Genomic DNA, 72,089 nt, shown 5'->3' with positions numbered 1-72,089 from the left:
TCCCGCCTGGCAGCCTTCACTGCCTGAGAGTGAAATGCCCTGAAGGTACACTGTGTGTTCCGCTACAAAACCAGCCCACGTTCCTCCCACTTCAGAGCGAGCTGCAGGCTGGGCACAGGAATCTTCCATTAGCATCCAGCTGAAGCCCAAGGCAATCATTTTTGCACTTAACAAGAGAAGGCAGCGACTTGGGACCACTTCCTCTTGTGGAGAATAGGGCAGAAAACTGCCCCATTCTGTGGCAAAAGGATGGGGCTGTTACCTAGGAAACCTAGCGGGAGAATATAAGAGGAGGACGGCAGAGACCCGAGGAGAGGAAATTAGAAAGCAAGGTACCAGCCGTTTGGGATAGCTCCTCAAGGCCTAAATCGTGAGTCCTTGTCCTGTTTGCTCATCTCCACCTTTCCCCAGATGCTAGTAAAGAGCAGCTTGCTCAGGTAGGGTTATAACTACTAGTCCTCCTACTAGGAATGACTTTGCAATACTTACCTAACTTTTTTGGTTATGTTTCTGACCTGGGTTCTTGGCCTCCTTAATCAATAGAAATTGATGAGGCCAGACGAGAAATTCAGGCAAGGCTTTATTAGGGCTCCTGCTATAGCAGGAGGGAGCAAAAATAAGTAACAAGTTCCCTTGCTGCTCCACAAGGTGGGGGCAGCTGGTTCCTTCTATGGGGTGAGGGTAGGGGTGTGTCCAGGGGTCGGGCCAGAAGGGTGGCTTAGGGGGTTTGCCCCACCCCTTTGGTGATGCTGTGTGCAGGGGGCATGCACAGTACCTGCTTTTGCTCCCGACACCCTGTTTTTGCTCCCGGCTCCTCAGAAGTGGCAGTTGGGATTTTGGTCTTTTTGTATCTTGATCATAGTTTGCTCCAACTGGCATGCATGCAGTTATTTTTAGTCCCTTGTAGTTTCTTTGTATTTTGTTGCTCAGAGAGACGTTTGTCCCGGTGCAATCACTGCAGCAAAGGGTCCCAGGTCCCAGGTTCCACCCTGTCTCAATTACTCCTTCATCAGTGTTCAGGGGGACTCAGGGAAACAGGTGTGGGTGGGTTTGAGAAAGACAGCAACTTCCTGATCACTTGGTGGGCCCTGGTGGAGACAGGTCTAAGAGGGACATAGGCCAGACTCTCTCTCATGATTAAGATAAAGAGATGTTTACAGGCCAGCAGGTGACTGCCTAAAATGAGAGACAACATGCCTACTTTGCGTTGATCACCCCTCAAGTGCTAGCAATGTTCATGCACATAGCAGGACAGGAAGGGTTCCTGGAATATCTGGGTCACGTAACACTTAATCCTTATTATTACAAAGGCTCTTTTTTCCCCCGAAAGGATTCGTAGATGCTGGGCATAGTACGGCACTGAGTATTCCTTCCACAAATGCTAATTTAATCCCTTTAGATGGCAGACTCTAATCTAGGTTCTGGGCAAATCAATTCTTTTTGGTCTCTGACTTTAGTGATCTCATAATCTACTGGGAAGACAACCCTGAAGAAATAATTCATTTCAGTTCAATTAGGTTGAAGAAAACACTGTGAAGAGAGTTCAGTTAGTTCACCTAAGAGTTGATAAGAATCTAAACAGAAGCAATGGCAAGAAGGATGAAATAGGAGAGGGAAGCTGAGTCTGAGAGATGTTTCTGAAGTTTCAGGTAGATTTGATAGGCAATTGGAGACAGTGGGAAAGGGGGCTGTCAAACCCTAGAATATCAAAACCAAAGAGAAGACTCTGCATAGTTAGGGTGCGATAGGGGGCAGGGAGCCACTGAAGTTGTGGCATCAGGGCCTTAAGTATTCTGTGTCATGAACGAGGGTGTTGTTTTGCCTTTTTGGATGACTATTTGTGTGTGTTGGAGAGTTTGCAGATTCTGGAAGTCCTAGAAAGGGTGGTGCTGGGAACTCACCTCTGGGAAGGGAAAGGAATAAAGAACAGGGGCTGAGTTACTTGTCCAACACCAACAGCAGATACATCACTTTTCCCTTGGAAAAATGAAACAAATATTAAGGTGAGGAAGATACGTTCAGTAGGACAGTGAAGTGGTTGAGAGTTATGGACTCCCCAGTCAGATTGGCTAGGTTGATCTCTATTAGCCCTGAGGCCCTGGGCTGGTTACCCAAGCTGTCTGAGCTCTTAGCAAAAGCCTGGCACATAGTAAGTGCTTAGCAAATATTAGCTTCTGCTATTCTAAGTAATTCGGGGCAGAAAAGGGAAATCAGAAGTATTTTTCTAAACATGAACAGGAAGCTAGGAAAAAATAGCTTTCAAAACTGCACTAGAATGTAACTCCAGAAGCACAAGCAGCAAAAGAAAAAAATAGGTAAATGGGAAATAATCAAAATTTAAAACTTTGTGCTTTAAAAGACATGATCAAGAAAGGGAAAAGACAACCCACAGAATGGGAGAGGAATTTTGCAAACCATATATATCTAATAAGAGACTTACATCTAAACAATAGAAAGAATTTTTATAATTCAATAATAAAATGACATATAACCTAATTTTTTAAATGGTCAAAGGACTTGAATGGACATTTTGCCAAAGAGGATATACCAATGACAAATAAACACATGAAAGATACTCAACCTCTTTAGCAATCAGGGAAATGCAACTCAGAATTACAATGAGATACCACTTCACACACACTAGGATGGCTATAATGAAAATGACAAATAACAAGTGTTGGTGAAGATGTGTAGAAATTGAAACACATACTGCTTATAGAAATACTGGTGCAGCCACTTTGGAAAACAGTCTGGCAGTTCCTGAAAAGTTTAGAGTTACCATATGACCCAGCAATTATACTTCTTTGTATATAACCAAGAGAAATGAAAATATATGTCCACAAAAAAAACTGTGCATGGATGTTCATAGCTGCGTTATACAAAAAGTCCCAAACATTCCAAATGTCCATCAACTGATGAGTGGCTAAAGAGAACGTGGTCTATCCACACAGTGAAATACCATTTGGCAATAAAAAGAAATGAAGCACTGATACATGCTCAACGTGGATGAGTCTTGAAAATATTATACTTGGTGAAAGAAACAAAACATTAAAAAATCTTACATAATTCTATTTATATGAAATACCCAGAATAGGCAAATCCACAGAGACAGAACATAGATGAGTGGTTTCCAGGGGATGGAGATGTTTGAGGGGGTGTGAAGAGTGAATGATAATGAATATGGAGTTTCCTTTGGGGTGATGGAAATGTTCTAAAGTCGATTGTTGTGATGGTTGCATAATTCTGTGAATATGTCAAAATCCATTGATTTATACACTGTAGATGGGTGGATTGTATGATGTGTGAATTGTATCTCTATCAAACTTAAGAAAAAACAGTATGTTAAGCATTTTCCTGGTTAAGATACATTATATGGACTGCCTATTTCAGACTAACAGATCGATATCAAATGAGAAATTTCTAGTGGCTGTGCAAAATGGAAATTCATGGTCCTTGGATGGTCTACTTTTCTTGGATGACCCAGAAAAAGACCACTTGTGCTGGATATCCTGCACTTGTTTCTCCAGATTCACTCTCCACCCTCCACCCTGCTCTCGGTAGAGGCTGATTTGTGTGAACTCTGCCAGTGGACTCCTGTGACTTATGGTTGGTTCTGGCCATGGGGAGCTGCAGCAGGAGACCAAGGGGAAGGAGGAGTGAGGAGTTTGGGGAATCTAACTGAAATACCACCAATGCATAAGCAACATAATGCAGGATGTAACTGGACCTGGGCTGAGAAGAACAGTGGAATGATTCTAACAAGTGGATGTTTAATATAAAGTCCAGGTGAAGATGTGGTTACTACAACACAATGTGAAGTTGGCATTATTGCCAACTCACTGTGAATCAGGAGTTGACATAATGCACCCCCCATAATAAAATTCTAACTTTATAGTGCCCCAAATAAAGGAATGTTTACATTCACTTCCTTTGTGATTAGACTACTCTTGGAGTCCTGTGTTCAGTTCTAGGTGCCACGTGAGAAAAGTCCCTGTGCCAAGCTGCTGCAGATTTTAATGCATTCATTTTATTTCGAGCTCCATCTCTTGGGTACTCGGACATGAGCAAACAGGAACTGGGAAATCAAATCATTTGCTAGGTAGATGTGAGGCTGTTTTTAAATTGCCTTTCCCTTCCAATTCTTAAGACATTGTTTTTGAACCAAACTCTCACTTCCACTAGAGTAAATTCTTTCCCAGGTGGCTTCTGAAATCTTTATACAAATATACTTAACTCATCCGACAGACCTGAAACCAACCCAGACCTATGTACACATTTTAGCCTCCAACCTGGTGCATATAGAAGAACTATCTAATCAATAAATTTGATCGGAAATAGCTTCTTAAAGGCCTAGTTTTAAGTTTATGGTGAAAGTCAAGTTGAGGTCAAATAGTGTCAGAATGTTCATACTAGAAGTGCCTTTGATATCATTTAGTCCAAACCTCTGCTCTTATAAGTAGGGAGGTTGAGGCCCAGAGACGTGGAATGATTTGCCCAAGTTCACCAAGCTAATTAGTGGCAGAACCTAGACAACATCTGAGCTCTCCTGATTTTGACCTAGAGTCTATTCACTGGGCTACATTGCTTCTCTGATGAAATCATGGTTCTAAAAGCTGATGTGTTTGAGTCCGCTTGGAGTAGACTTGATAGGTCTTCTTTTCTCAGTGTTTGGTATCGACACTGTGATAAGGCACTGTAGATCACATATGCAAGGCATTTGTGTGCTTTACTTGAAACTGAAAAAATATAGTGCTTGTAGTGTTTTACCGAGACATTTTTAAAAAAGACGTTTTCCTGACTTTTTATTATCTGTTCATTACACAAACATTTATTGAGAAAATATTGTGTTAGGTAATATCCAAAGGAGTAAGCACAACAAACAGAAAAAAAAAATCCTTACCTTCGTAGCATTTATCTTGTAATTTTATTTTTATATTTGGGGTGGACTTCAAGTGAATTGAGAGAATGCTTGCCTTACTTCCTGTGGTAGCCAGCCTCCAAGACAGCCTCCAGCGATCCTAGCCTCCTGGTATGCACAACAGTGTATTAACATCCTCTCTGCTGTCCTGTATGCACAACAGAATACTGTGGAAGCGGTAGTGTGTGACTTTGATTTTCAGTCACAAAAAACATTGCAGCCTCTGTCTTCACCTCCCTTGGATCACTTACTCAGAGGAGCCTTGTGGAGAGACCATATGTAGGGAGGAATTGAGGCCTCCTATTAACAGCCAGCACCAACTTTCCAGCCATATGAGAGAGTCGTGGAAGTAACTTGGAAGTGAGTCTTTGGTGCTGTCTTGGAAGCAGACCTGCCAACCTCTGTCAAGTCTTCAGATGACTGCAGCCTCATGAAAGACTTAGAGCCCAAACTGCCAACTAAGCTGCTCCAGAATTTCGGACTCAAGAAATTGCAAAAATATGAATGTGATTGTTCTCTGACGTCACTAAGTGTTGGGGTAATTTGTTATGCAGCAGTAGATAACTGATACACTCCCTGAGTTTTAGGAAGGCTCCCTACAGAAGAAAGATCTGAGAAACACCTGCATATTAAAAATTGGAAAGGAAGCAATGTTTTCCTGCACTTCTGGGTCACAAGAAAAGAGAATGAACTCTTAGCAGGAAAGGCACCTACAAACATTGGCCGTTTCAAACCCACGGTTTCCGATACAGTGTTCCATGTTTTTGGTGCCATCAGAAATTTGGGTTTCAAAACATGATTAAGAAGAATATAAAGTAGGTAAACATTTATTACATGGGAGAGGAGAGAGATGCATGGGTGAAGAAAAGGCAATCTTCTTGACTACAATAAAGAAGACTACAGCTATTAACTTAGGGTGGTTAAATTCAGCATTGGGCATAGCAACAGAAAATTTTGTAAAAAGTGCAACAGCTGGGCGAGACTATTTGCTAGTAATTTATTTTCATCAAGAAAAGAAAACGGTATCTTTGGTAACGTACCAATTTTCAACAAGCTAATTCGTGGCAAGTCTTTCTTCGGGAAAAGAAATAATTAAATCTTTCTGAAGTTTTTGCTCTCTAACTATGGTAGTCATTAGGGCTGTTCACAAATATTCTTCTTCTCTTTCCTGCCTGACAAATGGTGGGTTGTACTTTTCCACCCACTTGAAGGTATCACCACGTGACTTGCTTTGGGCAATGATGCGAGTGGAAGCTTTGAAATACAGGATGCTTTGCCATCTTATCTTTTTTCCTGTCATGGCAACCAGCGATGTTCCTGCTGGTGGCTGCTTTGTCGGCCTGGGGCCTGGAATGAAGATGACAGTGGTATGGAATAGAGCTTCTGGCCTACTATGATAGAGCGTAGGGTGAATAAGAAATAAGTCTTCAAATTTAAGCTACTGAAATTATAGAGTTATTTGTAACACAGAGTAATCTAACCTATGCTGACTGAAATGCTAAGTAACTGAAGTTCATGTCCATCAGTCCTGCTTGTCAGATGCTGGCTCAGCTTCTCTCAACTGGTTGAGAAGATCTACTATGTATAAGAGTCTCACTGGGACTCTTACATCTTACATGTCAGTACATTTTCACAGTAAATAAGGCAGGTATTATTAACCACATTTTCCCTATGAGAACTGAGAAGGGAGGTGACTTGCCCCACCTCCCCAGCAAGCAGCGAAGCTGAGACAGGAGGCCAGGTTTTCTTAATATAAAACCCAAGCAGAGTCACTAAGCTGTACTGGGGCCTCCTATTACTGATTATGAACCAAGGTAATTTTAGCTTAGTTGATAACTCAACTGTGACCTCTTACTATATTCGTCACTTTTTGCGTCCTCCCCCTTGTCTTTGCTTTTCTGTTTTCTTCAGGAAACTGAGCTGTGGGAAGCTTTCCTTAATCATGTTCCCCCACTTAGAGGTAATTGCCACCCTCCCACTAAATGGTGAGGAAATAAATCCTTGCCATGCAGTCCCTGAAAAGTACGCTAAGCATTTTATATACATTGCAATTTTATGTAGTCCTTATTTGAACCCTCTAGCAGAAGTATTATTAACTCTATGTTAAAAATGGACAAGTGAACACAGGCAGGTTATGGAAATAGTCTAAGGTTTTAGTTAATAATCATTGGTGGATAGATTTCAAATCTGTGCCCCTCTGACTCAGAACTTATTGCTCTTTCCTGTACCTTTTCTCACAATGATATTCCCTACAACTAAATCCTTAAGGGAAAAAAATAAAAACAGAGTTGGAGAGGATTAAGACATCCTGCAGCCTGTTTGGTTGGGCTTTTCTCTACCAGAAGTAGCCTTTTGGTAGGCCAGAGTCTGCAAAGATCCAGAGATCCTATCATCATGAAAAAACAGGCCCCTCCAAACTCCTCAGGGTAAATCCAGGAGTGAGAGCAGCTGGAAATGGTTAATTTCCATTTTTTTGATTTGCATATAGAAAGTGCCCAATATGTATTTGTTAATAAATTTCATTTCTCCAGGGGCTTATCAAAGTTAGTGGTAGACAAATGAGGCCTGCACAGCTCTGGCTTCAAGGCAGGCTTAGAGATTTGATTGGTCCTCTCGATGGGCATTTCCAGCCTCTGCCTTTTCCTAGCAGCCTCTTAACACTTTTTTTTTGCACTATCATGAACTAGGTACCAACTTCTTAGCCCTGGCTCCAGCTCTACTCCTGTTTCACTTCTCTGTAAATTAATTGCTCAGATCCCTGTAAGGAAAGAAAAGATGTGTTCCTGGGTATTCGAGACTAAATACGTCAGCAGTTGTTTACCATACCTTACGCTCAGCTGCCCAGGGGTTGATTTGAGGTGGTCAGGTCTTAACTTGTCCATGCTATGAAGGGCTCTCCTTCCCTTGCCTTATCTGTTACAAGGGGAGATTCCAGAGGCTAAACCAAAGATCTCACAGGCGGCCTTCTAGTTCTAAGGTCTTTTCAACTAGATCAGTTTCAACCTGTGTTGGTTTATCAATTACACCGGTCACTCCTTCAGTCAGTATTTACTGAGGGCTTTGCTCTGTGCCTGGCCCTCCTCTAGATGTTGGTGGTAGAGCAGTGAGTGAGACAGACAAGGTCCCTGGTCTAACCAAATTTACATTCCAGTGGCAAGAAAGTGACAATAAACAGGTAAACAAGTGAAAGTGGTAATTTCAGATTGTGACCATCCCTGTGAATGAAATAAACAAGGTCATGTGGCAGGGTGCAAGAAGGGACGGGATCTGTTACTGTAGACTGGTGGTGATGAAAGTCTTCTCTGATAAGGGACCTTCTGAGCTAAGACTTGAATGATAAGGAACCAGACTGGGAAAGATCATTCCAGGCAGAGAAGAAAGTCGACAGCTCCCAGAATGGGGTAGGTTTGGAATGTACAAGCACTAGAATAAAGTTGGGATATTACCATTCATTGATTTGGTTACTATGGGCCTTGTTAGGTATTTCCATATATTATCTCATTTTAATAATTACAATACCCCGCAAGGTAGATATTATCTCCACTGTACATGTAAGTCATCAGTTCTATTAGCACTTGGTGTCCCTTCACCTCTGTAATGGCGCCCTAGAGAAGTGGGTCTCAATTAGGGCTATTTGGAAATCTGTCCCTGTGGGCAGGGACCAGGGAGGAGAGACATGCTTCAATAAGCGAGACGGCTCACACAACAAAGAATTGTCCCTCATCATGGGTGATTCTCAAATATCCCATGTAGGTGAAAAACTGTTTACAACCTCCAAACCTAATACCTAATTCTGTTTACATACACATAGGAAGCTGAGAAATAATAGAAAATATATTGATCTCAGCTCCCAGTTCCTGGGACAGAGCTCCTATAACCCTTGTAATTTCCTAAGTGATAAAAGCACTAGGAGCATCCTTGGTTCTAATATTTGGTCTTTGACCCTGATTCCTGACAGAGAGCTCTCAAATCCCTTGGGATTTCCCAGGTGATAGGAGTGTCTTTTGTTCTAATGAGGTGACTTCTGGTGGGCTTCTGGATTGCTTCAGGATGGCGGCTGGTCACCAGAAAGAAGCCATGATTAGAGGCTTAGAACTTTCACCACATCCCCCATCCTTTGGGAAGGCGAAAGGAGTGGGGATTGAGTTAATGACCGATGAGACACATGTGATGAAACTTCCGTAAAAATCCCCAAAGTACAGGATTTGGAGAACTTTCAGGTTGGTAAACATGTAGAGGGGCCATGTAGAATGGCATACCCCGAGAGTGCATGGAAACTCCCCACCCCTTCCCACATACCTTGCCCTATGTATCTCTTCATCTGGCTGTTCAACAATATCTTTTATCATATCCTTTATTATAAAGTAAACCAGTAAACATAAGTAAGTATTTCCCTAAGTTCTGTGAACTGTTCTAGCAGATGATCTAATTCAAAGAGCGGGTCCTTAGAACCTCTGATTTGTAGCCAAGTCACACAGAAGTATGGGTAACCTTGGGACCTACTGCTTTCAACTGGCATCTCAAGTTGTGGGCAGGGCAGTGTTGTGTGGCTGGGCCCTTAACCTGTGGGGTCTGTGCTAACTTCCGTTAGTGTCAGAATTGAACTGAATTGCAGGGTACCCAGGTGGTGTCAGAGAATTGGTTGGTGTGGGAGAAGCAATCAGGAATGCAATCACCAATTAAATGGAGGGAATATCATATTCTGTTTTATTTGGAACTTTATCAAGAAATGTTCGCTGTTTCAGAAAATCACAGTACCTACTGCAGTGCTTGCTGCTCATGGTATTTGAGTCACCGGAATGACACAACTGTATCAGTCTGCCTTTGTAACTGTCATGTGCAAATATATAACAGGAGATTTGACATTGTTTTCAATAGATGTAAGATCCAGCAGTTCTAATCCAGCAGAGATATATAAAATGCATTCTCTTGTTTCTTAACTCATTCATTGTAAGTAAAAGCAACTGACTACTTCAATGCATCTTCTAATGTAACATGGTCTAAGCAAAGTCTTCTAATGCATGTTAATTTATTTTCAATTCCTCACCTTTTATTTTTCCTATATATGATAACCAAAGCTTAGTGCTGAAAATCTAGTGTCCCAGAAAACCACAGTCTCAGATAAACCAGGCCCTTGGTCACCCTAGATAGTGTTATTTTTTTTCCTGAAATTATGTGTAGGTGGGTTTTAGTATGTAAGAATTTAATTGCATGTTCACAAAGGACATGTTACAAAATATTTGTTGTAGAAAAGGAGTATTGGGTCTGATGGGGTGGAGAACCATCGCCCTAGAGAAGGCCTGACTCATGGAGTAGTCTGAGAATAGGATCTGTTTCCACAGGCTGTCTAAAATGGGGAACGCCCAGGGCCGAGTCCAGCCTTTCCTGCATAGATAAGCGTTGCACCTGTGAACCTGGGCTAGTGTGTCAGGTGGGGAGGGAAGTCACAGGGCATTTGAAATCTATATTCCTAGCCTTGGCGGCCTCCAATACAAAGTCCAAATTGATGCACACAATTATAATTTTTATTTCTGGAAAATTGTAGGGCAGGAGAACTTTGTTTTTGCTGTCCTCCCACCACCTCTTCTTGACACTCTTATTCTCATGTTCCCTATGTTCTCATATTGAAAACTGTCCCCAAACAGTCTAAATGTAGAAGTGTTGGTTTTGACCTCAGTCAGACTTTGATTCAGATCCCTGTTCTGACCTAACCATTCTATGTCTAAACTTCCTTCACTGTGAAGTGATGATGATAATAATCTATCTGCTTCATAGAGTTAAGGTCAGGAATAAATAGAAGAAATGGACTAATGTCACTAATTCTTAGCATGACACATGGTAGATGTCTAATAAGTTTTATTTATCACTATTCCTAGGGCTACCCAGCTCTGCCTTTTCCACCCAGGTCTGCCCTTCCCAGTAGAGACTTGTGAGCCAAAATTACTTATTTCTCATTTCTGGCACCTCCTCTATCACCTGTGTCACTGATTTCATATGGTTAGTAGGAAACCATTCCACTTAATGAAGCAATTCATATTAAGGTGTGAATGATCAACAGACCATCCTTTTAGCAGGCTGCCTGCATCTTAAAGCTTATTAACTTCTACCAGAGGATTGTGCACAAGGTATTTTTTGAATTGAGAGGAGAGTGGTAGCAGGTTTTCCAATGTCCCCTTTTATGGGCTAATTGTGTCCTCCCAAAATACATGTGTTGAAGCCCAAACCCCCAGTACCTCAGAATGTGAATGTATTTGTAGATAGGGTCTTCAAAGTGGTAATTAGGGTTAAATGAGGTCATTGGGGTGGGCCCTAATCCAATACAATTGGTGTCCTTATAAGAAGAGGAAGTTAGGTCACAGACATGCACAGAGAGAAGACCATGTGAAGACACAGAGAGAAGAGAGCCATCGACAAGCCAAGGAGAGAAGCCTCAGAAGAAACCAATGCTGCTGACACCTTGATCTTGGAATTCTAACCTCTAGAACCGTGAGAAAATTAATTTCTGCCTTTAAGCCATCCAGTCTGTGGTAGGCAGCCCTAGCAAACTAATACACCTCCTTATTTCTGTCACTGACCTTTTGCAGATTAAAGTTCCTGTGTCCAAATCCCAGATAAGTTCCTTGAATTCCCTGTCCTCCTTTTCATCCTTACGGCAAATCCCAGAGATTCAGTCTATGGGTTCAAAATGGGGAGGAAAAGAATGATTACTTTTGAGTTCTACATATGCTAGGCATTTAATCATCGTGGTAATTTATGGGGGTTATCATTACAGATTAGGAAACTGAGAGTCAGAAAGGTTACTTAACTAATCTTAACTAAGGTAATCATTCATTCAACAAGTGTTTACTGAACATCCAAACCTATGTATCAGGCAGAATAAAAGATGCTGGAGATATGTCAGTGAACCAAACTGACTCACGCCCTGCTCTCATAGGGCTAATAGTTTCGTGGGGAAAACAAATTTTAAACAGATAACCACACAAATAACTATATAAATTATAAATATGATAACTTATGAAGGAGCATAACATATTTATAGGAGAGCCAGATCAGTTTAATTCCATTCACTAAAATTTTACAGAGCACTTGTTATATGCCAGACATTGTGCTAAGTGCTTGGGAAATATCAGTAAATATGACGGATATGGACTTTATCCTCTTAGCACTTCCATCCCATGTCTAGTGGGAAAAGAAGACATCAAAAAAGCCTTAAAAATGAGAGAGAAAGATATTATTGGAGATAACTTCAAGGTTACCTGGGAGCATTTAGCAAAAGCATAAGATTTAATATAAGAAATTAGGGTAAGCCTCTGGAGGAATTGCTATACTTACTGAGGCTTGAAGAATCAGGTAGCAGTCAACTGAGCAGAGGTATGCAAGGCTCTCTTCAGTCAGGCCATCTCCAGTTCAGATAATGCCTTCCTCCCTGTAGATTCTTTCTCTGAAGGCATATTTTCTCTGGTCATAAACAAATTGTTCAGCTAGAACACTGGGCACTAACTGAAGAGCCATTTCCACACTGTCTTGTCTAGAATGGGACATTTACATCTGAGGGGACAAGCCTGGAAGCTTCCCATCTCAGTGGGTGACTTTAGGGCACTTCCTCTCCCCTGCTATTCTGTCTGTGGCAGACACTGGGAGTTGGCTTACCAAAAGCCTTTTTCCTTACTGCCCTCTACTATACAAGCCAGAAAACCATGAAATGTATTTACCCAGACTCCCTTGCAGGAATGGTTTGTTGTGTGGCCCAGTTCTTGCCAATAAGCAGACAATACTGGGTGGGCTTCTGGAAGAACGTTTTTAAAGGGATAGATTATTTTTTCCCCTTTCCCCATGCCTGACCTCTTCCTCCTTCTTGCCTTGAATCCAAACTAATGAACTGTAAGCACAGCAGCAATCTTGTGAGCACGGGGAGGAAAGCCACTTGCTAGGGATGCAGAATTGTAAAGAAAGGGCCTGTTCCTCTCACGGCTCATGTCAAGCTGCCGTGTTGGCCCTGCTTGTGCCCTGACTTAACTGTTCTGAGAGGCTAGGGAATCTCTCACACGAAGGTGTTTTAAGTGTTGCCTCCACCCCGTTATATTTATTTGCTGCTAACCACATGCCTGTGATGTGTTTAAGTTGTGATTCAAGCTGAATCATACTTGTTTAGACTATGGTACTCGGGGTTGCAGAGCCAGCTGCCTTTTTAAGTGCCTTGATTTAAACAGCTGGGGCTCTCGTGTTCTAGTGCTTCAGGTTAAAACAGGTAAAAAGTATTCAGGGAGTGGCTCCACCCCAAAGTCTGAACACAAGTAAATGATACAGATTAACTTAAAAAAAATTATAGCTGAAGGAAAAACAAAAAACTGAAGAGGAAAAAAAGGCAAGAGTACAAAAATAAGTTTTAGGTAGTGTGTCAGATTATACTCCCTTTTGTAAAATCTTGATGAGTGGGAAACATATCTTCCTGAGGAAAGTCTTTCCTTAAGATAGAAAGTCCCTCCAGATATCTCCCTTTGTCCAAACATTATGTCTTTTAGTTACGGGGAGGTATCTACAAAACAGATTCTCTAAGGTGATCACATTCCTCTGCAGTATAATTTCAAAAGTATTTTCTTACTGAAAAAATCTGCCCTTCTATTTGCCCCCTGGAACACAATCCCAGAGTCTGTGAATCAAAGCTACATATTGACCTTAGCATAGATTACTTTCTCCGATTTAGAAATGTTGATCTTTGCAAAGCTGATCTTCAAAGAACCATACTAGTCTGCATTCAGTGGCGTGTTGTGCATGTTGTCTGCTTCACCAGCTGAACTGGAGAGACTGCAATGAACTGAGTTTATTGGCTTGGCCAGATCCTGGACTTGTGAGCAGAGGGGAAAGGAGATCAGCAGAAAACCCGGAAATAAGAACAGCCATCTTCTATAGTAGGATTTGAGAGACCTGCTTGCCCCGCCTCTCTTCCTTTTGGAAACATGACAGGGGCCACTGCTTTGGGATAAGTCAGCAAAGATCAGTGCAGGGTGCAAACTGGAAAGTCTCTCTTGGTTTCAAGGAGCAGAGAAACATAGATGCCAGCTTGGAAAGAGAGGATTTATCACGTATGTGAAGCTGGGACCAGAAAGCTGATCAGGGGTCGAGGCAGCTGCAGGAACTGGCTGCTCTTTTTGTCTCTCTCACGGTCTGTACTATCCCTCTCTCATGATTTCTCTGCCTTTCTTCCAAAATATGTCTGCTCTATTTTCCTCTCTTTATTAACAGGCCAGTTCCTCAATCCAAATGCCAGAAAGAGCTAGTCGCAATGACTTTGCTCATTGACATGGCCCCTTTGGGTAGAGTGCTTTGCCAAAGGCATCGTCACGAGCCATTAGGCAGCTCATGGACGGGCTGCCTCAGGCCAGGTGCCTGCCGCAATCCACTCAGTGGTCACTGATGCACAGTCGCCAGCCTTATACAGCTTTCCTGATCCAGGGGGCTACGGACAGGGTAGTTTATACTAAAAGCGGTGTTAGGTTACACAGTCTCTGGGATTTGCATTTAGACTGAGTCCAATGCCATCACATTGTACTTTGCTTGACCAGCAGCACTCAGATTTCCTTATCTATCCATAGAAGGATAATAATGAAACTTATCTCACAGGGTTGTGGTGAGGCTTAACTAGGATAATGTATAGGTGAAAGGGCTTTGTAAACTGTTAAATATTATACTAATGATATTATTATGAGAAAGGGATAACCTCAAGCCATTTTGACCCATTTGCCTTCTCAGAAAGGCTAGCCGTTCATCTAAAAAGAGAACAGTGACAGGGAACAAGTAACAGGCGGGCAGTGCTGGGGGACAGGAATCTCCGGCTCCCCTGAGTGAAGGGGTGTCCAGTGTGGTTAGCCAGGAGTCCTACCCTCAGGATCTCCCAAGGCTCTGGGTGCTTGGTGTGTGTGTGTGTGTGTGTGTGTGTGTGTGTGTAAAGTGAGTAACAGAGAGCAGAGGAACCCTCCTCTTCTATCTGTTCAGAGCCTCTCCTCCCCTCTGCTGGTGGCCCCCTATTCACCACTAACCTCTTCACATTTCTTTAAAGACAAAGAGAAAACTAGACAGGAAATTTTTTAAAAAGTCAGGGTTGAAAGACAGCTGGCAGTGAGTAGGCAGAAGTAATGAGTTATTGGGTGTGAGTTCCGTAGAAGGGCTGGGCGGTTCAGCCCACAGAACTAAACTGCTGGGGAATTTCGGCTCATAACTGAACATCCTGTAGCTGCGGGTAAATATCAGGCCCTTTGTGTGAAATGTGCCCCCAACCTTGGGCAGAGCTGCATGTGGGCACCCCTGGAACTCCCTGACATGCTACAGAGGTAGCTGAATGAGGGTGGGCACTGGGCCAAGGACCGTCGTTTGCTGTTGAGCTCACCATGTGCCCCCTTAGAGCACAGGAGGAGAGAGGAAGAGTGGCTGCAGGGACACCTCTTTCCCAGCCTTTCTGTCCCAGATCAGACACGGGGGGCCCTATTTGAGTAGGCTCAGGTTGCTCACATGTAGGTTGTCAAGAAAAAATGTCCTGAAGCATACTGGAAAAATTTATAAGATATTCATAAAGTCAAAGTTTTCCAAAACACACTGCAAAGTGGAATGTCTTGATCCAGCAGAATTCTGTAGTATGTGCAAAGCCACATGGGGTAGGAAGATTATGCAGGGGAGCAGGAAAAGTAGAAGCAAAGTTTTGATATGTTCTTTCAAGAAGAATACAAGAAGGGCAATCAAGGAGAGGTAGGGAAGAGAAGAAAGAGATGAATCACTCTGCTCTCTATTTGGCTACTTCTGTCATTGGCCCGGGGCATGCGACCGGTGAATCGAAGTCCTGGGGTCCTGGCTTTCTTCTTCCAGGGCTTTTCTTTCTCTGTTGGTTAGGACATTGGAGAAACTGTCATGATAATTATGGCGTCTAGACTTGGAGAGCTATGGGGAGCAGTAAGAGTATATTTAATTGCAGAGCTGAGAAGACACATGAAGACTGCAGGGTTTTGAAAGTCTCTTCTGAGAGCAATGCTACACTAAGCTGTGTTTTTCAGGATTGCCCTGAAATTGTTTGTTATGTAAGCGGAATCTTGGGTGTTTTGTCTGAGTGTTTGGGGTTGTCAAAATGTTCATTTCCTCAAGAAGAGTCCAAGGATCTGAAGAGAAAGCTGTGCCGCAGTGCTCTGATCTTTATCAGTTTTACTCTCAGAGCAAGTCATCATGAAGCGTGGCAGAAGCAGATGCTCTCAGAGTTTGGTGCCCAGACCAAAAGATACTGACTGATTCTTTTGGAGAGATAGGGCAAGTGATTAGGATGGAAACCTCCTACTTTGCCAAGTTTGGTCATCATATTTTCCCTTCCACAAATTCAATGGCATGTTTTCTTTAGCTTATTGGTGGAAGAACAGAGCAGAATGTTTTCCTTCCTAACATATAGTAAACCCATGCTTATTGGTATCCAGTTAACTAGAAATCCCCATTAGCCAGCATTTCCTTACTTGGAGAGGACAAAATGATTGGTGTTCCTAAAGATGCCTGGAAGGGTCCAGACCATCTCCAAATGCCTTTTGCTTTTCCCAGTGGAAGTATCACTATTGTTTCTGCTGATTATACATGTAAAACTAGCTTACTATAAAGATTCAACATTGAAAAATGGGGAAATGGAAAATCCCTTTGTAAATGTCTCACCCCACAGTTACACCCCTACTTAAACACTCAGTAGTCTAGTGTAGATCCCTAGGAAATTTTCATGCATATAAATATACACATGTATATAGAATATATTTATGTAAATTAGATCATACTGTGCATACCGTTAAGTAACCTACCTTTGCACTTTGTATGTCATAAACATCCATATCAAAATATAGCACTGGGCTTCCCTAGTGGCATAGTGTTTAAGAATCTGCCTGCCAATGCAGGGGACACGGGTTCGAGCCCTGGTCCCGGAAGATCCCACATGCTGTGGAGCAACTAAGCCCATGCGCCACAACTACTGAGCCAGTGTGCTGCAACTACTGAAGCCCGCGCGCCTAAAGCCCGTGCTCCGCAACAAGAGAAACCACCGCAATGAGAAGCCCGCGCACCATAACGAAGAGTAGACCCTGCTCGCCACAACTAGAGAAAGCCTGTGTGCAGCAACGAAATCCCAACACAGCCAAAAATAAATAAAATAAAATAATTTATAAAAAAATATATAGCACTACCCCAACTTTTTTTTTTTTTTTTTTTGTGGTATGCGGGCCTTTCACTGTTGTGGCCTCTCCCGTTGCGGAGCACAGGCTCCGGACACGCAGGCTCAGCGGCCATGGCTCACGGGCCCAGCCGCTCCGCGGCATGTGGGATCTTCCCGGACCAGGGCACGAACCCGTGTCCCCTGCATCGGCAGGCGGACTCTCAACCACTGCGCCACCAGGGAAGCCCTACCTCAACTTTTTAAATGGTTGCACAGTGTTGTTGTTGTTGTTGTTGTTGTTGTTTTGCGGTACGCGGGCCTCTCACTGCTGTGGAGCCGCGGAGCACAGGCTCTGGACACGCAGGCCCAGCGGCTATGGCTCACGGGCCCAGCTGCTCCGCGGCATGTGGGATCTTCCCAGACCGGGGCACAAACCCGTGTCCCCTGCATCAGCAGGCGGACCCTCAACCACTGCACCACCAGGGAAGCCCTGCACAGTGTTTTATAGTATAGTTTCATTATAACTGATTTTACTAAATGTCTGTTGATTAATGTTTAGTTTCTTCCTATTCTTTGCAATTATAATTAATTCTACAATGACATCTTAGCAGTTCTCTGAATATTTTTTAAAGATAAACTGTATTATTGCTTCTTTTTAAAATTAACTTTGAAATATAATTTGTATACAATAAACTGACCTCATTAAAAGTGTACAATTCAATGAATTTTGACAAAAGCATCCACCCATGTAACCAATACCACAATCAAGCTATAGAACATTTTCATCACCTCAAAAAACTTTCTCACGTTCCACCCCAACCCTGGCGACAGGCAATTGTTGTTCTGCTTTCTGTTGCTGTAGATTAGGTTATATTTTATAGAACTTTATGTAAGTGGAATTATATACTATGTATTTTTTTGAGTCTGGCTTTTTTAATTTAGCATAATGTTTTTGAGAGTCATCCATGTAGTTGCCTGCATCACGAGTTCTTTCTTTATATTGCTGAGTAGTATTTCATTGTATGGATATACCACATTCTGCTTATCCATTCATTTGTTGATGAATAAGTGCTTCCAATTTTTGGATGTTATGAATAAAGTTACTATGAACATTCATGTAGAAGTCCTACTGTAGACATATGTTTTCATTTTTCTGGGGCGTGAACTTTATAAGAAACTGCAAAGTGTTTTCCAAAGTCATACCATTTTACATTCCTACCAGCAGTATGGTAGAGTTCCAGCTACCTATATTTTTGCCAATACTTTCTAATTTTAGCCATTCTACTGGAGGTGTAACAGTATATCATTGTGGCCTTGATTTGCATTTCCCTGGTGACTAATTGTGTTGAGTGTCTTTTCATGGGCTTTTAGTCATTTGTAGATCTTATTTTATGATGCAACTTTTGAAATATCCTACCCATTTAAAATAATTAGGTTGTGTTCTTACTATTGCATTGTAAGAGTTATTTATATATTGTAGATATAAGTCCTTTGTCAGATGTGCGCTTTGCAAATGTTTTCTCCCAGTCTGTGGTTTGCCTTTTTATTTTCTTAATGGTGTTTTCCAAAGAGCAAAAGTTTTTAACTATAAATAAAGTTCATGAATTATTTTTTTTTTAAACATCCAAAGAGAGAGAAAGAAAGAGAGAGAAATTAAATGGTGGTTAGTGTAGGTATTGTATTGAGTGCATATATTTCAATTCCTTGGAAATTGTTAACTGTGTGTTGATTAGAGTATTGTATTAATTGAAACACCCCATTTTCTTATTGCCTTGGGTAATAGAATTTGCTATATTAATGTGCCCTCATGCAGTGACTCTGAAGTTTAAATGCCATCTTAAGCTCTTTTTTTTTTAAAATGTGACTTGGGAAATGCAGGGGAAAAGGAATACATCAGATCTCTGATGAACATTTATATCAGAATGATTTTTTCCCCTAAATGAGTAATCTACAAAAGTCTGTCAAGAGTAATAATAAAAACATCTACTGAGCGCTTACTATGTCAGTCACTGTGCTAAATGGCTTATTTCATTTAATCCTCACAACCTTTACCCTGTGAATTGGTCACCACTGTTATCCCCACTTTATAAAGAAACGGTACAAATTCATTCAACTTACTGCAGAGCGCAGATCCAAACCCCAGATGATATTGCCTGTATGCTTTGACTACCACCCACACTTCACTCATTCTGTGAGTTTCCTTTGGCGCATTAAAAGAGCTGTATTGTATGTCATCAATAACATTAACTTAACAGTGCATCTAAATTGTTGCACCCTAAGATTATTTACTGCCCAATCTATGTTCTGATTTCCCAACATGTCCCCCAATACTTTTTTTTCCCCAATACTTTTAACACCAATATTTAACACATGGAACATTAATGTTCCATGCTATTTTAATAGGTCTATAATAACCAGCTATTGCATCTCAACCATACAGTCTTTATTTTTAAATAGCTTTTATAAAACTGTCTCACTATCCTTATTTAGGTATTCATTGGTTTTGAGGGTAAACTGCTTCGAGATTTTCAAATATTTCATTTCAGCCTCAAAAATATTTTTTTCAATGTAGAAACGTATTTTTTGAACTTACATTTGCCAATATTCTTAAGTAAAAAATTAGAAGATTCTAGTATTGAACCTTCTATCTCTCTGTCAAGGTATAGCTCAAAAGACAAGAATCCGGAAGGAAGGAGAAAAATTGACATGGGAGACGAGGGCTGTCCCTCATAAATAAGAAATTTTGCTGAGTCACAGCTGTCCTTCATTTTCAGATAAATTAATGAGAATCAATGGAGGCATGCAGAGTGAGGTCTCAGTGCCTCACAGAGCTGGCTCCTACTGAGGGGTAGTGCATTTTCAATGACGGATTCAGAGGGATGGTGATAGCATATTAGTCCAAGTTTTTTTTTTTTCTATAACTCCCTCAAATAGTGAATGATCTCTGTGGCATGCTTAGAACAGGGCCTGGCACTAAGTACTGCTCATTGTTACTGTTTGTGCTGTTATTATTGTCGCTAAAGCTGACATAGTACCACTAGACCAAGAACTGCAAACTCAAATACCTACAGGGGCCAGGTGGATCACACAGCTGAAGCACTCAGATGCGGCAGTAAACTGGAGTCATCTAAAGGCAGCAACAGGTGCCCAGCTCCACCGGAGTGTGCCTGTAGGCTAAGGTTGACAGATCTGCCTGGTTTGCAAGAGGATTAAAGCACAAGAATTTGTATGTAGATTTTGATTGTTTAAGGTTGACGATGACTTTGAGTAAGTTTAAAACAGCCCAAAGTTTATTGAAGGTCCAAAGAAACCAATCTCTACAGGTAAATTAGCTTTTGAGTAGCTTGTTTGTGATTCCACTCTAGACCCTCAAACATGATCTGTCACTTAATTTTGAAATGACACTTCTATTATACAAAGATGATCTTAGTTTTAGTTTCTGCTCTCAATAACAGTGGGAGAATAGGCCCTTCATCTCTCTTGAGAAACCTCATTTGCTTTGCTAATCTCAGCAATCCCCTCTAGCTAAATCACTCTAAAACTTTTGTAAAGTTTCAGTTCTGCATTTCACTGGCCTATTTCCCATAATGCAATGGATCCAAAATAAAGTTCATTTCTCCTCAGATCTGCATCTTTTTAAAAAATTTAATTTAATTTAATTTATTTTTAATACATGAGGTTCTTATTAGTTATCTATTTTATACATATTAGTGTATACACGTCAATCCCAATCTCCCAATTCATCACACCACACCCCCACCCTGCTTTCCCCCCTTGGTGTCTATAACATTTGTTCTCTACATCTGTGTCTCAATTTCTGTCTTGCAAACCGGTTCATCTGTACCATTTTTCTAGGTTCCACATATATGCGTTAATATACGATATTTGTTTTTCTCTTTCTGACTGACTTCACTCTGTATGACAGTCTCTAGATCCACCCACGTCTCTACAAATGACCCAATTTCGTTCCTTTTTATGACTGAGTAATATTCCGTGGTATATATGTACCACATCTTCTTTATCCATTCATCTGTCAATGGGCATTTAGGTTGCTTCCATGACCTGGCTACTGTAAATAGTGCTGCAATGAACATTGGGGTGCATGTGTCTTTTTTAATTATGATTTTCTCTGGGTATATGCCCAGGAGTGAGATTGTTGGGTCATATGGTAATTCTATTTTCAGTTTTTTAAGGAACCTCCATACTGTTCTCCAAAGTGGCTGTATGAATTTACATTCCCACCAACAGTGCAAGAGGGTTCCCTTTTCTCCACACCCTCTCCAGCATTTGTTGTTTGTAGATTTTCTGATGATGCCCATTCAAACTGGTGTGAGGTGATACTTCATTGTAGTTTTGATTTGCATTTCTCTAATAATTAGTGATGTTGAGCAGCTGTTCATGTGCTTCTTGGCCATCTGTATATCTCCTTTGGAGAAATGTCTATTTAGGTCTTCTGCCCATTTTTTGATTGGGTTGTTTGTTTATTTAATATTGAGCTGTATGAGCTGTTTATATATTTTGGAGATTAATCCTTTGTCTGTTGATTCGTTTGCAAATATTTTCTCCCATTCTGACAGAAATGGGAGAAAGTCTTTTCGTCTTGTTTATAGTTTCCTTTGGTGTGCAAAGCTTTTAAGTTTCATTAGGTTCCATTTGTTTATTTTTGTTTTTATTTCCATTGCTCTAGGAGGTGATTCATAAAAGATCTTGGTGTGATTTATGTCAAAGAGTGTTCTTCCTGTGTTTTCCTCTAAGAGTTTTATAGTGTCTGGTCTTACATTTAGGTCTTTAATCCATTTTGAGTTTATTTTTGTGTATGGTGTTAGGGAGTGTTCTAAGTTCATTCTTTTACATGTAGCTGTCCAGTTTTCCCAACAACACTTATTGAAGAGACTGTCTTTCCTTCATTGTATATTAGGCCTCCTTTGTCATAGATTAGTTGACCATAGGTGCCTGGGTTTATCTCTGGTCTTTCTATCCTGTTTCATTGATCTATATTTCTGTTTTTGTGCCAAAGCAAATCAAGACAATGCTGTCTTGATTACTGTAGCTATGTAGTATAGTCTGAAGTCAGGGAGTCTGATTCCTCCAGCTCTGTTTTTTTCCCTCAAGATTGCTTTGGCTATTTGGGGTCTTTTTTGTCTCCATACAAAACTGGAGATTTTTTGTTCTTGTTCTGTAAAAAATGCCATTGGTAATTTGATAGGGATTGTACTGCATCTGTAGATTGCTTTGGGTAGTATAGTCATTTTCACAATATTGATTCTTCCAATCCAAGTACATGGTATAACTTTCCATCTGTTTGTGTCATCTTTGATTTCTTTCATCAGTGTCTAATAGTTTTCTGAGTACAGGTCTTTTACCTCCTTAGGTAGGTTTTTTCCTAGGTATTTTATTCTTTTTGTTGCAGTGGTTAATGGGAGTGTTTCCTTAATTTCTCTTTCAGATTTTTCATTGTTAGTGTCTAGTAATGCAAGAGATTTCTGTGCATTAATGTTGTATCCTGCAACTTTACCAAATTCATTGATTAGCTCTAGTAGTTTTCTGGTGGCATCTTTAGGATTCTCTATGTATAGTATCATGTCATCTGCAAAGAGTGACAATTTTACTTCTTCTTTTCCAGCTTGTATTCCTTTTATTTCTTTTTCTTCTCTGATTGCTGTGGCTAGGACTTCCAAAACTATGTTGGTGAGAGTGGACATCCTTGTCTTGTTCCTGATCTTAAAGGGAATGCTTTCAGTTTTGCACCATTGAGAATGATGTTTGCTGTGGGTTTGTTGTATATGACCTTTATTATGTTGAGGTAGGTTCCCTCTATGCCCACTTTCTGGAGAGTTTTTATCATAAATTGGTGTTGAATTTTGTCAAAAGCTTTTTCTGCATCTATTGAGATGATCATATGGTTTTTATTCTTCGATTTGTTAATACGGTGTATCACATTGATTGATTTGCATATATTGAAGAATCCTTGCATCCTCGGGATAAATCCCACTTGATCATGGTGTGTTGTTGGATTCTGTTGGCTAGTATTTTGTTGAGGATTTTTGCATCTATGTTCATGAGTGATATTGGTCTGTAATTTTCTTTTTTTGTGACATCTTTGTCTGGTTTTGCTATCAGGGTGATGGTGGCCTTGTAGAATGAGTTTGGGAGTGTTCCTTCCTCTGCAATTTTTTGGAAGAGTTTGAGAAGGATAGGTGTTAGCTCTTTTCTAAATGTTTGATAGAATTCCCCTTTGAAACCATCTGGTCTTGGACTTTTGTTTGTTAGAAGATTTTTTTTTTTTTTTTTTTGCTGTACGTGGGCCTCTCACTGTTGTGGCCTCTCCCGTTGTGGAGCACAGGCTCTGGACGCACAGGCCCAGCGGCCACGGCTCACGGGCCCAGCCGCTCCGCGGCATGTGGGATCTTCCCGGATCGGGGCACAAACCCCTGTCCCCTGCATCGGCAGGTGGACTCTCAACCACTGTTCCACCAGGGAAGCCCCTGTTGGAAGATTTTAAATCACAGTTTCAATTTCATTACTTGTGATTGGTCTGTTCATATTTTCTATTTCTTCCTGGTTCAGTCTTGGAAGGTTATACCTTTCTAAGAATTTGTCCATTTCTTCCAGGTTGTGCATTTTATTGGCATAGAGTTGCTTGTAGTTATCTCTTATGATGCTTTGTATTTCTGTGGTGTCCTGTTGTAACTTCTTGTGTTTCATTTCTAATTTTATTGATTCGAGCCCTTTCCCTCTTTTTCTTAATGAGTCTGGCTAATGGTTTATCAATTTTGTTTATCTTCTCAAAGAACCATCTTTTAGTTTTATTGATCTTTGCTATTGTTTTCTTTGTTTCTATTTCATTTATTTCTGCTCTGATCTTTATGGTTTCTTTCCTCTGCTAACTTTGGATTTTGTTTGTTTTTCTTTCTCTAGTTCTTTTAGGTGTAAGGTTAGATTGTTTATTTGAGATTTTTCTTGTTTCTTGAGGTAGGATTGTATTGCTATAAACTTCTCTCTTAGAACTGCTTTTGCTGAATTCCATATGTTTTGGATCGTCGTGTTTTCATTGTCATTTGTCTCTAGGTTTGTTTTTTTTTATTTCCTCTTTGATTTATTTAGTGATCTCCTGGTTATTGAGTTATGTATTGTTTAACCTCCATGTGTTTGTGATTTTTACATTTTTTCCTCCTGTAATTTATTTCTAATCTCATAGCATTGTGATCAGAAAAGATGCTTGATATGATTTCAATTTTCTTAAATTTACTAAGGCTTGTTTTGTGACCCAAGATGTGATCTATCCTGGAGAATGTTCCGTATGCACTTGAGAAGAAAGTATAATCTGCTATTTTTGGATGGAATGTCCTATAAATATCAATTAAATATATCTGGTCTATTGTATCATTTAAAGCTTGTGTTTCCTTATTAATTTTCTGTCTGGATGATCTGTCCATTGGTGTAAGTGAGGTCTTAAAGTCTCCCACTATTACTGTGTTACTGTCGATTTCTTCTTTTATAGCTGTTAGCATTTGCCTTATGTATTGAGCTGCTCCTATGTTGGGTGCATATATATTTATAATTGTTATTATCTTCTTCTTGGATTGATCCCTTAATCACTATGTAGTGTCCTTGTAACATTCTTTATTTTAAAGTCTATTTTATCTGATATGAGTATTGCTACTCCAACTTTCTTTTGATTTCCATTTGAATGGAATATCTTTTTTCTCCCCTCACTTTCGGTCTGTATGTGTCCCTAGGTCTGAAGTGAATCTCTTGTAGACAGCATATATATGGGTCGTGTTTTAATACCCCTTCAGTGAGCCTGTGTCTTTTGGTTGGAGCATTTAATCCATTTACATGCAAGGTGATTATCTTATTACCATTTTTTAACTTGTTTTGGCTTTGTTTTTGTAGGTCCTTTTCTTCTCTTGTGTTTCCCACTTAGAGAAGTTCCTTTAGCATTTGTTGTAGAGCTGGTTGGGTGGTTCTGAATTCTCTTAGCTTTTGCTTGTCTGTAAAGCTTTTGATTTCTCCTCGAATCTGAATGAGATCCTTGCCAGGTAGAGTTATCTTGGTTGTAGGTTCTTCCCTTTCATCACTTTAAATATATCATGCCACTCCCTTCTGGCTTGTAGAGTTTCTGCTGAGAAATCAGCTGTTAACCTTATGGGAGTTCCCTTGTATGTTATTTGTTGTTTTCCCTTGTTGCTTTTAATTATTTTTCTTTATCTTTAATTTTTGCCAGTTTGATTACTGTGTGTCTCAGCGTGTTTCCCCTTGGGTTTATCCTGTATGGTACTCTCTGCGCTTCCTGGACTTGGGTGGCTATTTCCTTTCCTATGTTAGGGAAGTTTTTGACTATAATCTCTTCAAATGTTTTCCTGGGTCCTTTCTCTCTCTCTCTTCTCCTTCTGGGACCCCTATAATGTGAATGTTGGTGCATTTAATATTGTCCCAGAAGTCTCTTAGGCTGTCTTCATTTCTTTTTATTCTTTTTTCTTTATTCTGTTCCACTGCAATGAATTCCACCATTCTGTCTTCCAGGTCACTTATCCATTCTTCTGCCTCAGTTATTCTGCTATTGATTCCTTCTAGTATATTTTTCATTTCAGTTATTGTATTGTTCATCTCTGTTTGTTTGTTCTTTAATTCTTCTAGGTCTTTGTTAAACATTTCTTGCATCTTCTCGATCTTTGCCTCCATTCTTTTTCCAAGGTCCTGGATCATCTTCACTATCATTATTCTGAATTCTTTTTCCGGAAGGTTGCTTCTCTCCACTTCATTTAGTTGTTTTTCTGAGGTTTTATGTTGTTCCTTCATCTGGTGCATAGTCCTCTGCCTTTTCATTTTGTCTGTCTTTCTGTGAATGCAGTTTTCATTCCACAGACTGCAGGATTATAGTTCTTCTTGCTTCTTCTGTCTGCCCTCTGATGGATGAGGCTATCTAAGAAGCTTGTGCAAACTTCCTGATGAGACGTACTGGTCAGCGCCATGGCTTTTGATGGTCAAATATGGCTTTGTTAATAGGTGCTCCAGTTCCATCCTCCAGATGTTTTCTAACAGTTGTCATGAGGGAAAATGTCTGAGTAGAGTTATAGAAGACAACCGTAGGACATGGAGTAAGACCACTTTCTCATCACTTTGTGCTTTAAAAATTAAATAAACAGTCAAATGTACTATGAACATTTTTTTCTCCTCTTTAATTTCCTGAATCAAAAAACAACAAAGAAATTAAAGGGTGTGAAAAAAAATTCCTTTTGCCTCATATCAATTGCCAAACTAAATATCATAAAATTATGACCTTTCTTCCCTTAGTAATTCATATTGGCAAGAACATAGATGAAAAGAAAACTTTGGGGAGACTGGTGTACTATGTAAATAGGAACATCCGCTACCTCTTGTGAAAGTGATGATTAATTCCTAGGGCTAGGGCACATATTTTGTTAAAACAACTAGGGCCAGATTGTGCCATCTGTATTCTCCTTCTCCCAGGCAGTTTTGGGGTAGGGAAGGGAGTAGAGGGGGAAGGATATATCTCCAGAGTTAGTAAGTTTTGTTCACTGATCCCAGCCAGGGCAGGTAGATTTCTGGAAAAAAAGCAGGGACAGACCCCTTCCCAGCTGTAATCCTCCTCTCCTCCCACTACATCCCGTCCTTCTCTCTGTGCCCCTGTTTAGAGTTCCGAAAAAGATGTGGTTGGAGGGGAGGAGATTGTAGAGAAGCACTTGGAAAATAACTATTCAAGACTCAGGGTGAGGAGTGTGTCAGAAAGCTCCTTGGATTAGACTTACTCATTTTTTAGTCTTATTGCTTCTTTTTATTAGCTGAGTGACCTTGGATAAGTACCTAAACTTCATTAGGCCTTCTTGTCCTCATCTGAAAAGTCAGGGGGTTGGGTTAGAGCTAGATGATCTCCAGTACCTTTCAAGACTTGACAACTAAAAAAAAAAAAAGACTTGACAACTATGAATCTCTTCTGTAATTCTTTGCCTCATCTAAGACAATGCACGGCAGCATGTGCTTTTTGTAGGGGTCTGCTAAAAAAGATACAAGCACCTTTCTTTTAAAATAACTCATTTTCCTACAGTCATGTGTTTGTTTAAAAACAAATACAAGAGGATTGGATTGATCATAGTAACATGCTTCTAGAAATATCTTGTGGCAGGAAGACTACTTATTTCTCCTTAAGGACTGCATATTGGCCATACTCCACATGCTTTTCACTTCTTTGAGCCAGAACTCAGCTAGTATGCTCTTAGTAAGGACGGATGAAACTGTATGAAAGGTAAAGTAAGTTTCCCTTTTAAGACAGGAGAGTAAGCCTATAGGAACCTACTTCCCCCCATGACTCCATTGAAATAGAAGTAAACAAGTATCCCCCCAAAAGTACGTGATTGGAATGGGTAGAAGCCCATGGACAGGAGATTTCAACTAATTTCTAAAGGATAAAAAGTGAAAGGGGAGGATTAATGGTTGAATTGGCAGAAAATGCCACAGGCTAGAATACACAAGATAAAGTGACAGAATCTTGAGAAAAAACAAATTCAGAACAACAAAAGTCACAGACCACATATGAAGTAAACTACAACTAGGCATGAATATAAGCAGTTAATAGACTGTAAGAAAAAGCGATCCATTAGCCCTTGATGCTAGCAATAGCCACATTTGAGAGACCCGGGGTTTATAACATTGGGTCCATGGAAAATGTCATCCTAGCATATAACACTGAACAATGCTTATATTGATCATAATAAAATACATGCAGTATATTGGCTTGCTTCCATTGTTTATTATATTGTAATAAACTTTATTTTTTAGAACAGTTTTAGATTTATAGAAAAATTATAAAGACACTACAGAGTTCCCCTATTATTAACACCTTATAATGTAAGTATCATCCATTTGTTACAATTAATGAACAAGTAATGATCTATTATCATTAACTAAAATCCATACTTTATGCAGATTTCTTTAGTTTTTATCTAATATCTTCTTCTGTTCCAAGGCCCCATCCAGGATACCACGTTACATTTAGTCATCATGTCTCCTTAGGCTCCTCTTGGCTGTAATAGTTTGTCAGACTTTCCTTATTCTTGATGACCTTAATGAGTTTGAGGAGTACTAGTCAGGTATTTTATACAATGTCCCATATTTGGGATTTGTGTGGTGTTTTTCTTATGATTAGACTGGTGTTACGGGTTTTGTAGTGAAGACCACAAAGGTCAAGTGCCGTTTTTGTCACATCAAATCAAGGGTACATACTATCAACATGACTAATCACTCTTTCTGACCTTGATAACCTGGTTGAGGTAATGTTTGCCAGGTTTCTCCAGTGTAAATTTTCCCCTTGCTCCCACCTTTTCATACTGTCCCCTTGGGAAGGAAGTATATAGGTTATTAACTTCTAAAGTCAACCTATAGATAAAGTAGGAAAGAATTTTTCATGATAGCAGTACTGAATGTAAATATTAACAATTTTGTTAGTGGTTAAATATTGCTAACAAAAAAAAAGGGAAAGGAAATGTGGAGGAACGGGAAGGGGGATCAATACCTTCATTTTATAGAGGAAATCCATAGATACACTAATAAAAAATAGAAATTTGAGTCCTTGTTCAAAAATGTAAACGTTTAGGACTTCCCTGGTGGTGCAATGGTTAAGAATCCACCTGCCAATGCAGAGGACACGGGTTCGATCTCTGGTCCGGGAAGATCCCACATGCAGCAGAGCAACTAAGCCAATGTGCCACAACTACTGAGCCTGTGCTCTAGAGCCTGCAAGCCACAACTACTGAGCCCGCGTGCCACAACTACTGAAGCCCACGCGCCTAGAGCCCGTGCTCCGCAACAAGAGAAGCCACTGCAATGAGAAGCCCGCATGCTGCAATGAAGAGTAGCCCCTGCTCGCCGCAACTAGAGAAAGCCCACGTGCAGCAATGAAGACCCAACGCAGCCTAAAATAAATAAATTTACTTAAAATAAATGTAAACGTTTAGTTCCAATGGAGGAAATAAAACACTATTACTGCTGTTAAACATTGGGAAGAGAAGAGTAGTATGAGATACATTCTGATTTTCATACTGTGAGTTGACTGACACTGACTAAAGTTGGTAATCCAAGAAGAGAGATATAGAATGCACTGGAAGTAAAGACTGAATGATCTCACTCCAGATAAAACCAGTTTTCCTCTGTAGAAGGGATTGGAGCTAACTAAGCAAGGAAAAGAGGAAAGGCTCTAGCTTTTCCCTGGAAGTTCTTTTATACTACTTGATTTATTACCATGTGCACAAATCATTTGCTTTAAAGCCAAAGATGATGTGTAGGGTGGTGTCAGGACTGATACTGGACCACCCAGTATGACCCCTTTTGACTTCAGTGATCCAAGCAAACCCATTTGCCTAAACATCATTCACACCAAACCATACTACTATGTGGTGTTTTGTTGAGGCAGGAACCTCACTTCTGAGAGAATAAAGGGGTAATCTTCTTAGGTCTTCGATTTGTAGGAAAGGCATTTAAAAAAGAGAACTCTGTTTGTAGAAATAAAGATTAGAAGATTTCAGCTGCAAAAGAGAACCTGGCTGAAAGATGCAGCAACTGTCTCTGGTTGAGAAGTATTGGCAGTCAGTGAAATCCATTGTGTGTTTCCTGTGTTTAGCATTATACATGTTTCAGTTTAAAAGCCTTTACTGTCATTAGCTAATTACCTCCCAAGGATGCAGGGTAGTTAGAGGGAATATTGGAACCAAGCCAGATTTTAGAGCTGAAAGATGTATATGCATCTGTACCAGCCCTGATTCAGGGTGTAGCTGTTATACCATTTCACACACAGGGATCGATCTGCTAATGTGTGGTTACTCAATCTATAAAGTTTTTTTTTCTAGAGTCAACATCTCCTTGAGAAATACAAGTTACTGAAACAGAAGGGAACTTATTCCAACAACATCTCTTATGGGTGTCTTGAAAATCAACATTGGTGACAGTTTTAGATTCATCATTAAATCAGAATCTCCAAAGTGAGGCCTGGATACTGGAAGTTATTAAAAGTGCCCAGATGATTCTAGAGTAGAGACAGGCTTGAGGACCACTTACTTAAGTGGAAAATAGCTGCTCCTTTCCCTACCCCTAACAGTAACTATATCTACTATGAAAATGAAATATAACATTTGGCTAAGGAGAAATTTTTATAAACACTAATTATTAATAAATATTACAGCTTGTTTTATATAAACTATATATTTTACATTATAGAAGTGCTCAAGAAATTTGGAGACTATAGGAGAACAAATAGGTATGTCTCTGTGCATATAAAAAGTCATCACACAAAGAGTCACTGTTCATGTTTTGGGATTTTTCTTTCCATTTTATTTTCATACTTTGTCTTTTAAAAAAATTATTGACATTGCTCTTGTCAGATTCCATACACAATTTCATATCCTGCTTTTCAAATATACCATTATAATAAGATTTTTCATCCTTTGATTCAGCCTTCAAAAGTTATCTCTAAAAATGAAACCTAGTGAAATGAGGCAAACAGGGAAATTTATATCCACAATTAAACCAGAATAGAAATTCAGGTACCTGTAGAGCACCAGCCCACAGGAATATGCTCCACCCTGTTTCTATTTGGAACACTCAGACCAGCAGTATCTAGAACATGTGCTCAATTTCTGCAGCCGAATTTTGACTATATTTGGTATGTGGTGCCCTCTACTGGCTTTCCCAGGATTGTGCCTTTTTTCTGTTTGTAAACTGTGTTTTAGTAAGGACTCTAAAGGGAGTTACATTGTATGTGTGCAAGTTTGAATTTTGCATGTCTGTATTTTTATTAATATGTGTAGCCTTAATGTAGAATTGAATCTATCTTAATATTGGATCTGACTGTGGGTCTGTTTCCTTTTTATTTATTCCACAAACATTTTAGAGTCTACCATGTGCCAGGCAGGGGTATTGTGCTAGGGGGCTGGAGACATAAAGATGAAATCTCCACCTTCAAGTGGCTCATTATCTATCCCAGGCAGGATAACCTACTTAACATGCCTTGGATATTCCAGCAGAAGAACCTGACTCCGTATAGATCCTTGTCCTCCTCTATCTAGGAAAATCATCCTCTTCAATGAAGCATGCAGCTTTGGGACAGACACATGTGGCAGAGCCAGGAAGAAAGAGGACACCTTTCCAGAAGGGCAGATCCACCAAATCAATTCTGGCCATCAGTGGGGTTGACAGATGTCACAGACAGCTTGCTCTCAATTTACTTAGGAAATTAAAATTTATGATGGACTATAACATACTAATAGATAAAATGAGTGGCAATAATTCAGAGGTTTAATTGAGCCCCTATAAGGGAATAAACCTCATTTTCTAGAAATGTAAACTTTATATAATATGTACCTAAGGAAGGGAGGTAATTATTACTTTTTTTTTATATGTATAACTCATTCATTTTGTTATAAAGCAGAAACTAACACACCATTGTAAAGCAACTATACTTCAATAAAGATGTAAAAAAAAAAAAAAAAAGAGCCACATGTGCGCCAGAGCAGAAAGCAGAGGCACAGCAGTTGGGTCTGGGGGGAAACAACAGGCCGAGTGGGAGGTCAGCGATGGCTGAAGAATCCTTGAGGGTGGTTATATTTAAACGGCTTCATCCTGCTGGGGCCCCTGAAAAGCCGCAGACACATTTTCTCCTGGGGAAATTCCTTGGGCCCCTCCACGCTGTCATCGTGGCTCTCCGTCTCCAGGTAGACGTCCAGCAGCACACACAGACGCTGCAGCTGGTTCGTCAAGAGCTGGTGGCCGGGCCGGGGGCCGCACAGCTCCTTGTAGCACACATTGACCTCACTCTCCACGGCCCGAATATTGTCGTCGTTGTTGTTGGTTTTCTCCCCTTTCCAGTTCAGACAGAGCTGGAAAATGGGTGGGATGGAGGAGTAGCCGGGGTTCAGCACCATGGCAGCCTGGAGCTTAGCCGTGCCCCTTTCCACAAGTGCCATATAGTAGAGATTGGTGTCCCCAGCCAGTCCCGCCTCCACGATGTCTTTGGTAAAATGTAGCTCCGTATAATCCTCATGGGCAATCGTCACCCACTTCACCAGGCGAGAGACAACCTTTGCAGGGAAGAGGTACTGGCAGTCACTGGTAACTGGCACAATGCCGTGTTCCAGGGAGGCAAACCACTTGTGGCGGGCCAGGCGGGACTGCGCCCTGGTCTTCAGCGGTTTCATGGTGGTCTCCATGTGTCTGGCGCTCAGAGAGTGGTCAGCGATCACAGTGTGCTGGGGCTGCTCTTTGGGGAAGTGGAGGCCACCCAGCTTCTGCACCCACAAATAGGGATGCCCTAAGTCAAGTATGTAGTCCCTCAAAGTCAGGATGCCAACTTTATCAAACTGATACTGATTGGCTGGATTTGGAGTTTTCTTTCCATGATCCCCAGGATACAAACAGCTCAGGACTGAGTCAGGAGACAGCAAGTCACCTGCACTGATGGGGGTGATCAGTTCTGTGGCGGTTGTCACTTTGGCTTTTACCGTCATGATGTTGAGGTTCATGAGGTAGTAGAAAGTCAGGTGCAGTTCACTGTCATCTTTGCACCTCAGGTCCAGCATGACGGACAGCGGGTGCCTCTTCAGCATCTCCTTGCGCTTGTCTTGCCCATACACAGTGGCCTGGACATAGAGGGGAGGAGGTAGGTGTCGGGCTGTCTCATACTGCTTGTGAGCTTGGTCGAAGGGCATAAAGTTACTCCTGCACCGGTAGGGAAGCCTGCATGAAGCTGTTGAGACGAGGCTGGAGGCTACTCAGGTACTCCTTCTTTACTTCAGTCTCCTTAAGGATCTTCTCCTTGTTGGACAGGCACTCTCGGTACTTCTCCACCAGGCTTTTCCGCTGCTCCAGCTCCCAGTCCAGACGTGCAAGGGTCTGCTGGTGAGGGTCTCCCATGGTGACTTCCGCCTTGCTGATATCTGGAGGAGCCTCCTCTAAGCTGACCCGATCGATTTCTTCATGATTTGACTTAAACTCCAGACATTTGGTGATCTCCTTCTGCAGGTGCATCACCTCATACAACAGGTTCTGGAGCTGCAGGTGATAGGCGTCCACTTTCTGCTCGGCCTCATGAGTCTGATCTCTTCCTTTCTTCAACCTGATGTGGGCTAATCGGTTAAGCTTTTTTTTTTTTTTTTTTTTTTTTGTGGTACGCGGACCTCTCACTGTTGTGGCCTCTCCCGTTGCGGAGCACAGGCTCCGGATGTGCAGGCTCAGCGGCCATGGCTCACGGGCCTAGCCGCTCCGCGGCATGTGGGATCTTCCCGGACCGGGGCACGAACCCGTGTCCCCTGCATCGGCAGGTGGACTCTCAACCACTGCGCCACCAGGGAAGGCCCCGGTTAAGCTTTTTTAGAGTCATGAAATGCACACAGCTCTGGATCCTCCGATCTTCGATCTCAACTGCCGCGTCCTTGTCTCCCCTGCTCCTCAGGTCCTGGATCTCGGCCATGAGCCTCTGCAACTCCTGGCACGTGTACTTGTACAGCTCATAGTCTCTGCAGGGTCCCACAGGTCCACCTCAGCCTCCTCGCTGTAGTATTTACCTTCCTGTTCAGTGTCAGAACGATTATGATTCCCTTCAGCTGAGCTCCATCACTTCAGATCACTTTGGGCTTTCGATTTTTGCTCGATTCCGATGACATGGTTGTTTGGTGAAGTCAGGAGGAAACAGCAGAGACCTCAGAGGTGGCTGTGAACATTAATGCAGGAGGTGCTCCACTGGGGCAGGCAATGAAGATGATCTGAGAGCAGGGCACACTGCACCCCGACCTGTCCCGGCCAGCGAGCCACTTCCCGCGGCTCGCGCACCATAGAGCAATTATTACGTTTTGAAAGCACTTTGCATTTTAAATTTTACCTCCATTTTGGGGGGAGGAAATGCATATGAAACTAATGGAGTTTTTCTAATCTGAGGAAGGCCTAAAACATAGAACAAAGTGAGGAATCTCTAAAGCCTTCTTGATCACTTCTTTTGGTATGCAGTTTCTTTTACCACATTATGTGCAATTATGCAAATGATAGGTTAGCAAACCCCTTCCCATGCCCCCTTTTTAACCTGAGGACCCTGATGATGATGCTGGGTCTACAAGGTTGAATCCATACACCAATAGACCCAAGCATGACTATATAATATTTATCCTGAATATGAAACCAGTTTATATAATATTGTCATCAACTATACCTCAAAAAAATTTTTTTAAAAATATGGAACCAGCAATTACTCATTATGTGTTCTTGGATGAGTAACTTTCTTTTTAATTTGTCTTACACACCCTGTTCTCTTTTATTTTCCAAGGGACTCTGCCAGTCTGGCGTTTACCAACCTTCTACCTCTTGCGAAATATGTGGAGGATGAAATGATATAAGACTTTGTACAAAACATTGGCCCCTCAGGGTAAAAATCTGAGCCTAGCAAAGTACAGACCCTGGGAGGAAGGAAAGAGACAACAATGAAGAAAAGGATGTTTGGCACATAGTTGGTGCTTATCCAATATTTGTTCCATAAGTGAATTAGGGGATGATGTGATAGTCTCTCAAGTATTATGGGGTGTCTCAGGCACTGCCATCTGCCTCTTCAAGAACACTTCCTATTTGGGAAGGAGGAAGGAAGGAGGGAAGAGACACATGTATTCTGGCTCTCCAGGCGTTTGTGCTGAGGTCAGGTTTCTTCTGGAGTTAGGAGTTCCTTGTCTGGCAGTTTTCTCTTTCAGGGGAGTAAGGTGGGGGTGTGTGTGTGTATGTGTGTGTGTGTGTGTGTGTGTGTGAGCACGTACATATGCGTGTGTGCGTGAGCACGTACATATGCGTGTGTGCACATGATACACAAATATAAATAGTGACCCAATGTTTATTTCCTTTCACTTATGCCAAGACCTGAAGACCTCAGATTACAAAATCATTCCTTTGCCTTGATAACAAGAAAAAAAGTTGAAAACCTCAGGGAGAGCTCAGTTTTAATTGTTAAACTTATGTGCTTGGCACTTAGGATACAAAGAAGACTTAGGTCTAATCTCAAAAGACTTTTAACGTGGAGAGACATAAAGCCAAACAGTATCTGATGCAAGGAAGATAGTGCTGGAGCAGAGGTTGGTCCAGGGAACTCAGAGGAGGGGCTTTTAATAGAGCCCAGGGCCCAGGGCCTTGCTATTCCAAGTCTAGTTCGACTGCCAGCAGCAACATCTCTTGGAAACTTGTGAGAAATGCAGACTCTCCGACTCCAACACAGACTGACTGAATGTGAATCATATGCTCATTAATATTTGAGAAGTACTGGTCTAGGGGGTGGGGGTGGGATGTGGGAGCGTTTTTTTTAAAGGAAATAAATTCTGAACTGTGTTTTGAGGATGAGAAGGGTTAACTAGGGAGTGTTCCAAACAGAGAGAAAAACCTAAGCAAAAGTTCAGTGACATGAAAAGCATTGGGGGCTTCCCTGGTGGCGCAGTGGTTGAGAGTCCGCCTGCCGATGCAGGGGACACGGGTTCGTGCCCCGGTCTGGGAAGATCCCACGTGCCGCGGAGCGGCTGGGCCTGTGAGCCATGGCCGCTGAGCCTGCGTCTGGAGCCTGTGCTCCGCAACGGGAGAGGTCACAACAGAGAGGCCCGCGTACCGAAAAAAAAAAAAAAAGCATTGGGGTGTTTCGGGAACTGCAAGTAGCTTAAAATTGCCAATCAAAACGGAAAGAGTAGGGGAGAGTGGAGGAGGGAGAAATGTAGGAAGATGGCAGGTCTGGCAGTGGCTAGATCCTGCTGGATGTGCTCTATGTTAAGGAGCTTTGCCTTCACCTAATCCATGATAGAGACGCATGATATGTTCAGATTTGCCTTTAGATCACCGTGGCCCTGAGGAGCCTGAGAAGGTCAAGGTGGAAAGGCAGAGAAATTACTTAGGAAGCTATGGCAATAGTTTGGGAGAGAGATAATGAGAGTCTAACTCAGGTAGTGCAGTGAGCTGGAGAGCAGGGGGCAAATTTAAGACATTTTAGGAGGTAGTAAGCAGATGAGAGACTTCAGTACGGATTGAGGATGGGAGAAGGAGAGTAGCCTGGATGAGTTGCTGGCTTCTGGCTGGGATTAGTAGTGGGTGGTTGCTCATGACGCCACTAACACAGATGAAAGAATAAAGGAGGATGAACAGGTTTGAGGAAGGAAATCATGAGTTCAGTTTTCAACATGTTCTACTCCGGTGAATAGAAAACATGTATAGGAGGAAAAAAAAAAAGAAGAAAACAATAAAAGGGTGGAGAACTGGGTGAATCAATCAGGGTGGAGAAGGAAAGTGATGAGGAAGAAACAGTGCCCTGCCCAGATTTGGGGCTACAGTAATGCAACATAGTATACCTGTGAGTTTTTCCTTAAGTCCTGTTTCTAGGGGCTGCTTTCTCGGAACTTGGTTCCCACAATTGCTTGGACCCCAAAGAAGGGCAAAGGGCTTGATTCATGATTTCCTATCCTGTGATCAACTCATTGTTAACACCATTTGCGCTATTAAAAAAATGTTTTCTAACCTGGAGTTCAAGCTGCTCCAGGGTTAGAATGACCTAACAGTTGTCTTTTTCCACATTGCCTTGTGGGTGAATGACTTTGCCCACTGTCCGCAACTCTATTTCCAAAGTGACAATAATACAATGTTAATAAGTATGTGTGTTTGCCCGTTGTTGTTCTTCCAGTTCTGGATGACTACTGCCACAAATCTTCCCTGTCTGTTAACTTTTACTTTTATTTTGCACCTTGAAACTCAGAACTTGATCATGGCCTGTCTTGGATCATACTCATAATTGTTTCCTATTTAGCAATCTGTTCTCCTCTGCTCACAGAGTTCTAAAAACGTCCTGGACTTCTGCGTCTCCACGACAGAAACTCCATAAGGATTTTAACATTTTCCGATCAGTCATCACCAGCCAATAAAAAGCAAAATGTCGGCACGTGGTATAATACATTAGTTCGGGCTGGAGGAAGGTATTCCAACCAGATCCTTTCGCTCTTGCCAGAATCAAACATGGCGGGCCGCAGCCAGACCTTCCAGAACACCCAGCTCTCTTTCCCACGACCCCGGGCAGTCTGTGTGGCTCCTTTTTTTTCCACCTTCCTTACCCCTCGTCCGCTCCTAAAGGGTCAGCACCTGGGAGCGTGACAGCAGACCTGCTTCCCGCCCCCACTCCAGGGCCCGCCCACCAGCCCGCGCCAGCCAATCGCAGGCCGCGCTGCGACGGCCGGCAGCGCCGGCCGGCCCCGCCTCCCAGCCTCGCTGTGGCCTGCGGCTCCCGGGCCGGTAGCGCCGCTCTTGGTCGCGTTTACTGGCTGTGTGTAACGGCGGGTCACGGGCGCTCTCCTTCCGCCACAGCTCAGCCCAGCGCCGCCGAGGCCGTCGGCTCCGAGCCTCCGCCATGGACTTCGAGGACGGTAAGCGCGGCCTCTGGCTGGTCGCCGCGGCGGCGGGAGGCGGGGTGGCCTGCCCCGGGGGTCTGTTTACCGTCTCAAGATGGCCGTGTGGGCTTTGTTCTGCGGGCCCGGAGGCCGCCCGCCCGCCGCGGGCCCGGTGCCCGGAGTCGGCCTCTGTGGGGACCCGCGCGCCCGATCCCCCGGCCCGGCGCCCGCTGTGGCCCGCGACCCTGGAGTTCCGCGCCGGCCTCGGTGTGGGTAAGGACGCGCCTAAAGCGCCGCGGCCTCCGGACTCGGCCCCAGACTGGTCCCCGCCCCGCTGCGTGGAAATTGCCCGGACGCTTCCAACTTCCCGGTCTCGGGCTAAGCGGCAAGCGGGCCTTCTTTGCCGCGGCTCGCACTCGCGACGTGGGCAGCGACCCAGATCGTCCTTTTAGTCAATGCCCAAACCCAGGTTACTTCTCACCAGATAGGATTTTCAGAGGCTTGTTCACGGTCGTGTGCCTGGTTGTCTTAGTTTAAGATGAGTTTAAAGGGCATCTGTAAGTGATAAGTATAAGTAGATCTCTCTCCAGAATGGAAAGTAAGGTATTTCTGGTTAGCAAACTGGGATATTTATCCACCAACAAACATTGCCTGGGCCTTAATCCCTAATTTGAAATATGTCTGTGAACCAAAGCATTTTTCTCTGGACGGTGTATGGATGGGACTTAAGTTAGTCAGAATTCTGGCACAGCATCACATGCCCTTCAAATTCAGACCTGTGCACAACCGCCTGTGTTGGACTTGCTGTTTAAATAAACCGTATTTTAGCAGTACCTTTCAGTCGTCTCTCAGGCCAGTGCTTTAAAGCATTTTCATAGGCTCACGAAGTAAAATTAATTTGGTTTTCAACTTGTCTTCAAATCTTGGCCAACTTCATAGGAACGGGTGTCAAGGTAAAATGAGTACGTAATGACAGCTTTAGGGAGACATGAGAAGGGGTGTGAATAAACTGAATTTAGTCCTGAGTAACCAGGCATTTCTAAATAAAATCAGTTCACTACCTAGTTCTAAGCCTCTAACCCAACCCCCAGAATTATCTTTGAATGTGCTGTGAGTCCGACTAAATGATCTTTTGATCTTTGATTTGATTTCATGCCACAAAGAGTTAAAGATATCAAATCTAAGTATATGAAAGGGGATTGGAATAACCTTTTTGTGGATAGTTTTAAGTTACTTTGAAACAGGAAGTTTAGATATTAACAGTAGCACACTGGTGTTTTTTTTGTTTTAGTTGGACTTTGACTAATCCTGTGTAGTGTAGTTGGATTCTGTTGTATCCAAATGACCACTCTGTTAAATTCTTTTCTTTCAGTATTTATTAGTAAAATTAACTAAAGGATTTAACAATTGCCGGATTCGTTTTGACAGAGAAATTATCAATATGATTTTTTGGTGGTGATGCCACATCCTGGGTAGATGTAGCACCACACATATATACATATATGTATATACATTTCTCAGATAAGATCTTGAAATCTTTAGAGAGCAAATTAAGTGCTAAAAGAAATATTAACTTGGAAAAAATTATATATTACATAGAATCAATTCTCAGATGTCCCTGCTTTTTGCATTATTTGATACATATTTGCCTTCCTTTTTGTTACTCCATATAAATCAGTACTGGATCCCCTTTTTTGGATGTTATTATATATCAGGTTTTATAAACTAATTTTTACATTACCATGATTTATTTGGATGATAAACTTGCCATTTGGGGAGATAGTGAAAAGAAAGGGATATGTATTTTCCCATATGAAATATTTATAATTATTTACACCCTATTTTGCAGATAATTGCATTAATGGCATTTTAAAAATTGTGTTTGTTTTTAGTAGATGGGTATATAATTTCAGATTTTTGCTAATATTGAACTAATTCCTTTCTGTTAAATGTGTCTTCATAGATTACACTCACTCTGCTTGCAGAAATACTTATCAGAGCTTTAATGGTGAGTATCCTCTTTCATTTGCTCTGAAATAAGTTAAGGGAATGCATTTCAGTTTTTCTCTTCATCCATATAAAGTACCAGTGTAAAAAGGGAATTGTGCCTTGTTTCAGGCATTGTTTGGTCTCTTCATGTATCAGCGTTAATGTTGTTATAATATATATATTATTTGAGTTAGATAATTTGGGATCAGAAAAACTTAGGGCTATTGAGATTAATTTGACTCTGTTTTATTTGAATTATGAATCCTTTAATTTATTCCAAAAGGCCCTGACTGCAACTGAGTGAGGACTTAACAAGCAGCTAGCTGAGTTATTTTTGTTGAATTAGAGGTTTTGGTATTGAGTAAAGTAGATTAAGTGGATTATTGGCTTTGTTTTATACTGCTTCTTTTGTAACATTTTGACCTTGTTTTTGAGGTCATTTGCTTTAATGTGTCCAAATGTGTTAGTATATAAAGAACTGTCTAGAGGAGCACATAAAGAAGCCTGATTGTTTATTGACATAAGAGTTGTGACTACAGAGCTAGGTAAAATCATAAGAGGTATGCAGCATACAATTGGGGTGGTGTTTTGATAGTTATTAGAGTTAAGGCTTTACCAGTCAGGATAATAACACAAAAAGAACATGGAACAATTCAAAGAGGTTAAAAAGCATTATATGAATGACACCAGGGAGTGGAATTAAATATCCTAATTGCCAGAGAAATGTAAAATTCAACTGTTGTACAGGATGTAATATATTCACTAAATAAAACTGAAGTAAATGTACTACTACGTAAAGAAGACCATGTCATTTTATGGGAATAATTAGCATTCAGTTAATTTCTATTTATCGTCTCTAAGAATTTAGAGAAACTTTGAATTTGATGTTGACTAAAAAGGTTAAACATATAGGAAGTAGTCAGTGTATATTGAGTGCTGAAAAATATATTTTCGAGCAGCAGAGTGATATAATAAAATTACCAGAAGAAGTTTAATTTGCATCCACATGTAGGTTAGATTGAAAACTGGAAAATTATCAAGAAGGCTGTTTCGTAAATTCAGTTGTAAGGATTTTAGACCTTGAACTTGGGAGGTGATGATAGTAATTTAAAAAATATTAATCTATTTCTTGAGAAAATTAGCAGAACTTTCAGGCTGCCTAGTAGTGAGTAGAAAATTGAGAAGGATGAATAAAAATGAATCCAGAATTTTAAACTGGAGTCAGTAGGACTAGTACTTTCAGCAAAGAGGTTTGGAATAATAGAAGGCCATGATCTCCAGTAGGATGTAAGAGAGAGTTGAATTTAATGCCTAAATATAGGGCTTTGAGATGCAGAATCATAGAGGGCCAGAAGTTTATTTTCTTAATGTACAGTGTTGCAAAAAGAGTTTCAGAAATTTCTGTTACTACTGTTATAACCTTCTTTTTAAAACATGCACTTTATTTTTAATTGAAGTGTAATTGACATATAACATTATATTTCAGGTGTACAACATCATGATCCCATATTTGTATACATTGTGAAATGATCACAATAAGTCTAGTTACCATCTATCACCATACATAGTTTTCCTGTAATGAGAACTTTTAAGATTTACTTTCTTAGCAACTGTCAAATATGCAATACACTATTACTAACTATAGTCACTGTGCTATACATTACATCCCCATGACTTGTTTATTTTATAACTGGAAGTTTGTACCTTCTGACTCCCTTCACCCATTTCACCCACTCCTATACCTACCCCCCTTCCCTGGCAACCACCAATCTGTTATATCCACAAGCTTGGCTTTTTTGTTTGTTTTGTTTTGATTTGATTTGGTTTTTTTAGATTCTACATATAAGTGAAATCATACAATATTTATCTTTCTTTGTCTGATTTATTTCACTTAGCATATGCCCTCAAGGTCTATCCATGTTGCAAATGGCAAGATTCCATTCTTTTTCATGGCTAAGTAATATTTCATGTATATACATACATATATATCACATCACATTATCTTATCCATTAATCTATAGATGGGCACTTGGGTTATTCCATATCTTAGCTATTGTAAATAATACTGCAGTGAAAATGGGGGTGCATATATCTTTCCAAATTAGTTTTTTACTAATGTTATGACTTATTTTTCTCTTAATTTTAGTTCCAACAGTGGTTCTCATTTAAGGGTGATTGTTAGACTTCCCTGTGGAGCTGTCTCAAAGTGTATCTGTTTAGGTCATACTCTAGTCCCCTTGAATCTTAATTTTTAGGGTAAATGGTCCCAACTATGTAGGTTTTAAAGAACTACTTTGAATGATTTTGGAATGCACCTTTAGGTAAACACCACTGCTTGACACCACTTTGAGGTCTGAGTTATCTACATTTTATAAATGAGGAACTTAATTTCAGGGATGTAATTTGACTTCAACAGATACTTATTGAGTGCTATGTATCAGATATTGTTCTTGGAGCTATCAATATAGCAGTGAACAAAATGGACAAATATTCCTGCCTTTGTGAAGTGTACAGTCTAGTGGGGTGAAATAGACAGTAAACAAGAAGTAATATATATTGTACTATTGCAATTGCTAGGAGAATAATAACACGGGGCAGGGTGTGTGTGTGTGTGTGTGTGTGTGTGTGTGTGCGCGCGTGCGCGCATGTGTTACAATTTTAAAGAGATAAGCTAGGGAAAGCCTCACTAAAAGGGTAACTTTTGAGCATAGATTTGAGGGAGGTGAGGATGCAAGCCATGAAGCTATCTAGGGGAAGAATGCTGTAGACTTTAGGAAATAAAAGGTGTGTAGTAGTTACCAGTTGAAGCCAACAATGCATTGATTGTTAGTGTTGTATTTTCCAGCGACTGAAATGAAGTAGAAGACACTGGAAAACATGTCAAGCTACAAATTTCTTGGAAGGAAGTTGTATTTCCAGTGTCTTCATATTTCCTTCTTGCTTTAAAATAATTCTTTTTATATAAATAGCAGACAAAAAAAGGGAAAGCATTTTGGGTAGAGGGAAAGCAGGAACAAAGGTAAGGCTGAGTACACTGTGCTTCAGAGAGACTTAAGAAGATGAGCTTGACTACAGCAGATGATTTTTGCTGAGTAATCTTAAAACAAGGTTAGAATAGTGAGGTGTAGCCAGAAGGCATTGAAAGTCAAAGACAATTTGCTTATATCTAGGAAGCAATAGAAAGTGAAGACCTGAAAGAGTTGAGGGTGTGAGCAACACAGATACAGAAGAAGAGCATTCCATGCAGAGGGAATAGCAGGTGCAAAAATGGATATATGCCTGTTGTAGTCTAGGAACAGCAAGGGACCTAGTATAGCTAGAGTGGAGTAAGGGGAGACCATAGATGATGAAATTAAGAGGCAATGGGGTAGATAAAGTTAAGAGGTAATGGGCAGGATTTCTCAACTTTGGCACTGTTGGCATTTTGGACTAGATAATTTTTCGTTGTTGGGGGAATGTGCTGTGCATTGTGGAATGTTTTAGCAGCATCCTTGGCCTGTGTCATTTGATGCAGGTAGCACCCACTACCCATTTTGGTGACAGCCAAAAATGTTTTCAGACATTACTAAATGTCCTCTGGGGGGCAAAATTGCCCGTGAGTAAGGGCCACTGGTGTAGGGCCTTATAGATTATCTTAAGGCTTTAGCTTTTACTTGGAGTAAGATGGGAAGCCATTGGAAAGTACTGAGCATTGAACAATTTGACTTACATTTTAACAGAATTCTTCTAGCTATTTTCTTCACAATAAACAGAAAGGGAGCAAAAGTGGAAGCAGGAAAACCAGTTGGGAGGCTGTTGCAATAATGTAGGTGAGAGATGCTGGTGGCCTGCATCATGATGCTAGTAGTGTGGAGGTGGTAAAAAGTGGTCTCATTCATGACTTAGTGTCATACAACTTGTTAGTTATTCTGATCATAAGTCAGTTGTTTTTCCATACTACTCCACAGCTCTTATCTTTTGATTTAATTATACATGAGTTTTAACATTTGTTGAGCTTATCATTTATATGATAATCAAAGCAATAGAACAGATTTGATTTAAAATATGTCCGTTTAATTTTTGAGTGAGTTACTTTCATTTAATATATTTTTTTATTCAGAAATAGTTGATGGAATACTATATGTTTCAGGTGTATAACATAGTGATTCACAATTTTTAAAGGTTATATTCCATTTATAGGTATTGTAAAATACTGGCTGTATTCCCTGTGTTGTACAGTATATCCTTGTTCTTATTTAATATTAATAGTAAAGGTATGTTTTAGTCTTACAACTTTATTTTTAAAGTGATTTTTAAATTCCTTTGGTAACCTGGAAGAATATCGTTTATATATAAATGGTCATCTTATAGAATCTATATCCCTATAATCACACTGATTATATGCAATACGTATAAAGACTTTTCCTCTTTTCCTTTTTAATTAACTGAATAGTAACAGTAGTATGAACAGTAAGCCCAAGTCATTGCTGTATAAGGGTAGCTCTATTAATTTTTGTGTACTGCACAGTGCCTGGCACAAGGTGAGTGTGCAATAAATGTTAGTAATTTATGACTGTAGTGAAATAAAAACACACAGAATCAAAAAACTGAAAGATTTAGTATCCAAAGGCAGCCTCTGCTGACTCAAAATAGAAATGAGCAGAAATAACAAAATACAAGTTTTTTTGTTTTGTGTACCTAACTGAACCTAACTCTAAAATTACATTTTAATATGAGGCCTTTAGAGGAAAGCTTTTTATTTTGAAAACTTTATTTTAATGTTGAAATTGTCCCCTATATGAGATATGAGCAAATTATATTGTATAATTACCAACTTTAAAGACAGATAACTATTTTATCAGTTTAGAACTGTGTTATCTGATATGGTAGACACTAACCACGTATGACTATTGAGCGCTTGCAGTGTGGAGAGTCTGTATTGAGGTATGCTGTCTTAGTCTTAGTATGAACTTGACTTGAAGTCTTAGTATGAACAAAAAACAATGTAAAATATCTCAGTACTTTCTGTATATTGATAAACTTTTTGTTATATTAAAATGCATTTGTATGCCTTGCACTTTGAATGGATCTTTTTACGATTTATGATCCTGTAATATCAGGCATTAGTTATTTGAAAAGTACTGGTTTATTGAGTTATTCAGATTTTCCAGATATTGACAGATTTTATTGTACAGTGTAAAAAGTCATATTCAGTAATACTAGTATCAACTTTATCAGAAAAACCTTTAAGTATTGGGAAGCTGTCAAGCTCAAGTTTTATAAAATTCTGATTTTCATGTGAGAGCTTGAATTTCATCTTTGGCAACAAATATTGTTACCTATTTTCTTTGAAGTGAGTTTCACTTCATTTTTGAGAAAGTGTCTGCCAGATGCTCAAGTCTGAAAGCCATAGTTTTTGAATGTCAGTCTTTCCTTTTAGTAAAAATAGTATTCCTTGTAAAAAGTGGCTAATTCAGTGGCTTTTCCTGGAGAGAACTATGGCACTTAATGGAACTTTATGCACTGATATGCAGCAAAATTGCTTTACATATACTTTCCATTTTACTGCGCAGAATATCATAAAGAGAGTGTACTCAAAGGTCATGATTTAATAAAATTAATAACTCCTACTGCTTCATCAAGGACATTCTTTAAGCAATGATGGCATTTTTATTATTTTTTACTGCAAGTGTGCAGTACAACTACTAGTGTGGTCTGGTGTCACTGCCTTGATTTGTGCTATAGCACCAACAGTTTTATCCACCAGTGCTTTTGCATCTTCAGTGCAAAAAAATTTTCAACACTGTGAAAAAAGGCAGATAATATCTTAGTACTATTTATAAAAATAGTTTGACCTTGTGGACCCTCTGAAGGGGTCCTGGCAACTCTCAGTAATCAACAGGCTATTGAAAACTGCTGTCCTAGGGTGCATAAAAAATTTGTGAAAAATCAGACCCTGACCACAAGTCTAGTGTACATTTAAAATGCGGCCACAGGACTTCCCTGGCAGTCCAGTTGTTAAGACTTCACGCTTCCAGGGGACACAGGTTCCATCCCTGGTTGGGGAACTAAGATCTCCATATGCTGTGTGGCGCAGCCAAAAAAAAAAAAAAAAATGAGGCCACAAATAGCAGAATACTGTATAAGGCAGAGTATCATAAATACCATGTAAGAGCTACAGAGTTTTGTAGACATTCAAAAGAAAGATGATAATCAACTGAGACAACATCAGTAAAAATGTTCTTGAAAGGATTAGTATTTGAAATGGACTTTAAAAGATTAGAAAATTTCAACAAGCTGATATTTGGGGTGGTAGAAGAGAGTGTTTCATGTAGAAGCGACAGCACGAAACTAGAGGGGTGGTTATTTATGAGACTTTAGGAAAATCATTTCATCTCTTTGGACTTTTTAGTTCCATAATCTATAAAATGAAATGATTAAATTTGATCATTTAGGTTGCTTTCAGGTTTAAAGTTGCAAGATTTTGTTATTAGGACCTGAAATCATATTTATATGATTATAATTAAAATTTAGCGTTTTTAAAAAATAAAAATTAATGTATTTGCTCCATGTATATTCTTACATTTATTAGTGCATAAAACTTGGAGAGGGTGATAAATGAAGGATCTTAAAGGACTTTATAGGAAACACATTCTGAATGGTTTTTAAATTTTTTCAATTTTATAATCATAGTAAATTCATTTTATTACCTCTTTTGTTGTATTTGTTTTTCATGTCAGAGGTTGGGATGTAAGTGGAATTACAGTGTAATAAAATATACTTAAGTGCCTCGATTGTATCATAATTTTTTTAGTGTCTGTATTGCTAGAATTCACATTCATTCCCTTTATTCAAAGTATTTGAGGATTTAAATATTTATAGGCACAGTACCACAGATTGGCCCTACTCTGATTTTACTTTTTAAAGATACCTATTTCAGTTACTGTATGAACTAATTTCAATTGGGCTAATTTAAAATGTGGCTGCTTCTGAGTTTTTAGACATTTTGAGAGGAGTTAGATGTAGAAGACTATACTTGTAACAAAAATTTTTCCTTTTGATGTTATTAAATACTGACTTTTCTTAAGAATAGGAATTATTAATTATGTACCATGTAGCACCTAACACAGGGCCTGATGGTAGTACCCTAGTCAAATAAACATTGGCTATATTGAAGATAATTTTAATATAGAACTTTTTAGTTGATAATGTTTTTCTTTGAAAAATTAGGTTTCATTAGCAAATCTGATTTTTCAGTAGATTATAATCTGTGTGTTTTTTCCTTCAGTGTCTGTTGTGACTTTAGCTTAAATGTTAATGATGAATTATCATCTCAGATGATTGATATGAATATCTTGTGTTTTATGCAAAGATTCCTGAAGAGAATGGTGTCTTACTGACCTTTTGCTATTGACTCTTTTAGGAATGGATCGTGATTATGGCCCCGGATCTTATGGAGGTCTGACATTCAAGGATATTTATCTAAAAATACTTCTTTTGAGTGCCAGTAAAGGTGAGCGTCATTTAATTTTTTTCTTTTTAAACTCTTTGTAGGGATGGATCGTGACTATGGCCATGGATCCTGTGGGGGTCAAAGATCCATGGACTCCTACCTAAACCAGTCATATGGCATGGACAGTCACAGTGGTGGTGGTGGGGGTAGCAGGTAAATTGCTTCATCACTTGGCCAAATAATTAGATGACTGTAAGATTCTGGATATTCTAATTTCCTATTCCTTAGGCATGTGGCGCTACTTGAACTTTGCTATTTAGAATCACCTTAAATGTTGAAAGGTGTTAATGGTTCTAAAAATTATCTCAGCATCACTGGCAGACATTAGGAAAATCTCAGGAAAACCTTTATCATTTCATTATAATAGAGTAAGATTTTCTGTCTTTAGCAGTGAGCATTTTTTTTTCTTCTTTTACTTTTAACTGCTTATCAATCAGAATGTCCTGAACAAATGATATAAAAATGTTATTGGAAATATTATTTGTGAAGCTTTTTCTTATGAATTTCCAAAAATCTTTACTACGGTGGGGTACTCTATAAAGCAGCAAAGCAGTCTTTGACTAGAATGGGTTTAACTGAACCAGTCTAGCAACATTCAGTTTCTAAGAAACATTTAAAATAGTTATTCTTTTAATTTTAAAGTAAGTTACAAGGCATATTGTAATAATAAAAGTGTTCTTTAAATCATGTCTAGATTATTTATTGGCAGGTACTGCTTATACCAGAAACACTTGTGCTCTAGACTAGGAACATTATATTAAAGCCATGAGTATGATACCTTTTCTTATTTTAATGCAGTAGAATTTAGGTTGTACTTACGTTTCACTGTCAATGCTGTGTAAAGCTTAAACCTAGTTGAACTCCTACAGGCTTTAGGGTTGACCACATTTCAGGTCAAGGGGGGTCTACTTTTTGAGGCACAAAGATTCCTACTAGATATAAGTAAAACTAGTTAGGAAACATTAGAAAGTATTGTCCTTCTTCATAAATTGAAGGATCTGGATTCCTTAAGGATGGACTGAATGATGCTTACTTTTCTTTTTTCTGCTTCAAGTGTGCCATTATGGTTTATAGTAGAGAAAAATCAAGAAAATAGTTACAACAATTTTACTTACGTGATAGATGTTTTGAAAAATGTAGTTGAAAAGAGGAATAATTTTTATATGGTTACTAGGATTCAGAAGTAAATAGTACCTTCTATTTAGTGATCTGTAAATAATTGAAGTAATGTAACACATTTAAATGTTTTACCATATCTCTTCCTGCCCTATTACATTGTAAATGTAATGTGCGTAAACTATGTAGATGTTATCATTTATCTCGTGTAATTGTGGGCCTTTATAAAACTATGTTGTAAGATAAGCGACTTCTGTAATCCATGCTTCGGTGAGAAGTAAGATGATTTGTTTCTTCTGTTGACTCTATTAAAACCTTGAGGAGACTGTACACTCCCTTTTTTAGAGTAGCTTTATGTGATAATTTTATGTGATACTAGGGAATAATTTTTTGATAATAGGGAATAATTTTTCAAACAATTGAAGACCTTATAAAATGTATTCTTTCTAATCTGCCTTGAAAATTCATATGCAGAGGGTATATGTTGGTGGTCTTTTACTTTTATGTTCTATTTTATGTGCTTATCCTTCTAGATTTGTTAGATTTATTAGTCTACAAGTAAAAAGTGACTGAGGATTGATTATTGACCTTAACCAAAGTTTGGCAGGTTGCCAAACTTCATAACCAGATAACTCTCCCAATTTTGACTGCTGTAGACACAATGAAGCAGTTTTGTCATATAGATTATTGGGGGTGCAAATGGATCTCTTCTGTGTCACAAGTAGCCTACATCTGTGTAGTCCTCAATTTGTGTCCCCATTGAAAGCCAAAATGTTGTAAATATTTTGTATTTTCCAGTATTAGGGATGGATTCAAAGAAAGTTTTGAGTAGTTTGTGAACTTTAACAAATGACTTTTCCCAAGACTAGGGCTGGGCTTAAATAATGACAGACAAATCTTTTCTTTCTAATAAAATAGAAAGCTGCCAAAAAGCAGATTTTTAAGCTAAGGTTTACTTAACTCAATTCATATTTAAACACTGACTCAGATAGCTTTCTATCTGGTCTCATGTTGAACTGCCCAGCCCTAATCAGGTGTGAACAAAAGTAGAACTGTGCAAACCAGTATGGTATAAATGAATTTTAGTTGATAAATGTCATCTGATAATTTGTCTTTTGAATTGTCTAACATTAGTAAGCTTACTTTTGTTTTTTCCCTCACTGTGCAACTCTTCCAGGTTTGGACCTTATGAGTCTTACGACTCCAGGTCTTCTCTGGGTGGGCGAGATCTGTACAGATCTGGCTATGGTTTTAATGAACCCGAACAAAGCCGCTTCGGAGGTAGTTATGGTGGTCGATTTGAGAGCTCCTACCGGAATAGCCTTGACTCTTTCGGAGGTAGAAACCAGGGCGGGTCTAGCTGGGAAGCACCTTACTCCCGTTCAAAATTGAGGCCTGGGTTTATGGAGGACAGAGGAAGAGAGAATTACTCTTCCTACAGCAGTTTTTCTTCACCCCATATGAAGCCTGCACCTGTAGGCTCTCGGGGGAGAGGAACGCCTGCTTATCCTGAAAGTACGTTTGGAAGCAGAAACTATGATGCTTTTGGAGGACCATCAACAGGCAGAGGCCGAGGCCGAGGAGTAAGTACAACAGAATCTTTTCAGATTCTTTTCACTAGTCACTCTTTTAAACCCTTTCAAGACCATGGTTTTCAACTAGAATAAACACTGTTCATCCCAGTGTATTTTGAAGAAAAGCTGAGTCCTAAGCATAATTTTTAGGTTGCCTATAAAAGTTTTCCACCTCAGAAAATACGTGGCAGTGTGAGATGACTGTTCATAAAGTTTTGCCAAATCTCCCTTTATTAAAAAGGTGAGGATATTAGGTTTGGTCTAAAAGGGGTTAAAAGGAGTTGCATTTTTCCTTGTAAACACTAGCAATTTTGCTAGTGGGACAGTTCTTGGATTATGTAAAGGTAATGAACCCTTCTGGAGTTTTTGAGTAGGTTAAAGGTGCAATGTATGATAAAATGTGTATACTTTGCTGCTAAACTCTAGCACGTAGAATTTCTTCAAAGCTTCATATTTCACATTAAACACAAGAGACTAAAAATCGGTGGTAGTTGAGGGTAGCTTAGCCATGTTTACATGGTGAAGAAGTTGATATGTATAATAGGTTGTAGATGATTTGTGGTCAGTATAATTTTGCTAACTTACTCTCTTACAGTATGTCCTATTGCTGGGTGTTCTGTTTTACCTGTGTCACTAGTTTTACTATTGAGAAATAATTTCCTCCCTGTATAAACATGTCTACGGCTTCTTCCTAGGAAGTAATATTTTGTAAATTACTGCTTAAATGAGTAAATATACTAGTCTTCAAGTATTTAATTTCAGGATATATAGTATAAAGATTATGCCTTACATTCTCAGGTAACTTGACTGACATGAAATTTTACCTAGTAAGGGTATGTAGATTGTGGAGTTACTATGCACTTTGATCCTATAAAGAATATTGTATTTTTGCTATAACATGAGGAGTGTTTTATTTTTTTTAAGTCAGTTGCTCTTAATATTCTGTTTGCAGAGGAAAGTACTTCTGATAAAAAATGCTGTAGGGCACATATTTTTAACTGCTCACTAGCCTTTGGTACATCAGTGTAGTTTGTCATACTTGTGTAGAAATTTTGCATTTATAACAGTTACTCTTTACTTATGTAAAATGCATTGCACCTTTAATGGATAATTGATGAAGATTTTTCTGATGTGACTATGTAAATTACCTGGAAACACTAATTTATTCAAGTCTACTAGGTTAGATAGGTATTCCTAAGCATAATATACAAATGTAAGCAACTGATATGTTGCTATTCTACCATGCTTCATGATTGTAGATTAATTGAAAATAGTTGGGATAATAGGCTTTGGGTTTTGAAATTGAAAATCTATTCCAGTTGGAAAATTTGGAAAACTCTTAACGTTTTCCATTAGGCAAATGATTTTTTTCTCAATGAGACTTCAAATATCAATTTTGTTTTCATGATAGAAAAACAGGTATTCCTGTTCTTTGTTTCCACCATTCTAGTCGGAATGGACTTTTCTTTCTTTCTTCCTGTTAATGACATAGATGAACCAATAGGGCTTTCTTTTTTAATCTTCACTTGTACAATTCCCATTGGATCCTTCTCTTCAGATTACTCCTCAATCTTTATCTTCTAAAAGTAGGGTTAGTAGAGTAAATTTCTATGAACATGTGGCCTTTTGGTGTAGTGGATTTTGTTAACGACAGGAGAAGAGGAAGGGACACAAAGAGTCGTTTGGTTGCATGACTCTTCGTCTGTAAACTTTTGCTTCTTGGGCTTCTGGGTCAGAATATGTTTCTCTAGGTAAGAATGTGAATGGAACGTCAGATGCAATTCTTTATCTGAAGTGTGTCTTGGAAGTTGATGCATGGTTATGCTTTAACTCTCCTATTTCATACTAATGTTCCATCTCGCCTTCTCATCCCTTTTTCAACAGGGAGAAATCCTAAATCATTTCTGGATCTTTTTTTACTTCAAACTTCAAATATGGTCTTCTTTGTGTATCTTAGTTTTAAGCCAGGTTTTAGTAAAATAAAGATTTCTTTTAAGGTCTTTTCATGGGAAAACATCGATTAGGAACTCTGAAGAGGAGTTGTCAGAGAGTTGTACAAGTGGTAATATTCTGACAGGCACATATGTTGTTTATGATCTCAAGTAATTTTGAATTGTAAGAATCAAAAAACAGGAAATATTCATATATGTTCTTCTGGAAATAAAAATACTAATTCAATGGATTTGAGCTCATGTAATAATTTACAAAGTTTTTCAATGTATTTATTCAGAGTGGACTTGTAAAATTTAGTTACATTCTGAGGAATTTTCAGGTGAAAAATTTTAGATAGGTAACATAAATTATATATGAATTCATACGTTATCATTGGATATTGTGCTAATATTTCTTGATTTCACAAATTTGCAGCATATGAGTGATTTTGGAAGCATTCATAGACCTGGAATTGTTGTTGACTATCAAAACAAACCCACCAATGTGACAGTTACTGCTGCAAGAGGAATAAAGAGAAAAATGATGCAACCATTTAATAAGCCTGGTGGAACCTTTATCAAGAAACCCAAGCTAGCAAAACCTGTGGAGAAGATGAGCCTCAGCAAATCACCCAGTAAGTAAGAAAACATAACCTTGCTATGGTTCAAGGTACTTTTAATTTTTTTTAACTCAGTGCATTTAGATAATTTTTCACATTTATATAGAGAAACAGTATAATAATTACAGTTGTAGAAATCAGATCTGCAGATGCCCTAATCAGTCATGGATATCAAAATTACCAAAAGATACTTTTTAAATTCACATGCCCTGGTTCACCCCTCTTCGCTACATCTTGATTTAGGGTGGAGCCAGAATGTCTATATTTTTAAAAAGACCTCACACATGATTTTGATTCAGACTCATTTCTTGGGTGTTATATTTATTGTTGGATATATTATTGAAGAAGTGGTATGTTACATTACATAGAATCCCCTTCATGAGGTCAAAGGCAAGAAATTTTTCTTGGTCCTTGGTACCAGGAAAAGCTGTGCATTCTTCTAGAAAATTAATTTGTTCATTATCTTCTGGACATGATTATTCTTAGAGATAATCATATTTCCATTTTTACAGTGTTAAAAATTGAGAGCCAGTCAGAAAATGAAATTAAGAAAACAATTTAATTCATTTAGCATCAAGAAGAATTGAATACTCAGAAATAAATTTAACAAAAGAAGTGTAGGGCTTCCCTGGTGGTGCAGTGGTTAAGAATCCACCTGCCAATGCAGGGGACACGGGTTTGAGCCCTGGTCCAGGAAGATCACACATGCCGTGGAGTAACTAAGCCCGTACGCCACAACTACTGAACCTGCGCTCCAGAGCCCGCGAGCCACGACTACTGAGCCCGCATGCCACAACTACTGAAGCCTGCGCACCTAGAGCCTGTGCGCCACAGCAAGAGAAGCCACCACAATGAGAAGCCCGTACGCTGCAATGAAGAATAGCCCCCTCTCGCTGCAACTAGAGAAAGCCCATGTGCAGCAATGAAGACCCCACACAACCAAAAATAAATAAATAAAATAAATAAATTTTAAAAAACCGCAAAACTTATACTTTGAAAACTATAAAACATTGTTGAAAGAAATTAAGGATCTAAATAAATGGAATACTAAATAAATGTTCATAGATCAGAAGACTTAACATTATTAAGATCGTAATACTCTCCAAACTGATCTACTGATTCAGCCCAATCCCTATCAGAATGCCACCTAACTTCTTTGCAAAAATTGACAAGTTGATTCTAAAATTCATAGGGAATTGCAAGGGACCTAAAATAGCCAAAACAATCCTAAAAAAAGAAGAACAAAATAGAAAGACTCATTACTTCATGATTTCAAAACTTACTACAAAGCCACAGTAATCAAGACAGAGTGGTACTGGCACAAGGCCAGACATATAGATCAGTGGAAGAGAATTGAGAGTCCAGAAATAAACTCATAAATCTATGGTCAAATTTATTTTAGCAAAAATGCTAAAATTATTCAATGAGGAGAGAATAGTCTTTTCAACAAATGGTGCTGGAACCAACTGGATTGCTACATGCACAAGCTAAAATGCAACACCTAAATGCAAGGACTGAAACTATAAAACTCTCAGAAGAAAACAGGGGTAAGTCTTCATGGCTTTGGATTTGGCAAGGAATTCTTAGATATGACACTAAAAGAATGAGCAACCAAATAAAAAATAGGTAAATTGGACTTTATCAAAATTAAAAACTTCTGTGCTTCAAAGGACACCATCAAGAGAGTGAAAAGACAGCTCACAGAGTAGGAGAAAATATTTGCAAATTACATATCTGATAAGAGACTTGGCGTCTAGAATATATAGAATTTTTAAACTCAATAAAAAGACAAATAGCCCAATTGAAAAAAGTGAGCAGAGCATCTGAACAGACATTTTCCCCAAAAAGATATACAGATAGCCAATAAGCACATGAAAAAGTTCCCAACAATTAGTTAGCAGGGAAATTTAAATCAGGACCACGATGAGATACCACTTCATACTCACCTGGATGGCTAGAATCAAAAAGGTAATAACAAGTCTTAGCGAGGATGTGGAGAAATCAGAACCTTCTTATACCACTGGTGGGAATGTAAAATGGTCCAGGCACTTTGGAAAACAGTTCCTCAAATGGTTAAACAAATTACCATATGATCCAGCAGTTCCACTCCCAGGTATATACCAAGAAAAATGAAAACATATGTCTGCACAGAAATTTGTGTACAGATACATATAACATCATTGTTCATAGTAGCCAAAAGGTAGAAACAACCCAAATGCTCATCAGTGGATAAATGGATAAACAAAATGTGGTACGTCCATACAGAATAGAATGGTAGAATAGTTTCCAGCCATAAAAATGGAGTGAAGTACTGATACATGCTACAACTTGGATGAACTTTGAAAAGATTAATGAAGTGAAAGAAGCCAGTCACAAAAGTCCACATAATATGATTCTTTTCATTTGAAAGTGTAGAATACAGAAGTCTATAGGGATAGAAAGTAGATTAGTGGTTGCTTTGGGCTCTGGGGTGTGTAGGGAGTAATACCAGGGTACCAGATTTCTTTGTAAGGTGATGAAAATGTTCTAGAATTGATTATGGTAATGTTTGCACATACCTGTGAATGTTCTAAAAAACATTGGATTACATACTTTAAATGGGTGGATCGTATGGTTTATACTGAATTATATCTCAATAAATCTTAAAAAAAAAAGTTCAGAGCCAGATTACTCTGTTTCTTTTCTCCGTCATTGTATTTTACTTAACTTTGTAATGTATCTCTAAATGAAATCAAGTACATTTGACCAAATTAGATTGTCAAGAGGATACATAAATAAAAGGTAAGGAAATGTCTTTCTCAGCATTCTTTGTGAAAACATAATAACAAAATAATATACAACAAATACTTTGCCTGTTTTTGACTGTACACTGAATTATTTTTTGCTTTTTATATTTATTTTACTTTTGCCTTGATGACTGAAAAGCATTTTATCTTTCCAAGTTAGGTGATATTGCAAGGGGGCAAAAATTACTCTCTTCTTTAGAATTAATATTTGATTGCCTAATCTTGTTGGGCCTGGAGGAGGTTAAGATCATTGTAATGAATGAATATTCCAAGTTTTTCTAGTCCAGTTTTTCAAATTTTTTACATCCAGTTTTAAAACTAAGAGATATATATATATATTTTAACGTCTTTATTGGTGTATAATTGCTTTACAATGATGTGTTAGTTTCTGCTTTATAACAAAGTGAATCAGTTATACATATGTTCCCATATCTCTTCCCTCTTGTGTGTCCCTCCCTCCCACCCTCCCTGTCCCACCCCTCTAGGTGGTCACAAAGCACCGAGCTGATCTCCTTGTGCTATGCGGCTGCTTCCCACTAGCTAGCTATTTTACGTTTGGTAGTGTATATATGTCGATGCCACTCTCTCACTTAGTCACAGCTTACCCTTCCCCCTCCCCATATCCTCAAGTCCATTCTCTAGTAGGTCTGTGTCTTTTTTCCCGTCTTGCCCCTAGGTTCTTCATGAACTTTTTTCTTTTTTCTTAGATTCCATATATATGTGTTGGCATACGGTGTTTGTTTTTCTCTTTCTGACTTACTTCACTCTGTATGACAGACTCTAGGTCCATCCACCTCACTACAGATAACTCAATTTCATTTCCTTTTATGGCTGAGTAATATTCCATTGTATATGTGTGCCACATCTTCTTTATCCATTCATCTACTGATGGACACTTAGGTTGCTTCCGTGTCCTGGCTATTGTAAATAGAGCTGCATTGAACATTTTGGTACATGACTCTTTTTGAATGATGGTTTTCTCAGGGTATATGCCCAGTAGTGGGATTACTGGGTTGTATGGTAGTTATATTTTTAGTTTTTTAAGGAACCTCCATACTGTTCTCCATAGTGGCTGTACCAATTTACATTCCCACCAACAGTGCAAGAGGGTTCCCTTTTCTCCACACCCTCTCCAGCATTTATTGTTTGTAGATTTTTTTGATGATGGCCATTCTGACTTGTGTGAGGTGATGCCTTATTGTAGTTTTGATTTGCATTTCTCTAATGATTAATGATGTTGAGCATCCTTTCATGTGTTTGATGGCAGTGTGTATATCTTCTTTGGAGAAATGTCTGTTTAGGTCTTCTGCCCATTTTTGGATTGGGTTGTTTGTTTTTTTGATATTGAGCTGCATGAGCTCCTTGTAAATTTTGGAGATTAATCTTTTGTCAGTTGCTTCATTTGCAGATATTTTCTCCCATTCTGAGGGTTGTCTTTTCGTCTTGTTTATAGTTTCCTTTGCTATGCAAAAGCTTTGAAGTTTCATTAGGTCCCATTTGTTTATTTTTGTTTTTATTTCTATTTCTCAAGGAGGTGGGTCAGAAAGGATCTTGCTGTGATTTATGTCATAGAGTGTTCTGCTTATGTTTTCCTCTGAGAGTTTGATAGTGTCTTTTTTAATCTAATTACAACATTACAGACATTTTAATGTATCATATTTGAAAAAATAATTGATATTGCAAATGTTGGATTTTTTTCCTTAAAATTATAAGTTTTAATACAAGACTCAGGAACGGTTTAAATACTATTCTTAAATCTACTTTCCTGCCATGCTTTGCGTGGGACATCTGTATTATTTAGTAAAAAATAGCAATATTCTGGAATTCAGGAAACCTGCTAATAGGTAGAGTGTGTGTTAGTAAGGATAACTTTTATACTGTTTTAGATGATAGATTGCTATTTACTGAATTGTGTACTCTAAATATTTCTAGACTAGGCAATTCAGTTGATCCTCTTGGGATAGATTTCAAAGATATATTTTGCAGGTATAGTTAAATAAATATTGCAAAGTTTGAATCAGAAACTGATTTGCCACTAAAGCGGCTATATGTGACCCAACTTTTTTTTTCTTTTTAGCAAAACTTGAGAGAGCAGTGTAGTATAACTAACAATGAAGCCAAAATCCTGTAGTCAAATCAGGCTTTCACTTTTAGGCATGAGGTGGGCATTCTGAAAGATGTCTGCTGAATATTTAGGAATAAGAAGTCTTGCTACACTGTAGTATATAGACTATATGATTTGTTGAAAAGAAGTAGGAAAGGAACCGTATTCAGTCATTTGGATAGAGGTACAACATATATCGTAGTTTTAGCACATGAAGGGAAATGGAACTGCTTCTAGTTTAAGGTCATGTACAAGTGGATTTTATACAGAGTGAGGATTTGAGGGGAACTGAAGGAGGATATTGAAAATGGTTAATAAAATAATAATGTACATTTAAGCTCTTATAAAATGATGAAAAATAGGGCTTCCCTGGTGGCGCAGTGGTTGAGAGTCCGCCTGCCGATGCAGGGGACACGGGTTCGTGCCCCGGTCTGGGAAGATCCCACATGCCGCGGAGCGGCTGGGCCCGTGAGCCATGGCCGCTGAGCCTGCGCGTCCGGAACCTGTACTCCGCAACGGGAGAGGCCACAACAGTGAGAGGCCCGCGTACCACCAAAAAAAAAAAAAAAAAGAAAAAAAAAAGATGAAAAATAATCTAGATATTTAATTTTAAGGTATTTTATATAGTTTTGAAACATCCCACTGTATGCATAGCAAGTACTTAATATTTGTTTACAGTTAAGTTTATGAAATCCCCAGGTGTTCATGATTTTGTATTAGATATTTTTCCAAAGGTAATCCAAAAGGATAAACAGTGTATAAAAGGAAAAGTTTGAGGGCAGATGAGGTTTTTTTTTTTGTAAGTCTAAAGTTAATTGTATCATAAGAAAGAACCTTTTTCTTTTAATACAATGAGATACCACTTCACACCATGTGAAGTCGATGGTCTTAAAAATAACAAAAGGAGGGCTTCCCTGGTGGCGCAGTGATTGAGAGTCCGCCTGCCGATGCAGGGGACACGGGTTCGTGCCCCGGTCTGGGAAGATCCCACATGCCACGGAGCGGCTAGGCCAGTGAGCCATGGCCGCTGAGCCTGCACGTCCGGAGCCTGTGCTCTGCAACGGGAGAGGCCACAGCAGTGAGAGGCCCGTGTACCGCAAAAAAAATATAAAAAAAGGAAAATAACAAGTATTGATGAGGATGTGGAGAAATTAGAACCCTCATACAGTACTGGTGGGAATGTAAAGTGGTGCAGCTGCTGTGGGGAACAGTTTGATGGTTCCTCAAATGATTAAACGTAGACTTACCATATGAACCAACAATTCCACTCCTAGATACATACTTCAAAGAATTGAAAAGAAGTATTCAAACAAAAACTTGTATATAAATGTTCATAGCAGCATCATTCACAAGTGTTAAAAGGTGGAAACAATCCAAATGTTCATCAGCAGATGAATGGATGAAAAAAATGTGGTGTATTCGCACAGTGGAATATTATTCAGCCATAAAAAGGAAGGAGGTACTGATACATGGTACAACACATGGGTGAACCTTGAAAACATTATGCTAAATAAAAGAAGCCAGACAAAAAAATGCCACGTATTGTATCCTTTGTTTATATAAAATATCCAGAATAGGAAAATCTGTAGAGACAGAAAGCAGATTGGTAGTTTTACCAGGTGCATTAGTGACTGCTTAATGGATATGGGGTTTCTCTTTGGAGTGATTAAAAAGTTCTGGAACTAAATAGTGGTGATGGTTGCACAACATTGTGATGCACTTAAAGCCACTAAATGGTACACTTTGAAATGGTTAAAATAGTGCATTTTGTACTGTGTATTCGCATTAAGGCATGTTTTGAGAAAAAGAGGAAGAATCTGCTTTTGTTTTAGAGTTTATACATTTTAAGAAATTTTGGGAGAGCTGCTATAATAAATGAGTTTTTGTATCCAAGGCTCTCTTTCTAGTGCTCATTGTTTTTCCACATTCATGCAAGGTCAGGTTATTTCCGTGTTTCCCAGAGTATGGTATTCAAAATTATTTTAGGTGATGTGGATATTATTGCTTAAAATGAGGATAAGAAAAAATGAGCAGATCTACAGAAAAATATGTAGCAGATAATAACATAGGTGAGAAGTAAATAGGCAAAGTTCATGATGATGTTATTCACATGAATGAAGTTTCAGAAATGCTGGGTAATCTCAAATTCTGATTTTTGTGGTGAGTTCAATTTAGATAATGACCGTCAAGTAAATCTTGTATGTCTATAGTTTATGAACTGGGGACTGGAAAAGGAGAATGGAAAAATGATTTTTATTTTTAACTCTTTTGTCTGATCCCCTAGCAAAAACAGATCCTAAAAATGAAGAAGAAGAAAAGCGACGAATTGAGGCTCGGCGAGAGAAACAAAGGCGCAGAAGAGAAAAAAACAGTGAGAAATATGGAGATGGATACAGGTTTGTGCTTAGTAGAGTCTGCAAATTGGACTCATAAAAACACTGTTTCCGGGGTTTGGGGGTTGGAAAATTGAGTAGATGGCCAAAAGGTTCAAACGTCCAATTATAAGATAAATAAGTTCTGGGGATATATTGTACAGCATGGTGACTGTTGTTAACAATACTGTATATATATTTGAAGTTGCTAAGAGAGTAGATCTTCAAAGTTCTCAGCACAAGAAAAAAAATATAACTAGTGAAGTGTTGGACGTTAACTAAACTCATTGTGCTCATCATTTCACAATAGATACATGTATCAAATAATTACGTTATGCATCTTAAACTTACACAATGTTATATGTCAATCTCAATAAAACTGGAAAAAAGTAAAAAAAGAAAAGATATTTTTTAAAAAGCTGTTATTGGTGTCTTAAGCTGGTGCTGTAGTTGTGTATAGTTAGCCTATGTTTGATTCCTGTCTCAAGGATATTGACATATTCAATTTGCTACTCTCCACCTCTCCCATAGCTATTTGGTTGTCAGGGTCTAAAAGAATGCTGTATAATTGTCCTTGGGACTTTCAAGCCACTGACAATCACTCTACAGATTTTAAAACTGGAATTCCTGATTTTTTACATGCACAAGCAATAATCTATCTGGCCAAAAGAGATTGTGATATGTCATTAATTTTATGATACAGACTGATTTCCGAGATGCAATAAGGAAAAATATGTCTTAGAATCGATAAAGTATTGTGTTTAAGCAAACAAAAACAAAAACCTGTTTCCTTGAAAAGGCAGATACATCAATTTGGATGTGAAAAAATTCCTGAGAGTCAAATGAAAAGGTTTGATCAAAGATATATAGGAATGGGACTTCCCTGGTGGCACAGTGGTTAAGAATCTGCCTGCCAGTGTGCGGGACACGGGTTCGAACCCTGGTCTGGGAAAATCTCACATGGCGTGGAGCAACTAGGCCTGTGCGCCACAACTACTGAGCCTGTGCTCTAGAGCCCGCGAGCCACAACTACTGAGCCTGTGTGCCACGACTACTGAGCCCGTGTGCCACGACTACTGAGCCCGTGTGCCACAACTACTGAAGCCTGCACGCCTAGAGCCCTGTGCTCTGCAACAAGAGAAGCCACCACAGTGAGAAGCCCACGCACCACAATGAAGAGTAGCCCCTGCTCACCACAACTAGAGAAAGCACGCACGCAGCAACAAAGACACAACAGAGCCAAAAAAAAAAAAAAAAAGATATATAGGAATGATTTTTTGATATTTACAGTCATCGCACAGTGGATTGATTCTAGGACCACCACCCCTCCTACCCGACCCCCACCCGACCCTCAAATACCAAAATCTGAGGATGCTCAAACACCTCTATGAGGGTTTTAATCTTACTAAGATAAGAAAACTAAGGCCCAGATAAGTTAAGTTGCCTGAGGTCACATAAGGGTGCTAGGAAATAAACCCAGCAGTAGATATCAGATCCTATACTCTTACCCAGGAAAATAAGTATAATAGTACTGTAAGGAATTAGTTGGAAAATGGAGACTAGAGGCAAAGAAACCAATTAGGAAACTAGTGTTGTAATTCGAGGAAAAGGAAGTAACAAGAATATATGAGGTAGGAATAATTAAATGGCAGAAAAAGGGAAAATTCATTCTGGAGTGCCTCCTGAGCTTCTAAATGAGTGCATTTGTCCAGTCCAGGCTGATTAGTCATCCTGAAGTGATTTTTACAGGGCAGGACTTTTGATCATCCAAGAGCTCTAACAGAGAGAATTACGGTTGTCTGATGTTCCACCTGGCTTTGTTGTCACTACTTCAGTGGTTTGGAAGCTTGAGGATGGAACAGAGTGTAAAATAAGTAGTAGAACTTCGGAACTTGATACTGCTTGAAGTTTGCTCTGGCTTTCTAACTGATCTAGACTTGAAGTGGATAGTTTAGGATTAGATTAAGTAGATTCATTGATCCATCTTTCATACCCAGAAGCTCCAGTGTGGGCCAGCGATGCCAATTGGTATAATAACAGTGTCCAGACAGGTACTTAGATACTATCTTTTTCTGACTTAAGCTAAATTTAAATCAACCATTAAATGGAAGAGAGGAAATCATTTATGCTGGGAAAATTAATTTCATTGGTATAGTCTTATGAACTCTTTCTAAGTAAATAAGGTAGTATTTAAAGAAAAACTTTTTTTTTCCCTTACAGAATGGCATTCACGTGTTCATTTTGTAAATTTCGAACATTTGAAGAAAAAGATATTGAACTGCATCTGGAAAGTTCTTCACACCAGGAAACATTAGATCATATTCAAAAACAAACCAAATTCGATAAAGTAGTTATGGAATTTTTGCATGTAAGTAGCTGTTTCTGAAGTGAGAAGCACTTTATCTGACATTTGAATTTCTTATATTTTCATAGTTTCCCATCTTTCTCCCATTTTATGTTTCTAAGAATTTAATTTACTATTCACTTAAAGAAAGAGTTGTTTTAAAATTAGCTCAGAAGTAGACGTGGATTCCTCTTTCATAGATTTTAGATTTGTTATTTGAGAGTACATTTTTCACAGTAGTTTCTGGCAGAGGTGTCAGGAAAAAATTCCTTTAACAGCTGTTTATTGATACAGAATCAGCTATCATCTATTAACAGTCTTCTGTGTACCTGGTGTTGTGTTGGGTACTTTTCTTCATATTTCATTTCAGCCTTATACTAACTCCTCTTTATCCTAAAAGATCATGCTCAGAGCAGTTCAGTGACTTTCAATAAATGGAAGTCTGAATTCAGAGCCAGAGCCTCGTGTTTGATTAGTGTCCTTTATATTATCAGAATGTGATCATCAGTTCAACAGTTTTTCTTGAATACTTACGGAAGGTGCTGTTCAGGCACTGAAGACAAAGACGCTCCCCTCAGTGAACTAACAAAAATTGGAAATTGAACACACTCACACTTAAACAGATGACACTATTGAGTGGAAGGCCCCAGCGTGATGGTGTAGGCAGAAGTGGCTTGGAGAAAGGGTGGATAGTTGGGGCCAGGGCTGGATCTGGACTGCTAACTGTACATACAATTAGTTTGGGCAAAAGAGATGGAGCTGTTAGAAGGTTAGAAGTACAGGAATCATTTACTCCTCTATATCCTTGCAGAATTGTGTACGTTAATTAAAATTTCTTTCTGTAATTTTGTTTAACGGGTTCCTAACTGTTATTTAGGACTTTCATATTCACCTGTCCTGAGACGATCTCTTGCCTGTCAGCTGTCTTCGATCTCTCTCTCTCTATGTACCTAAAATACATCTTGAAAAGTAAATACTTTTTGTAGTTTCCTGGGACTTTGTATTAGTCTTTCCAACTAAATTGTAAGCTCCTTGAGAACATTTACTAGTTCTTATATAACAGATATTGTTATCTTCCATAGGCCAAGCATGGTGCTAGGCCTATACTATGTGCTCACTGAAAACTTTCTGGATTCTTTCTATTTTGTTTTCTAGGAATGTATGGTAAATAAATTCAAGAAAACATCTATTCGTAAGCAACAGACAAATAATCAAACAGAAGTAGTCAAAATAATTGAAAAAGATGTCATGGAAGGTAAGTATTTAAACAAATTAATTTAGAAATTTACATATATATTTTACATACCTATTTCAGTGTAAATGATGCCCATTAGAGCAGGGGTCCCCAACCCCTGGGCCATGGACCAGTACTGGTCTGTGTCCTGTTAGGAACCAGGTTGCATAGCAGGAGGTGAGCGGTGGGCAAGTGAGCAAAGTTTCATCTGTATTTACAGCCATTCCCTATCGCTTGCGTTATCGCTTGAGCTCCTCCTCTTGTTAGATCAGCAGCGGCATTAGATTCTCATAGGAGCTCGAACCCTACAGTGAACTATGCATGCGAGGGATCTAGGTTGCACGCTCCTTGTGAGAATCTAATGCCTGATGATCTGAGGGGGAGCTGAGGTGGTGATGCTAGTGCTGGGGAGCAGCTGCAAGTACCGATTATCATTGGCAGAGAGGTTTGCACAGAGACCATAATAAATCAATTGCTTACAGACATATCAAAACCCTATCAGTGAGTGACAAGCGAAAACAAGCTTAGGGCTCCCACTGTTTCTGCATTATGGTGAGTTATATAATTATTTCATTATATATTACAATGTAATAGTAATAGAAATAAAGTGCACAATAAATGTATTACATGAAACATCCCAAAACCATCCCCCCTCCACCCCGTCCATGGAAAAATTGCCTTCCACAAAACCGGTCCCTGGTGCCAACAAGGTTGGGGACCGCTGCAATAGAGTGATATAGTACATAGTCATATGTGGTAGGCCTGAGTGGGTTATCAGAAATGGAATCCTTTGATTCCTGTTCTCATGCTTACAAATTTATCACTACCTGCCCTTACGTCTTTCACTTCATTTCCTTCATAGAGGAAAACTCAGCTTTGCCTCCACATGGAAGATATAGTTGTCCCTAGGTTCCAAGAGAGATTGGTTTCAGGACCTGCTTCGGGTACCAAAATCTGCAGATGCTCAAGTCCCATAGTTGGCTCTCCAGTGTCCATGGATGCAGAAGCCATGGATACAGAGGGCCGCCTGTACTTCTGTATGTCCTCTGTCTCTCTTATCCCTTCTCATAAGCCCCAAAGGAGAAGAAAAAAGCATAGACACTAGTTCCTCTAAAACCTGCCTTTCTGTTTAAACAACCACACTTCTTTAAGCATAGTCCACACTGGTCTCTCTTTTTTCACTCTCATTTATTACTTTACTCACAGCAGACAAGTTTCTGCTACCATTAGTCTACTGAAACTGCTATGACAGAGGTTACCAACACCAACTTCAGTATGTTCTTTTGAATCATTATCTTTCTTCTGCAACATTTTCCACTGATAACTGTATTCTTTGTGAATCTGTTTCCTCCCTTGGTTTCTGTGGTATCTCAGTGCCCTGATGTTTTCTTTATTTCCTTGTCATTTTTGTTTTGTTTTGTTTTTGTTTTTATTTTGCGGTACGTGGGCCTCTCACTGTTGTGGCCTCTCCCGTTGTGGAGCACAGGCTCCGGACGCGCAGGCTCAGCGGCCATGGCTCACGGGCCCAGCTGCTCTGCGGCATGTGGGATCTTCCCGGACCGGGGCACGAACCCGTGTTCCCTGCATCGGCAGGCGGACTCTCAACCACTGCACCACCAGGGAAGCCCCCCCTTGTCATTTTTATTCTTTGTGCTTTTCCTTCTCTACTAAGCTTTTGGAAGTTGATATTTTTCAGTATTGTCAGTCCCATTATCATCTCTCTTTATATATCTTCCTGATGAATTAATTTACATACAGAGTTTAAATCAACATCTATATGTTGATTACTTATAGACCTATATCTTATGTACAGGTCTCTTCTAACTCCAATCTCCTACATGCAACTGCCTACTGATATCTCTCTTTAGCAGTCTCACAAAGTGAACATATCCAAAAAATTTATCCTCCCCTTGAGCGTCCTCCACCCCCAAAAGAAAACAAAACAAAAACTTAACAAATATCTCCTCATTCATCTTGGAAAGTGGCCCCATCATCAAAACCAGAACTTTGAAGTTAATCTTAGTACTCACCTTTACTATGTCTGTAGCATTGTGTTCTGTCGGTTCTATCTTTTAAATATGTACCAAGTCTGTTTCTTTACTTCCTCTTTTAAATATTGAATTTGTTCAAAGCTTTATCTGTTCTTTTGGCAGTTACAGTATCTTTCTAACCAGTTTCCTTACTTTTAGTTTTTCTTATCTTTAATTTTACTGCATGATTTTATTACTTCAGGAATTTTCAGTGGCTTCCCCATCCTCCACAGAATAAAGTTCAGATTCCTAGACATGGCACACAAAGCTGTTCATAATCTAGGCGCTGCTGTTTTTCCCTGTCATCCCTTCTTTATAGTCTGTGCCCCAGCCATAATGAATTACTTGTAATTCCTGGAAAGTGCCATTTTCTCTTATATCCTTCCCTTGCATAGACAGTTGTCTTTATGTATCTGACGGAGATTGGTTCTAGGACTTCCCTGCAGATAACAAAACCCATCATGCTCAAGTCCCTTATATAAAATGGGTGTAGTATTTGCATATAAACTATACATGTCCTCTTATATACTTTAAATCATCTCTGGATTACTTATGATACTTAATACAGTATAAATGCTGTGTAAATAATTGTCAGCATGGAATTCTGCTTTATGGAACTTTCTGGAATTTTTAAAATATTTTCTACCTTTTTTATTTTTAAATATATATATATATATATATATTTTAACATCTTTATTGGAGTATTAAATATTTTCTATTTTAAAAATTCAGCCATGGGGCTTCCCTGGTGGCGCAGTGGTTGAGAGTCCGCCTGCCGATGCAGGGGACATGGGTCCGTGCCCCGGTCCTGGAAGATCCCACATGCCGCGGAGCGGCTGGGCCCGTGAGCCATAGCCGCTGAGCCTGCACGTCCGGAGCCTGTGCTCCGCAACGGGAGAGGCCACAACAGTGAGAGGCCCGCATATCGCAAAAAAAAAAAAAAAAAATTCAGCCATGGTTGGTTGAATCTGCAGATGTGCAACCAGCAGATACAGATGGTCACAGTAACTAGTACCTTAAAATGTTACTTCAAGAATGAAATATAAGATCATGGGGATCTTTTTATTGAATTGAAGCTACATGTTGTATACTGTTTTCTTAATCGAATGACGTGATAAGTTCAGTTGCCCAAAGGAAGAGCCAAGTCAATTTTTTCAACATAAAAAAATACATGGTTCTTTAAAAGTGATATAATTCCAAGGAAACTGGTGTGTTCCCAACAGTTTTTCATGTGCAGCGTTTAAAGAAAATTCCTGTGAATATACATATAACTTATTAATTTAACATATTTACTGAGGTCCTATTATGTGTCAGGCACTGTTGCTAAGAGCCAAACATACAGTGATAAGCCAGGTAGCCAAAGCTGCTACTCTCTATTGGGATGTGCAGAAATCAACAAATAAAATAGGTGTTAAAAACATATAAAGTAGCCTTCACCTGTAATACACCTCAGTCACCATTTTTAAGATCTAACATATGTTTTTGTTCCTTATGAATACAATTTTGACATATTTTTACGATCCCTACCCACCCACATTCATAAGCATGGAAATTCTTATTTTACTAGAAAATCAGCTTTTTTTTTTTTATATTATATTTTTTGGGGTTGGACTTATAGACCTCAGAGCATCAGTGTATATAACATGATTAGGAAATATAATGTAATTATACTTTATAATTTTAATCTTTTATCCATATAGTTTTCAATCTATATATGCAGATGAATGAGATACGGCAAAAGAACTCTACCTATATACTCTGATCCTTTTTTTGGAATAAGGGGCATAAATAATCATGGAAATGAAATAGTGAAAACTTGATTTGTCAGAAGTATGTGAATCATACTTTTCTTATTAATAGTTGTATTTCTTTTGTAGGTGTTACTGCAGATGATCACATGATGAAAGTAGAGACTGTTCACTGCAGTGCTTGCAGTGTGTATATCCCTGCTTTACATAGCTCAGTTCAGCAGCACTTAAAATCTCCTGATCATATCAAAGGGAAGCAGGCAAGTTTTAATTTGTCTTAATGAAGTCATTGAATTGTTCATTAATCCCTTATTGCTGTTTAAAGGCTGTTGTTTTCACACCTACCTACTTGTGTACAATATAATTAATCTCATGAGTGAATTACTGTAAAGGTACTTAGTGTAATATAGTGGTTAAGTGTAGTATTGTGGGCTCTGGAGCAAGACTTCTCTGAATCCTGGTTCAGTACATACATGTGTTAAGCAAGTAATAAACTTTTCTTTGTCTAAGTTTCCTTATCTATAAAATGAGGATGGATAATCTCTCTTCTCTTATGTGACTGATTAAGGATTAGGTTAATTAAAATATAAGGGCTTCCCTGGTGGCGCAGTGGTTGAGAGTCTGCCTGCCGATGCAGGGGACAGGGGTTCGTGCCCCTGTCTGGGAAGATCCCACGTGCCGCAGAGCGGCTGGGCCCGTGAGCCATGGCCGCTGACCCTGCGCGTCCGGAGCCTGTGCTCCGCAACAGGAGAGGCCACAACAGTGAGAGGCCTGCGTACCGCAAAAAAAAAAAAAAAAAAAAAATATATAAAAGGCACTTAAAGTAGTGCCTGGCACATAGTAAGTATTCAGGAAATCATAGCTGTTGAACGTTTTTTTTTTGTTAACGTTTTTTTAACATGGTACAAAATGATTTTATGAGTGTGTGTTTGTGTATTTTAGAACAAAAAAGAAAGACTTGATTATAGCATACATTTTGATGACTGGGAAAAATAAATTTAAAAAGTAGGATTACCAGTTACTATGTATTGTTATGTTTTTAGTAGAATTTACTCAAAACTTCTAGGAAAAATTTACTATTTTCTTCTTGATTAGTATATTTCTGCTTCTGTGTTAGTTTTATTTAGTCAAATTTATTTCAAATAAAAATATTTACTTTGTGAGAAATTAGTTTATTTGAAAAGCAAATTTAAAAATTCAAATATTAAAGACTTAAGTTTTAAATAGAGCATTCCTGAGTCTTAAATTCATATTTTGTATTGACGTGAACCTCATTTAACTCAGATTTTTTTAGCCACTTTGAGCACGTACAATCTTTTTTTAAATCTTTGTCCTTTCTCTTTTTTGATATTCCCTTGACACATTTTTGGCAATTAGACATTCCATTTTATTACCTTTCCTCCTTTGTATAATACATTCTTGTACTATTTACAGCCCAGAGAAAGACTCTAGCAGTATGAAAAATTAGTCTTTCTTTTTTTGATAGCATGAAAATGAATAGTTGGAGTAGCTGGGGCTGGGGGAGTTGGATGTAGAGTGAAAAGGAGAGAAAGCAACTGTTTAGTAGACCCGGACTTAGAGTGTTTGGTGACTAAGTGTTTTTTGCTGAAGTTGATTCGCTTTTTGAATCTTCATTGTTTTAATTCATAGATGATTTAGATTGTGGTCACAGTAGCTGTTGTTGCTTTATAGCTTAATTTGCCAGAAAATAAGTCATTTAATACTAAGGATTCGAGCATGCAGTCATTTTAATTAAGGAAATATTTTTCATGGCATGGCTTTCAAGTATCTCTGTGTTCTGTTTTTCATAGGCTTATAAGGAACAAATAAAAAGAGAGAGTGTCTTGACTGCTACAAGCATTTTAAATAATCCAATAGTGAAGGCGCGATATGAACGTTTTATTAAGGTAAGATTTTAGTGCAAAAACTTTAGGTTATATTGTAGTATTGTAATAGTTAAATGATGATATGGTAACTCTTTGTGATGTTTAATATAGTACAAAATGAGGAGAATTTTACTTAATATTGTACATATAGGTAAAAAAATACCTTTTTTCCTAATTATTGGGATTTATTGGGGGAGGGAGCAATAAGCCATTCCTTTCTCATCGCCTTCCTAGCTCTGGGTCATTTGAGAGATACACAAGAGTCTGATAGAAGACCCAAATGTCAGACCCAATATTATCCTTGATTTTTAAAAAAAAGAGTGACTTGGTGGATATGTCTTAGATAGTCTAGTATTTCACCCCTAGACAGACTCACCTCCCCCCAACTTCTGTTACTGGTTCAGCTGGACAGCAACAGGGTTCTCCTAGTCTATCACATGGCATAGAACAGAGTAGAATGTACCCTTTCTGTTGCTAAGAAGAGGCAAAAGAGGGTCTTGATGCCCAATTCAATCCCTTCTTTCCCCTCTTTTGGGTCTTCTGAGCAAAGAGAAATTCCAAAGAGGAATGATGTATCCAATTTGTATTTCTTTTTCTAAGCATACCAATTAGATAAGTCATTCCTCTTCCTTGGATAAAAGTTGGAGGGGAAGTAGGAAGATCAGATATGTTGCTTCAGAAAAAAGCTCCCTCATAGAATCAGGAGGCCAGGAGGAAAGAGGTTTGCTTCTCATGTTAGGAAAATCAGAGGTGAACAGTTAGGTATACCTGGCCTACTGCTTCTCAGGATTTTTGACATATATTATTCCAGTAATCCTTCTTTACATATTATGAGCACTTACTGTATAAATAAGAAACTTATTATTCAGGAAATTAATAGAAATTTTTAAAGGTTAGTTTTTGAGTCTTTATAAAATAATACCTCATTTAAAATCATCCTGCACTGAAGTGAGCCTGTTATGTTGAAGATTTACAAAAGTGTTATTTACATTAGTAACTAAATATTTTATAAATTAAAGAAGCTTTATTTTGGCTCTTGTGATTAATAGGTACTATTTGATTGTTATATATGTATATCTTGTATATGTATGTATAAATTGTTATATATGTATATCTAATATAAATATATATATTTAGTGATCATTAAATTATTCCTCAACCAGATGACTTCCAAGCTGAATAAATCTCAGTTCTTTCAGCTTGTTCCTGAGGGCCCTGTTTTCTGATTTGTCCTATTTGGCACTGTTTACTGCACTCTTGACACCACTTTTAAAAGGTGAATGCAGCCCTAATTGAAATCCAATTTTGTGGGAGATATGGCATCAGAAAGATTAAAGCACCATAGCTAAATTAGGAAATATTAAATTTTTTATCCTGCTCTATCACAAACTTTTGAGAAGTTAATGGTTTCTATTGATGTATGAAAGTAATTTTTAATGAGAGAAGAATACAAATTAGAATTTCTATGTAGGATTTTCAGGCTACACTTTAGAGTCACTTCATGGAATGGGAGACATTATTAAGTGGGAGTGTCTTGCTCACGTGCATCTTGTGGAGAAAGTACCTGAACTGAGGAGAACTCTTCTAGAACCTTGTTACTCCATATGATCCAAGGATCCAGCAGTATTGACATCACCTGGGAGCTCATTAGAAATACAGTTTCAGTTCATATCCGGGCCTGTTGAATAAGAACCTTCATTTTAACAAGATCCCAGTTGATTTATATGCATGTTAAAATTCAAGACGCACTGGTGTCACATGACTCAGTGATGTCCTTTGTCCAGCATTTTTTGTCCAGCATTCCTGTCTGCTCTGTTCCCTGCTGTCTGCTCTGTTTCTAGCTGTTCTAGATGTCTGCAGAAATCCTCTGCTCATAATCATCTCTGGTCATGGCTTTAAAACACTTTCATCTTTAAGTGCTCTCAGAATGACAAAATACCTTTTTAAATCTTTTCCCGTGAAATAATCAGTTCGTCAATTTCTCCCACTTCTCCAGCTATATCATCTTATTCTGCCTTCACTCCCTGGCCTGGACACTCATGGTTAGCCCTTACGACAATGCAGTGCTGCCATTCTAAAATTCTTTACTTAATTGTTCTACCACTTACCAGTTCTTAACTCTGCCATTTATGGTTAGCTTTACTGTCTTTCTTGCTAAAAATATCATGGAATTATGCCAGTACTATGTTTGCCAGATTTTCACTGCAATTCACAATAATTTTACTTATTATCAGTCAATGTAACATGCTTCCCGTAGTGACTATTTCAAACTTTCCACTCTTCACATATCCGTATTTCATTCTTACTCCTTCACTTACCATATTCTTATCTCTTCTCTTGCTTTAGGAGGTTGGACCGTTAGATGTGAACTCTGTAACTTTTCTCCTTTTTACTTTAGAATTATGTATCTTTTTTCTCACCCTTACTGTTGTCTGTGAAGGAAAACACTCTTTTTTTGCCCTTCATCTATGTTGTTGTTTCATCAGTTATCTCTCTCCTTACTTTCATCTGATTTTTTTCCTGTTTATTATCTTACTGTTCTTCCCCAAAGAGACATGCTTATGAGTTCCCTAAACTAAAAGTGACTTGACTTTTCCTAGACTCTAGCCCTTCTTATCTCTTTTCTTACTATCATATTTGAAAAGGTAATTAACCTGCATTATGCTCTTTGCTTCCTATATATTATTCACTCTTTAATCTAGTATTTCCAATTGGAGATGTGTGATTAGAATTCCCTGTGAAGCTAAAATCAAATAAAAAAGCTACCCAGGCCCCTTATAAAAGACCTTCTGAATTAGGGTTTCTCAAACTTCTCCGATAAAGATCTCCCTAAATCTTTCTTAAATATGCAGATTACCAGACTTCTTTCCTGGACACTTTGATTCAGAAAGTTTAGGTCTGAAAGTAATTCAGGAATTTGTGCTTTTAGCAAGAGCTCCAGTACTTGATTAAATTAAAATATTGGAGTATGGGGTCTGGGCCTGTATGTTTTGAGAGCTTAGGAGGAAATTGTGCAGATTCATTCTTGGGCAGTCATTGCTGTCCAACTTCCATTTACATCATACTTTTGAACTCTTCTTTCTAAGATTACCAGTGACTTATTTTCAATAAAAAATTTTAACATTTTATTGTTTATTATTTTAAACATACAAAAGTAAAGGGAATAGTATAATAAATCCTTTAAGTACCCTTACTCAGTTTAATATTTATCAGCTTTAGTGAACTTTTCAGTTCTTTTCTGTTACCTGTTTGAATCATTTGACACTGTTGATCTGTTGACTTATTCTTGAAACTTTGTTTTGCCAGATGATATTTTACTATCCTGCGTTTCTTCCTGCATTGAGTATTCCTTTTCTAACTTCTGTCCCCATGTACAAGCCTTTTCCATAGGT

General features: G+C 39.0%; 2 protein-coding genes and 1 pseudogene across 3 annotated transcripts; 2 read left to right on the top strand and 1 right to left on the bottom strand.

Moving 5' to 3' along the window:
- Nucleotides 1-31,572: 31,572 nt before the first annotated feature.
- Nucleotides 31,573-33,857, bottom strand: LOC309830554 (THO complex subunit 5 homolog; annotated as a pseudogene). Its single transcript has 2 exons — nt 33,426-33,857; nt 31,573-33,214 (listed from the first exon to the last, which is right to left on the bottom strand). The product of its transcript is annotated as a THO complex subunit 5 homolog (transcript).
- Nucleotides 33,858-37,374: 3,517 nt separating this feature from the next.
- On the top strand, nt 37,375-47,109 carry LOC309837865 (DBIRD complex subunit ZNF326-like; the record flags this gene model as incomplete). The annotated part of the gene is made up of 4 exons (XM_082678761.1): nt 37,375-37,507; nt 39,435-39,479; nt 46,863-46,898; nt 46,994-47,109. Exons 1-4 carry the CDS (start codon nt 37,492-37,494, stop codon nt 47,107-47,109), a joined length of 213 nt encoding a protein of 70 aa, XP_082534887.1. The 5' UTR covers nt 37,375-37,491.
- Nucleotides 47,110-49,161: 2,052 nt separating this feature from the next.
- On the top strand, nt 49,162-69,959 carry LOC309837856 (DBIRD complex subunit ZNF326-like; the record flags this gene model as incomplete). The annotated part of the gene is given in 9 exon segments (XM_082678752.1): nt 49,162-49,179; nt 49,181-49,651; nt 52,010-52,208; nt 59,368-59,479; nt 61,676-61,823; nt 62,955-63,054; nt 66,941-67,071; nt 68,623-68,718; nt 69,861-69,959. Coding segments are annotated over 9 exon segments (1,338 nt in total). The 3' UTR covers nt 69,924-69,959.
- Nucleotides 69,960-72,089: the final 2,130 nt, after the last annotated feature.

Source organism: Grampus griseus, assembly GCF_964374135.1.
Source record: "Grampus griseus genome assembly, chromosome: 1".
NCBI lineage: Eukaryota > Metazoa > Chordata > Mammalia > Artiodactyla > Delphinidae > Grampus > Grampus griseus.
Note: the sequence above shows the minus strand (reverse complement) of the source record. Positions and strands in the feature narration are given on the sequence as shown.